A 72089-nucleotide genomic window follows, 5' to 3' on the forward strand; every position below is an offset into this window, starting at 1 on the left:
ATGTATTGGAAACCGGAAAAAGTCAAGTTGAATAGAAATGCTTAGTGCGACCACAGTGTGGAACACAACAGTTCATTCTTCTCGCAAAACTAAACACATTTTCGAGTTTACACTAATTTAACAAATCTTTTTTTTAATTCACTAGAAGAGAAAAACGGCTTGATACTGATTCAATTACAAAGTGCTGCCACTATAAACATTTATTACAAATGAAATTGAAAAAAAAACTTCCTCTGAAATTTTTCATTTTCATTGGTGAGCTAAAATTCTACATTTTAATAAACATATTTTCTGATTTTCTTTATAAAAGGTGATTTTTTTGAGGTTAGGATTTTCATGCATTAGTATTTGCTCAGATTTTTTGAGGTTGTGGTTTTCATGCATTATTATTTGCTCAGTATGCTCTGACATTTCATCATGAATAGACTTACTAACGAGCAACGCTTGCAAATCAGTGAATGGGCCCTAGAAAAGTTGGCAGAAAATCCGCTTTTTTATCGACAAATTTTGTTCAGCGATGAGGCTCATTTCTGGTTGAATGGCTACGTAAATAAGCAAAATTGTCGCATTTGGAGTGAAGAGCAACCAGAAGCCGTTCAAGAACTGCCCATGCATCCCGAAAAATGCACTGTTTGGTGTGGTTTGTACGCTGGTGGAATCATTGGACCGTATTTTTTCAAAGATGCTGTTGGACGCAACGTTACAGTGAATGGCGATCGCTATCGTTCGATGCTAACAAACTTTTTGTTGCCAAAAATGGAAGAACTGAACTTGGTTGACATGTGGTTTCAACAAGATGGCGCTACATGCCACACAGCTCGCGATTCTATGGCCATTTTGAGGGAAAACTTCGGAGAACAATTCATCTCAAGAAATGGACCGGTAAGTTGGCCACCAAGATCATGCGATTTGACGCCTTTAGACTATTTTTTGTGGGGCTACGTCAAGTCTAAAGTCTACAGAAATAAGCCAGTAACTATTCCAGCTTTGGAAGACAACATTTCCGAAGAAATTCGGGCTATTCCGGCCGAAATGCTCGAAAAAGTTGCCCAAAATTGGACTTTCCGAATGGACCACCTAAGACGCAGCCGCGGTCAACATTTAAATGAAATTATCTTCAAAAAGTAAATGTCATGTACCAATCTAACGTTTAAAATAAAGAACCGATGAGATTTTGCAAATTTTATGCGTTTTATTGTTTAAAAAAGTTCTCAAGCTCTTAAAAAATCACCCGTTACTTGGCATCATTGCTCGCGTACCCTACAAGTTTTTTCTTTTCACAATGTGCGGGTAGCAACATCAAAATCAGCCAATCAGAAACTGGTCCATTTTGGAACAAAAGCAGCCCCCCAGTTGTCAGGTCTTGTCTTAGCTTACAATGTGAGTAAAAAAAATTAGGTTATGGAATCGTTCAAAGATTTTGAGTTTTTGCACTTCTGTTGAATTTTAAGTAGAATTCATTCCGAATCTAAGAAATAAGTATAGACTCAGAATCTACATAATGCATGTCATTTTTAGTGAAAAACCATTCATTTCGACTTGTCATCAATTTATTCATCGATCATTTTTCCTAAATATCAGATTTTTGTGTAAGTCCGAAAACTTAGATTGATTTGACAAAAATTATATCTCTTAGCCAGTTTAATCAAACTAGATAGGAATCATTGAATATAACAGTGTTAAACGTTTGGTGTTTTACCATAATAATTTAAAGATAAATTTCCATTTTCGAAAGATGATCAACTTTTCATCTAAAATTTAATATTTCAGCATTTTGGTATTCCAGAACGAACATAATTTCTATCATGCAGCAAAAACAAACCAGCTGCCGCTCTTGGAAAAGGATCACATTAGCATAAGCATACTTCTTATACCTTCTAAAGTAAATCCCCCTGTGCAGTGGGTGGGTGGCATTTGGGAGACGAAAAGGAAAAATTTCAAAATTCAAATATACTTTTCTTCTCACACCGACGCTTCTGTCTGCTAATGGTGATGCTGCCTGGTTGGTTGGCTCATTTGCTTGAGAGGAAAGGAAATAACTGTGTGTGTATGCGCGCTCGCTAGTCGAGATCGTGAAATGGGGTGAAATTTTATGTTCGAAAGGCACAAAAGCTTCACGAGGTAGTTTCGTTAGAGTGGGAGAAAATCTGAGGAAGCTTAGATTTCATCGTTTGAGTGAAGGAAACGGCATGAACGAAGTATATATTTTTCTGTTCTACTTTTTTCCACTATTTTCCAGCCAGTTTCAGAGGGTGGTTGGAAAGCACAGACAGGATATATGATAAATATGCTATCCTGGCACGGTATGCGAAAGAAAGTTAGCATTTCGGAACGATAAATGAAAAAAACGGTGGAACGAGTGACGGCTGTTTAAGGAGTATCTCGAAAAGGAAATGAGCGCTTTTTGAGGTGTGAGGAAAAAATATGTAGCTGCGGTGAATTAGTGTTGGTACCTTGTTCTGCGTCGGCATTCTTACTTTATACAGGAAACCATTTCTGGTACGAGGCAAAGCTGCTGGTCTAATTTGAACTCGAGGTGGTTTCTGACGGTATACGATGATGTTGATGAAAAAATAAGGGAAGACCAACGATAACACGAAGATGGATGGGCGGAGGATTCTTCTACTATGACGATCGAATGAAAGCGGAATACTGATGCTAATAAATGTAGAACACAGATCTAACGAAAATTTTCCTTAATTTTTAGAAACAACGCGATAAATTTGAAAGTGTTATTTTGGTATTTTTCCTTAATTATTTAATTTGGAAAACGATCCCTGGAAATTATGTAATACCTGTTTTATTGAAGTTAGAGTTTGGAACCGAAATCAAAATTCAATTCAGTGCAGATGAACAGCATTGTTGATCTTTATAGCAACATGAAACACTAGAAACGTAACGATGACTGGTACTAACCGAGAAAACGAACTGGATCCAGTCAGTGATGAGTTCTCTTGTTTCTGCCATTTCATCCTTCCATTTTATCTGATGTTTGGTTTACCAAGCTAAACCGCTTTTTCAGCAGGCGAAGGTTGCGATTAGTTTGAAAAGGTCCATGCGGTGATAACAAGCCGGAAGTGGCAGGGAAAACGATACGAGAAGTAAAACATTGTACATTTTCAAAAGAAAACGCTCACCCGGTACCGACCCAACTGGGAGTATAGACGACAAGAAAGATGAGCCCTCGTTCTCCAAGGTTCAAGAAGGTGGGTGGCATTGACATAGCACACAACACATCTATTCATCTGCCCGCGCTGCAGCATTTGCCATCATTGCGGGAAAGCTGGGGAAACGGGATCTAAAGTAAAGCTTACAAGAGGTTTTTTCTACTTAAAAAAGTCGCTCACTCGGTGTTTTTAGTATCAACATTACTGGAAATGGGCGGTAAGAACGGAAAATCGATATTGCCTTGTTTTTCTTTTTGTGTTTCATCTTTCCTTTTTCTGCTAACGACTGGAGGAAACTGGCCAACCGGAAAAGACCTTCGCTACAGTGACGAGGATTTTTCTTTCTCTCCACGAGCTACCGTAGACTATGTGAAGCGTAAAAGGACCAAAGCTCATTTAGGGGGTTGATTTATGGTCCTAGATAAAGATGAGTGATGTTCTTTGTTCGAGCCTCGGGGATTGTTTCGATTGTGCAGAATTTAAAGGCATTCGAATGTTAATTAGCTTTTCAAATAACCAACACTATAAAACATAGCGCTTATATTGGGTTTCCTAGTAAGTAAGAACTTGAGCATTGAAAAAAAGAAAATATTATAACAGCAGAAATTATCTCAGAAAGCTAGAAAACACAAACAGAAATTCTTTCAGACGATGTTGCTGTTCCTGTGGGTGTTTCGTTCGGTTAAACATCTCATGAAGAAGAAACTGGATCCAAGTCCTACATTCTCCTATCGACTTCGCTTGAACATTATTTTACATCAGATTAATCGCATTCGCTACAGTGTGATGAAATCAATGTGGAAACAGCGGAAGAATTTTCCCTTTTATCAAATTATGTAAATCGAGCTTTGCTGTCTTGTTAGTGGTTGGTATGAGAAGTTTTTCTGGCTTTCTTGTAATTTGTATTCATTCTTTCGAAGATGAGCTTATAACAAGGCCCAAGTAGAAAATGTCACATGTTAGCTGTTAATTTTCTTTATAGTACCGGAACGAAATCCTTGTTGAACAACGTCTAAAACAATTCTGCTGCAAATCACCAACTTTACCATGTTGCACTACATGCAGAGAAGAAAATTTTTAAAAGTAGTCAAATTTGGCGATTTACTCATTTGAGTTGGTTTGACGTAAAGTCACCAGATACGCTCAGAGACAGGACTCGAATGGCATATTGTCGCAAAACTAAAATGTAGAGGCGCTGCTTGTTTAGAGATGATGCTTTCAGCAAAAGCTGTCAAATCGGTAGGAACATTTCTAATTACTCCACCTTTTCAACGATTTCTTATGAAAACGGGCAAATTCATTTGGAAAATCATAGTAGAAGTTGAAGAAAAATTTTCTACTCTGAGGTGGTAATGTTGATCTTAGTTCATTGTGCGAAGTCTACCGTTTATTCAGATTAGTGCATTAAACTTGGTTTGATATCATTTTTCAAATGCCTGAAAATAACAAATAAAGTATCCAAAATAAATAGTAATAGATAGCTAAACATTCTAGTGCTCCAGAAATCAGCATAACACTGGGTTCTGTTAAAAAAATGTTGATCCGAAATAACCTAACCTTACCCAATTTCACACATTTCTGAAGATTTTCCATGTTTAATCGTAGTTTACACTACAAAAAGTAGCAGTAATCACTTTGAAATTGAGTTTCTTCTACTCCGAGTGTACTTTTATTGCTGATATCTATTTGCACTATTGAATAAACGATAAAAAATGTTGCAAATCACTACTGCCGATATGAAAATTTCCGAAAAAATCCTCCTTTTCTTGGTTCCATTTTTATTGGCAGATGTCGCTACCAGAAAATCAGTTTTGCGACAATGTGCCAAACCTGCGTTCTTATATGCATTCCGTGCATACGCGCTACCATTCCGCCACCCTAAACGTTGTGATAAATTCTAGCCATTTTACGATGTTTAATATTCGTCAATCCTGTATACACATCCAGAAATAAAAAACCATCCAGTCTTGAGACCAAGTGAATGAAGTAAAAATACTGGTATATTGCGAAAAAAAGCTATGCATATCATGCTTAGTAGTGCAAAAGCTGTATTTGCCCTTCATTTAAATTTTCAATGAACAAAATAATCCAAAGGCGCTAAAAATGAAGAACCGATTCAAAACGGTCCTGCAAGTCTTGTATGCAAAAATCCAGCAGAAACAGAACCGTTAATGACCGCTAGGCGAAATTCTCTGCCGGAAACGGTTGTTGCATTCTTGCCAGACTCGTGCGGGAATTCTGCCAGCATTCCGGCAAAACCTTCTAACAGACACTGCCAGGCGTATGGGGGGAAATCTGTCAGATCTACGGAAATCTGCGTAGATCTACGGATTCGTAGGTTTTCTACGGATGTGCGGTTTAGAGTTTTCATGTTCACAGATTTTTCTGTAAAACCACAGATTTTTTGCCAATTTTGCCACACAGATTCTGTGTCACCGAACGCAGAATTCATCAAAATTCACAGATTTCTACAGACTTTTATGAATATTTCATAAAAATGGCATATTTTCAAAATGTTTTTCACAGATTATGATCGAAAATATGCAACACAGATGGTACACAGATTTTTCAAGTTGAAACACAGATTTTAAAATGGAAACTCTGGTGCGGATCCGTAGATAAAATCTATCTCACATTATCAAACCCGAATGAAGTCAGAATCGGCGAGAAATTTTTATTCGGAATTCTACGTAGAAATCATGTGGAATTCCAAGTAAATTCCACCTCCAGTGCAACAACCGATTCAACCGATCTAATTTTGGGATCTGTCGAAATTGAGTGAGAAGATGCGGACTGAATTGTCAATTCGTTTTCTTCTTATTCTTTCCCATTTTTAAAAAAATTATAACTGATATATATATATATATATATATATATATATATATATATATATATATATATATATATATATATATATATATATATATATATATATATATATATATATATATAAATTTAAATCTTCAAGTTTTTCGAAATTTCCAGTTCTTTCAGAATTCCAGCATAAATTCGCTGGAAATGAACCAAAAAGTCCTACCTTAGTCAGCATCATCCAGTCCTCTAGCTGGAGTGTAATAAAATGGCGTAAGTCATCTAACTTAACGGCATTTATACTGTTACTGTCAATCGGGTTGATCGAGCACCCAACTCAGGCGAAAATTCTAGCACTTAACCGATCGAGCACTGAAAAATCGAGTAGTCGAGTAAGAATTCATTTCGGTTAATGTGCGATGAATCTAGAAATATTTCTACGGATATCTACACTCTTACCAGTCGCTACCTAATTTTGAGTCAAAACTCACCCAAATTGATTTTGGTGCATCTCCCCAATTTTAGGTAACGAGTACTTACCTCAAAATTTAGGTAAATGTAAGTTTACCCAAAATGTTATGCCATGGCAAAATACGCAACCTATTTCTACGATCAAGTCAAAGTTTGAGTACGATCTAATTTTGGGTAGCTTATAGAAGAACTCGATTGAGTGATTTCTCCTCAAATATAGGTAAAAATGATTTCCAGTGTACGGAAATTGGTATTTTCCAACGGAAAACTACGGAAACTGTTTGCCTGGCTACCAGGAAAAAGGTTTCTTCCAGCTTTGCATCGCTTTCCGAGTTTCCGAGGAAAATGTCAATCTAAGGAAACGACACTACAACTATCTGGTATCGCTGCCCACAAGCAAGTCCTGGTATACAATCAAGTACCCAGAGGGAGATTTTAACCTTAAGGTCATTCGCCTCTTCGGGCTAGAAAAACTCTCTGGCCCTATGTGCGGGGTTACCCATGTCGCTATACCCGTTCGTAATATGGAAAAAATGTTCCATTTGACCAAGCGTTTCACTCGACATTATCGTGAGATGGGAAGCGGTACGTTGAGTTAAAGAAGCTAGAAAGCGTTGCATATGAGTTATTTTGTGGAAATTATGAATGTTAAAAACCGGTATAAGGGTTAGATACTTGCGGTAAACGAGTTACGAAGCGTTACTTTTTTGTAAGTTATAGGCGTTACGTTATTTTTTAGTAATTTATAGGTTTTACGAAGTGTTTCTGGCATTACTTTCGAGTAAGTTAAGGCGTTACGGAGCGTTACGAAACCTTATTTGTTTGTAAGTTATAAGCGTTACGAAATGTTACATGCGTTACCTTTTAGTAAGTTATAGACGTTACGAAGCGTTGCAGGCGTTACTTCGTTGTGAGCTATTGGCGTTACGAAGCGTTACATGCGTTACATGCGTTACATTTAGGAGTTATAGGCGTTACAAAGCGTTACATGCGTTACTTTTTTGTAAGTTATAGGCGTTACGTTATTTTTTAGTAATTTATAGGTTTTACGAAGTGTTTCTGGCATTACTTTTGAGTAAGTTATAGGCGTTACGGAGCGTTACGAAACCTTACTTGTTTGTAAGTTATAAGCGTTACGAAATGTTACCTGCGTTACTTTTTGTATGTTATAGGCGTTACGAAACGTTACATGTGTTAAATTTTTGTGAACTATAAGCGTTACGAAGCGTTATATGCGTTACCTTTTAGTAAGTTTTAGACGTTATGAAGCGTTGCAGGCGTTACTTTTTTGTGAGCTATTGGCGTTACAAAACGTTACATGCGTTACATTTTAAGAGTTATAGGCGTTACGAAGCTTTACATGCGTTACTTTTTGTAAGCTATTGGCGTTACGAAGGGTTACATGCGTTAGTTTTTAGTAAGTTATAGACGTTACGAAGCGTTGCATGCGATACTCTTTATAAGCTATTGGCGTTACGGGGCGTTATTTTTAGTAAGTTAAATGCGTTACGGAGCGTTACAGAGCGTTACGAAGCCTTACTTGTTTGTAAGTTATAAGCGTTACGAAACATGCGTTGCATGCGTTACTTTTTTGTAAGCTATTGGCGTTACGAAGCGTTACATGCGTTATTTATTAGTTAGGTATAGAAGTTACGAAGCGTTACATGCGTTAAATTTTTGTGAGCTATAAGCGTTACGAAGCGTTTCATGCAGTACTTTTTAGTAAGTTATAGGCGTTACGAAGCGTTACATGCGTTACTTTTTAATAACTCATAGGCGTTACGGAGCGTTACGAAGCCTTACTTGTTTGTAAGTTATAAGCGTTACGGAATGTTAACTGCGTTACATTTTGTGTGTTATAGGCGTTACGAAACGTTACATGCGTTACTCGTTTGTAAGTTACAAGGATTGCATGCGTTACTTTTTTGTGAGTTAAGGACGTTACGAAGCATTACATACGTAACTTTTTATAAGCTATAGACGTTACGCAGTGTTACTCGTCTGTAAGTTACAAACGTTACGAAGCGTTACATGCGTTACTTTTAGTAAGTAGGACGTTAGAAGGGTTACCTTTTTTATGTTACAGGCGTTACGAAGCGTTACTTGTTGTAAGTTACAGATGTTACGAATCGTGTCATGTGTTACTCTGTATAAGTTTTTGGCGTTACGAAATGTTACATGCGTTAAGATTTTTGTAGACACTACCTGCGTTTCTCTTTTGTAATTTATAGGTGTTACAAATCATTAAATGCGTAACCTTGTTTGTTTGTTTTAAGTGTTACGAAGCGTTACATGCGTTACATTTTTAATAGGTACAAGCGTTATGACGCGTAACATCCGTTACTCTTTTGTAAGTTGTGTGTGTTACGAAGCGTTATATGTGTGTTATATAGTTACAGGTGTTGAAAAGCATTAAATTTTTGGCATCCCAGTTCATACATATTGAAGAGACTTATTTGCAAAATCTACTGGATATGTCCAAATTATTAAATGATTAGAAACGATCCAACAACGACATGGAATCAAAATCGGCACGATGACATATCTTATCGAAGCGGAAACTTGTATCTAATTCTGAAGGAAAATGAGCATAAATATTATTCAAGTGAATTATCCAAAGTATACGGGATCTTGGTAGAACAATCGGCACAAATTGCTAGGTTATTAAAACATATTTTTCTAGTGGTTCTACGCTACCGATAGATCGACGGCGATTATTTACACATTCGCGTGGTGGTGGATGATTATGAACTGTATCTCTATCGGAATGACTGTCAAGGTCAACAAACACAAAACTGTTTGAGCAAAAGAACAATTCCCGTAGAAAAAACCAGAACAAGTGACCCTCTAAGCATCCCATTTATCTTCATTTACTTCCATTTAAAATCAAATAAAAACCATAAATCTGATACTTTCGGTTTTTCTGTAGCAAGCAGACGGTCACTTTCATACCACTTTTCGCGCTGGTGCTGGTGCTGATACCAAGAACCACGGTTGCGGCCAAACGACATCATCCCCAAAAATAAACCACCCTTCTCGTAGCCTCGCGATGGTCATTGCCTTTTTTGTCGATGTTACTATTTTTCCGCTTATCTTCCTATTTGCGCTTGGTACAACAGCCACCACCGACACCGTCTCGAACCGACCAGGTTTGCGGACGAAAAAAAAATAGAATGCAGTCCCAACGAATCGTGACCACTTCGTCCGGGAGGGCCCGCTTTCGTTACGGATATGGTAAACTCGCTAAATTTGCAACAGATCTCTATCTACTGTTATGGAATCAGACAACAATCAGCTACTAAACCTTGTCCACTTACTCCTAGGGGTGGGGAAGCTACAACAAGAGAACGTTAATGTTCTTTTTTTTCCAAAGCTTTCCATCTGTTGCCCAATGGCTTGACTAGGGAATCTGTTCTCATCAATGGCCCAACCCACGCACAGATGGCTTTGTTACCTCCCGTCCTGGATTTCGTGGTCACTTTTCGTCGGATGAGGTGGTGCATGCCAACACGTAAAACCGCGAAAAAACCTCTAATTCAGTTAATGTAAACCACTTTCCCAAGAGTTCCCCAAGGCAAACCGCGCACATTTGTTCAGTATTAACGCGAGGGGGATTTTTTGTTTTGTCGCGCACTGATCCTTTTCGAGTTTTTTGTCCTCGATTCAAGACAGTCCGAGTACAACGTAATTACAAGACCATTACCAGCGAGATGGACATGGGAACCGGAGCTATTTGTAGCTATCATTTGGGTTGTTGGCTGCGTTTCATTCTGTAACCTTTTTTTATGACCTATGTAATTTGTAAACTGTTGCGTTGATGAGCTCTCGGGTTCAATATAATGTACAGGAGGAGGAGGTTTAATGCATCATTTATTTGTGTCTTTTGTATATTTTCTATCGATATTTTTTAAAAGAGGATAATGAGATTTGGTGATTGATTACGACGAACGTTTTTTGTATGTATGAACAGTGATTTTTTTCGTAATTACAAGCAAGCAAAAACTTTATTCACAGGAAACAGATATCCAGGCTCCCGGATGAATTGTGGGTAAAATTTTGAATGAACAGCTTGCAATTGTTGATTTTTGTCTTGGCTGTTTCAACTAAAACGTCATTGATTCAACTAACATTTCTGTTGATTATCTCATAATCAGATAGGATAAAAAATTGTAGTATTCAATGCTGTCGGTTGTCTCAGAATGTAAAACAGATTCCAAATATTGTTTCCGTTGGATCAGCAATGTGCTAAACCTATTTTTTTAATCGCACAATTTGACGTTAGTGTTTTTAGCTGATAAAAGGAACGAGTTTCAATAGAGTTTACTATATGTTTTAATGAAGTTCCAATGCAATTACTGTGTTTAAGAACAATATAAGCTGTTGCGGTGAATTGGTATTATTTTGAGTTTTTTTTAAGTTTTACCTTTTTTTTATAAATATCCAAAATAGGTATAGAATTCGCTCACACTTTAGAAAAATTTTCCGAGGCGGAGGGCCGAATGTCATATACCAATCGATTCAGCTCGACGAACTGAGCAAATGTCCATGTGTATGTGTGTGTGTGTCTGTATGTGTGTTGTCAACTAAGAGGTCGAGATCTCAGAGATGGCTGGACCGATTTTGATCAAACTAGTCGCAAATGAAAGGTCTTCCCGTCACCCTGAACGTTATTGAATGGTTTTAAGATCGGATGTTTACTTTTTGAGTTATACGAAGTTTCATGTCAAAATTTTCAGTTTTTATGACAGTATCTGTCACATTTGACCTTGAAAACAGAACATATTTCAGACTTAGATTCCGCACGATAAAACCTACCCAACAAACCGTAGATTGTTAAAATCCGTCCATTTTAAACGGAGATATCGAAATTTTTGTTTAAGTGACTTTTTCCCCTATTCCAGCAGTAGAAGTTTTAAGCGCTGTTTGGCAAAGAAATGCTTGGGAGCAACATAAAACACGATTTTTTATACTGTTACATACATTTGTTTCTGAGTACCCAAAAGACTGTGTACAGCATAATATTTTGCCTAGGACCGATTTTAGCACGGTTCGTTTTTGGCAACATAATCTTTCGAATATGACATGTAAACGAGATGATGGCAGAATTTTCGAGTTGAAAGCAATTCCATAATTATATTGATTTAAACTTTTTACAGCAATAAATGCTGGAAGAACATAACTCCCATATACCATTCGAATCAGTTCGTCGAGATCAGCAAATGCGTGTATGACAAATAATTTCACTCAATTTTTTTCCGAGATGACTCAACCGTTTTCTACAAACTCAGATTCATATGAAAAGTCGTATACTCTTCAAGGGTCCTGAATTGTGTTTGGTTCCGACCTCTGGTTCCGGAACTACAGGATGATATGTGAAACGAAATTAAAACTGTGTAACTCATTTTTCTCGTAAATGGCTGAACCGATCTAAGATGTGCTAAATATTGAACAAACTATCAATGCTCGAATGCTCACAATCAGCTCTTTATCCTTAAAAATTAATTAATTTTCTTAATCTAGTTCATTATTATTATAATCAATTCAAAAGGTCTGGCTCAGCAAAAATGAATCAGTTGCATTGTCCGTCTTATATATAATTACTGTTAGTTTAAGTCAAATCAGCCGAATAGTGCAAACTTTGTTGAAATTTATAGAAATGATATTGATTTGAACAAATATTTCATGCTGTTTACTTAGATTCAAATGAAAGGTACTATGGAGCTCTTGTCGTGTAACAATAGAGCCCCGGGGTTAGACAGAATTAAATTCAACTTGTTGAAAAATCTGCCCGACTCTGCCAAAAGGCGCTTGTTGAATTTATTCAACAAGTTCCTCGAGGGTAATATTGTCCCACACGAATGGAGAGAAGTGAGAGTTATTACTATTCAAAAACCTGGAAAACCAGCCTCCGATCACAATTCGTATCGGCCGATTGCTATGCTTTCCTGTATTCGGAAATTGTTGGAGAAAATGATTCTCTTCCGTCTAGACAATTGGGTCGAAACAAATGGATTGCTTTCAGGTACACAATTTGGGTTCCGCAGGGGCAAAGGAACGAACGATTGTCTAGCGTTGCTCTCAACAGAAATTCAAATGGCATTTGCTCGTAAAGAACAAATGGCATCAGTTTTCCTCGACATCAAGGGGGCATTCGATTCAGTTTCCATTAACGTTCTATCTGAGAAGTTGCATCAGCATGGTCTTTCACCAGTTTTGAACAACTTTTTATATAATCTATTGTCCGAGAAACACATGCATTTTGAGCATGGTGATTTGACGACAAAGCGATTCAGTTACATGGGTCTTCCTCAGGGCTCATGCTTAAGCCCCCTTTTATACAACTTTTACGTAAATAACATTGATGAATGTATCAACACATCTTGCACGCTAAGACAACTTGCCGACGACAGTGTTGTGTCTATTATAGGACCCAAAGCTGCCGATCTCCAAGGACCATTGCAAGATACCCTCGACAACTTGTCGACATGGGCTTTTCAAATGGGTATCGAGTTCTCTACGGAGAAAACTGAGCTGGTTGTATTTTCAAGGAAGCGAGAACCTGCGCAATTACAGCTTCAACTAGGGGGTGAAACCATAGCTCAGGTTTTCACATTTAAATATCTCGGGGTCTGGTTCGATTCCAAAGGTACCTGGGGATGTCACATTAGGTATTTGAAACGAAAATGCCTACAGAGAATCAATTTCCTTCGTACAATAACCGGAACTTGGTGGGGCTCTCACCCAGGAGACCTGATCAGGTTGTACAAAACGACGATATTGTCAGTAATGGAATATGGATGTTTCTGTTTCCGCTCCGCTACGAATATTCATTTCATTAAACTGGAAAGAATTCAGTATCGTTGTTTACGTATTGCCTTGGGTTGCATGCAATCAACCCATACGATGAGTCTTGAAGTGCTGGCGGGCGTCTTACCGTTGAAAAACAGGTTCTGGGATCTCTCATATCGACTGCTAATCCGATGCGACATTTTGAATCCGATGGTGATAGAAAACTTTGAAAAGCTCGTCGAGCTTAATTCACAAACCCGTTTTATGTCCTTGTATTTTGACTACATGGCTCAGAATATAAATCCTTCTTCGTTTGTTCCCAATCGTGTTCATTTTGTGGATACTTCTAATTCTACTGTGTTTTTCGACACATCCATGAAAGAAGAAATTCGTGGAATCCCGGATCCTGTACGCCCTCAAGAGATCCCAAAAATTTTTAATAATAAATTTAAAGAAGTCGACTGTAATAAAATGTTTTACACTGACGGATCATATCTAGACGGGTCCACTGGCTTCGGTATATTCAATGTAAATTTCACCGCTTCCTATAAACTCAGTGATCCAGCTTCAGTTTACGTCGCAGAACTAGCTGCAATTCAGTATACCCTTGAGATCATTGACACTCTGCCCACAGATCACTACTTCATTGTATCGGACAGTCTCAGTTCCATTGAGGCTCTCCGTTCAGTGAAGCCTGGAAAGCACTCACCGTATTTCCTGGGGAAAATACGGGAACAATTGAGTGCTTTATCTGCAAAATCATACCAGATTACCTTGGTTTGGGTCCCCTCACATTGTTCCATACGGGACAATGAGAGGGCGGACTCGTTAGCCAAGGTGGGCGCACTAGAAGGTGATATCTATGAAAGACCAGTCTGCTTCAATGAATTTTTCAGTTGCTGTCGTCAGAAAACTCTAGCTAGCTGGCAGAATACATGGAATAGTGGAACTCTGGGACGATGGTTACACTCAATAATCCCACAGGTATCGACGAAAGCTTGGTTCCGGGGGTTGGACGTGAGCCGAGACTTTATTCGTGTAATGTCAAGGCTCATGTCTAATCATTATATGTTCAGCGCGCATCTCCGTCGTGTGGGGCTCGCTGAGAGTGGTGTCTGCGTTTGCGGTGAGGGTTATCATGACATCGAACATGTTGTTTGGACATGTGTCGAGTATTGTGATGCCAGGTCCCAACTCATAGGTTCCCTTCGGGCCCGAGGTATACCACCCTTCGTACCAGTCCGCGACGTCTTGGCAACTCGAAATCTTCCTTATATGACTCTCATCTATAACTTCTTGAAAACTATCAATGCTCAAATTTAGTGCTCTCCCTATCTCTTTCTCGTCTACAGCTCTACCGCACTCTTCTTTACGTTGCTGGAAGTATGGCCTGTGTAAACGATGCTTCGGAGCATGCACCTGCCTTGAACTGACTGAGTTGCTGGAAGCTACCCAAAAACGTCACATCAACGTCAGAACACACCAACGAAGCATCCCAATCCAGAATAATCTCTCCATTGCTACAAGCTGAAAAACATGAAGATTCATCGAACGCAAAATGTGTCTAAAAGATGTATGCCACAAACCAATGATGTATTCAAATTTCAATTCAATACTGTGTAGGTACCACCCTCCCTATGTCCCCTTACTAACTGGGGAGTATGCCGCCCCGTAATACGGCATCCCTTTCTCTCTCCCTAACAACAAGACAATCGGCCACGTTAAGCTAAAGCAAATGAGCCTAATAAAAATTTTATTTGAAAAAAAAAAAAGGTACTATGGTCCCATAGCCTGCTATTGAATTTCACCCCGATCCGACTTTCGGTTCCAGAGTTGCAGGGTAATATATGAAAATTTGAGAAAATACAGTGCGATTAGTCTTCTCGGAAACGGCTTAACCGATTTTCACAAACTGAGGTCTTTATAGTTTCCTGAAAATTTCAAAAACATTTTATCAAATCCGACTTCCGGTTCCTGAGCTGAAGTGTAACAACAGGTACAAATCCCATAAAACTGTCTGATAAATTCTTCCAGTTTGCAAAACTTGTTAGTTTGTGGGTATATAAACTTAATTCGGCACTTTTCCCTTTTCCTGTTCCGGAAGCTCCAAAAGTAGTGAAGAAAATCTCCAAATTTTAATTTTACTAAACAAAGCCTTTTGGAACTGAAACACAGCATAAAAGAATAGTAGCAGCCGCGATGTGAAAAAAAGTTAGACGTACTAAATATCAAATGCAATAATTTTCTGTTATCGAGAAATATTGCAGATAAATCATACATTATTACATCGAAACAACGTATTGAGTATATTCCTTCAGCTTGACTAAACACTGTGTACGGTTCGGGTAGGAATTTTTTTTTTCGTGTAATAGAACCCTTAGAATAACACCGAAATTGCATCGTAATCGCTGCAGCAGTGTAATACAAAAATGCATATAATTTGTGTTTCAGAAAGTTAACACTCAAACGCTCGGGTTGGGATTTTCATCGATTATTTTTTCAATAATTTGTAACTACTGAATAAATTGACCGATCGTGATGCATTTGGTGTCAGAAAAACCGGGTATTCTTTAATTTCATTCTGCCTTAATCGATGTTGATATGGTAGAAAAAACTGATTATATTGAAGAAAATCGTAGTTTCTGTGAAACGTTCGCACTTTGGACATTCTTCATTAAATTCTGCAGTTACTTTTGTGACATTCCTGGTGGCAGCTGTCCAGTTTTTTTTAACTCCTGCATGTTTTGGGACACTGTACCTTCCTTCCGAAAGTGCCGCTTGACAATTGCTCAATACCTTTCAATTGGCCGAAGATCCGGGCAGTTCGGTGGGTTGATGTCCTTTTCCACGAATTGTACATTATTTTTTGACAACCACTGTAGAACGGAGTTGGCGTAGTGGGCTGAAGCCAAATCCGGCCAGAAGAGGGAGGAGCCTTATGCTTTCTGTACAGTGGCAACATTCTCTTCTTCAAACATTCGTCCTCGTACACCTTGGCGTTAATTGTGCCCTTCGTGAAGAAAATCGACGACCGCAAACCACAGGTACAAATTGCTTGCCAGACCAACACCTTCTGCCCAAACTTTTCCATCGCCACCGTGGTGTCAGCGTCGTCCAGGTCCTGGTACACCGATTTCGTATAATATTGCGGTCCAAGCAGCGCTCGAGAGTCTTCCTTGGCGTAGGTTTCGTCGTCGATCAGGATGCATCCGTCTTTATTCTGTAGAATCCGGTTATACAGTTTTCGCGCTCTTGTTTTGGCCTGAACTTGCTGTACCAGGGACTTTTTCGGCACCTTCTGTTTCTTGTACGTTTTCAGGGAGTTCCGAACATTGATCCGTTGAATCATCCCGATGCTGGTGTTGAACTGCCTGGCCAAGTCCCGTGTCGACGCTGATGGATTTTTCCTGATGTACTCAACCACTTTTAAGTCCCGGCCGGGCTGGCTGGGACCCGTTTTCCTACCGGACCGGGCAAATTCTTCATGCCGAACTTGTTGATAATATTTTTGACAATGGTGTGGTGCACTTTCACCCGTTTTGCAATTTCGTTGTACGTGACACCACTTTCTGAGCACCAAGTGTGCTTCTTTCGCGTTTCCGGATCCATTCGACTCATCATTGAAACAATTCTTCTTCTTCTTCACTTCTGGTGGCGTCACCTCACTTGAGATGACGCCGATTGATGGCACAGCGATTTAGCTATATTGCCAGTTAGCTTTCGTTTATAGTCCAATGGACTTTCTTTTCACTGGACTACAAGTGAAACCCTCGCTATGTGACAACGTGGAGTCACCGAAGTACGGATGAAAATCCTTTCTTTCTCGCGAAATACTCGAATTTTCACCGCACTAACACGATACGACGTGTTCACTCGTTGAGGGTTTCACCGGAAGTCCCATTGAAACAATAAACCGTACCGAAACCAATCGATTGCGCAGCTGTTATTGACATGTAAACAAACATGTCACCGCAAAACACGCTGCAAAAAGTTAAGCCATTTCAGAGTAGTAACTGTTTGAATATTGCTAACTACTTATCGATACACTCCTTAGAGCATTTTAGCTTTTTTTGCGGCCCGTGAATGCATATTAGAGGTAACGATGAATGTATTCAAATCGATTAGGACAGCAGGAACATTAGTCACAGCGATTTCCGTTTCTTCAATTGAAGTCAGATTATTTGAAAATTTCAAATGAGACCAAATCACATTTTACAGTAATTCTATAACCTAAGTAAAGAAACGTTTGGCTTTCTTTCTGTTCTAAGAAACTAAATTAAGTGTTTCCAAAATTAGTTTTGAATCGTATTATCCGCCTTTCGAAACAACAATATCATTTCCATGGGGCTGTGCTAAACAGAAAGTCGAATACACAGCCATACTACCTTCTTTACCACCGCTCGCATTATTAATTTCACATTCTAAAGACGTTGAATCTTTCGACTGTATCCCTGTCGAACTTGTGTCGCACACTTGCTGCTCCCTGGAAGTAGACCCGTTTCCTAATCTGTGATGTGCTTTCAAATGATACTTCATATATTTAACATTCTTAAAGCGCCGGTCGCATAGTTTGCATGGCACTGGAAGATCATCACTGTGAAGAGATTCATGTATTTGTCGGGCAGACGGCGAACTAAAGTCACGATCACAGATCGAGCACCTATGCGATGGACCAAGTGGTTCACTACAGGTAAAATTATGCTCCTTGGCTTCGTGCAATAGTATCAGCTTTCTTCTCGTTGATCCTTTACCGCAGAAACGACACTTGAATCGATACTCTTTGGTGTGTGTCTGCTCGTGGCGCATCTTATCCTGTTTTGCAATGAACTTTTTATCACAATAGGAACACTCGAAATTTCTTTCGTCAGTGTGTGTCTTCATGTGCAATTTTAGACATATTTTTCCCTTGAGCTTTTTCTGGCAAATCTCACATATAATTTCTCGCTCTGCGACGGCTTCCTCACCCAGTTGCTCAGCGTGGGCAATTTTTAAATGAGCAGTCATACCATTTCGTTGTGAAAAGGACTTGCCACAGAACTCACACTGGTAGCCTTTCGATTGCTGATGAATTTGAACATGGATTTTCAACTGTGCCTGTACCTTGAATGCTTTGCCACATACATCACACGTGAAGCAGGCCTCCACGTGCACGCGTTTCTTGTGATAGTTCATATCCTTTATGTTGGCGAACGGTTTCTGACAAACATCACAATTGAACTTATGGTACTCCGGGTGCGAGGACCGATGACAATCCAAACCATGCTGACTAAAATATTGTTTTTCACATATCTCACATTTATACTGAGGTTTTCGATTCACTAAAATGCCCTTGAAGCACGAATGCAACTGTAGTTCGTCTGCGTTGATAAACCTTCTTTTGCACGATCTGCATCTTTCCACTTCACTGTCCTGGATTGCAATCTTGTGAACATGTTTGTAGTGATACAATAAATTACGCCAGTCGCTGAAACTTTTATCACACTGATTGCAAATATGTACCCGGTTCTTTTTAGGAAGAACATCGTCCTCATTCCGAACACCGTGCCTTTTTTCTCGATGAACACCCAGCCAGTAATGATGAACAAACGTTTTATCGCAATCGTCGCAATTGAACTTTTTCGGGTGTGACTGTTTCTTGACTGGTTTGGCTTTCCGACGAGCTTTTCGTTTTGCCTTGATCTTTGCATTAGGTATCTTAGTCGAAAGCTCAACTGTTGGATTGTGTTCTATTTTTATTTCAGTTATGAGGTCTTGTTCATTCGCCTCATTTATCCAGTCATTTTCGTGACCATCAGACTCCGAGTTGTTTCCGTCAAATTCTCTGACATCTTCATAATCTGAAATAAGTTGTTCATTTTCCTCTTTCACGCTTATAGCAGGATTTTCGATCTGAAATGTACAAGTGACTGAATGTCCTACGTTGTGCATAGCTAACGATTATGAAAACATTAGTATGATACTAACCATGTTTTGTTCACAATCCAGTGTTGTGTCTTCATCCAGTAAAGTTCTTTTTTCGATTATAGTTTCTTTGATATCGTCAGTTACAACCTAAAATTATAAACGTTCTAGTCACTCCTCGAACCATCGAAGTTTTACAGCAAAAATCACTCACATTATCATTTGAAATTCTCTCACAGCCAGTATTATCAGCATTACCTTCCAAATCATGATTGGCATCTTCGATTATTGTCGCCACGGTATGCACAGAGTTTTTATCAATTGGATCACTGTCTATCATACTGAAATTAGTGTTTTCTATGTTGTAATTTGAAGTCCTTATATGAGTATCTTCCAGAACAGCAGACTGAGTTTGAATATCAGATTCAGATTTCGATTTGTGATCCATTTTCTCTGTCAATTGCGCTAAGTGTTCTAAACCCAGAAACGGATTATATTTGTTTCTCCTAACACGTGCCTTTGGCTCCTTTGGTCTATCGGTTCCGTCTCTTCGCCGACCTTGCTTGCCAATCACTCGCTCTATACCTAAAATCTCCCAATGTCGACTCTTTTCGTGGTTTTGTAATGCTTTCTCAGTTACAAATTGCAGCGAACAATGCGTACACCGGAATTTGCCTTCATGTACTCGCACGTGATGACTAAGGGCACGCTTACTCTCGAAACTCTGGCCACAATAGTTGCACTGATGTTCCTTTTCCGGATGACCAAGCTGAATATGTTTCTCTAGCAACTCGAGCTTTCGGAACCGTTGTCCACACTTTTCACAAAACAATCCCGTTTTTCCGTTCGCACAACCTTGTTCATGTGTTCGCAGGCTTTCGATCCTAGCGTAGGACTTTCCACAGACACTGCATACATGCGGTCTTATCCCATGCGTAGTCATGTGCAGTCGTAGATTTCCTTTGCGAGCAAATATCATCGGACACTCCTGGCATTTGTATGTCTGTCCAGCACTGTGTTTCAAAATCATGTGCACCCTTCTACCTTCGCGACTCGTGAAAACTGCATCACAGTTTTCGCACGGTAGTGTGTTCTTTTCATTTTTTATACCAAAATGTTTATTCAAGTGCTGCTTGTAGCTGGCCAATGTTTTGAGAATCACTGAACATGTCTCGCATCGATACTGTTTATTGTCATCTTCGCTATGTGTCTTTTCATGTGCCACAAAAGCATGCTTACTTTTGAAAACCATGTCGCACTGTTGACAGTGATATTGTTCGATATTTCCGCTTGTTCGACTGGAATCACACTTTTTGTGGATGGCAGTAGCGTGACGTTTGCACAACTGTTTCGAACTATAAGATTTATTGCAAAATTTACAGTGGAAAGACTTTATCTGTGAATAAAAAACATACTATGTGGTAGAAATCAAACAGCTACATATAATAAACAATAATGTTCACTTCATTAATAACATATTTTGTACAAAAAAAAAATGTCGGAATATAATAGTGTAGCGCCCTAATGTTTACAATGCCGGTTCGCATCCCTCAAAATTTCTATTAAAATCCTTCCACAGTTAGTTTGCTCTATTGCACAAAAACTGTTTCTGGCCTATTAGAAAATGTTTTTAACAGAAAATTGGAACCATTTCACTCGAAAATTATCGTTTATTTACCCCGTCACTGCTCAAGCGAATATCGAAAGAATCATCCTCGGAGACATCGCGTGAAATTTTCTCATCCTCTTTAGTCGACGATGAATCTGTAATTTCACTCATATTTCATCTGTTACGGTGAGAAATGATATCACTAACAGAAAACTTTATAAATCACTATTCAGAGAACGTTGAAATCAATTTCTTAGTTCATTTTATTTAAGATATATTATAACAGCAACGAACGTGTGTTTACGTTTGATAATGTTTAATGTTGTTGTTGGAATCAGTTACAGGGATGCCAGATCTTTTTTTCAAAAATCTGTGATCAAGCCAAAAACCTGTCTGTGAAAATCTGTGCTCGTTTCCCGTACCATAATAGCAGATAGAAATAAAAAAAACCTCTGAATCTCCGCTATGTACTTTTTGGTGCTAAACTGTGCTCGATTTCAAAAATCTGTGATTCGTTCCAGAATCTGTGCAAATCTGTGATCATTTTCAGAAATCTGTGAAAATCTGTGTCATTTTTAAAATCTGTGCAGAAAATTGAGGTTTCTATGCCCGGTGAAAAATGAACGGTGGCCCTACTGAAAAATTGGTGGCCAACACGTTTCCTGATGAAAACAAAACAATATATAAAAGCGATTCACACGCAGCATCAAGCGGCTATCACCTGAATGGAACGATTACGGAACAACAACATTAATTGTAAGCAATTCATATGAAAGGACACTACGTCAAGTTCACGGAACTTTTTAACGTCGGATACGTGAGCAATATTCGGCTAAATAAAATTAATAAACCAATCTGGACGTCGACCGAAGTTGATTGATCGTCTGAACTGTGTTTAATGCATTCGTTTCCTGATGAAAACAAACCAATCTCATTTGCATTTGTGGTTGTAAGTGAGCTGTCAGAGAGCCTAATTGAAAATCTGTGAAACACAGATTAATCTGTGAAACACAGATTAATCTGTGAACCTGGCATCCCTGATTCAGTTACACTTACGCAGGGATCAGGGATGTCAGGTTCACAGATTAATCTGTGTTTCACAGATTTTGATTTTTCTGCACAGATTTTAAAACTGACACAGATTTTCACAGATTTCTGAAAATGATCACAGATTTTCACAGATTCTTGAATAAATCACAGATTTTCACAGATTTTGGAAATCGAGTACAGTTTAGCACTAAAAAGAACAGAGCGGTTGAAGAAAAAGGTACAGAGCGTGTTGGTAGTGAGACCGATCAGCTGAAATGGTACGGAAAATGGGTGGTGAGACCTTTTTTTTTTTGCTCACTAAATTTGATTTTGAACTGCTATTGGGGTACGGAAAACGATCACAGATTTTCACAGACAAGTTTTGGGTTTGATCACAGATTTAAAAAAAAATGACCTGGCATCTCTGATCCCTGGTCCTTAAAATCTGCAAAAGTGTATCGCTCTAATAGAAAATGCTACATCGCAATATAACTTGTTTACTTGTAGTGTAAAATATTTTCGCCGGTTCGTAAAACTTCTTAAAGCTACCAGTGAGATTCTTATCGTCTACGTGCAAAATAAAATGCCGAAAATCTTCACGCCGACAAACCAAATTCGACACACCAATGTGGCAGTAGTGCGAATTAAAAAAGCCGGAAAACGGTTCGAAATAGCTTGTTACAAAAACAAAGTAGTATCTTGGCGAACCGGGGCCGAGAAAGATCTGGATGAAGTACTTCAAACGGTCGCAGTGTTTACCAATGTCGCGAAAGGTGAAATGGCCAAGAAGGAAGATTTGGCTAAAGCATTTGGGAAGGATGATGTCATCGAAATTTGTAAGGAGATTCTAGCGAAGGGTGAATTGCAAGTTTCCGAGAAGGAGCGACATGATCAGCAAGAGTCGATGTTCCGTGAGATTGCTACCAATGTGGCTGATCGTTGCATCAATCCGGAAACGAAGCGTCCATATCCCGTTTCTATCATTGAAAAATCGATGAAAGATGTTCATTATTCGATAAAACCACACCGGAATGCCAAGCAACAGGCTCTAGAAGTAATCAAACTGCTACAGGAAACGATTCCGCTGGAACGAGCAAAAATGCGACTGAAGGTGGAACTTCCGAGAAAGGAAGCAAAACGTTTGAAAGAGAAAATCGCGAAATTGTGTTCACCGGTTGAATCAGAGCAGTGGGAAGGCGATCTATTGGTTATGACCTGTTTGATTGATCCTGGACACTACCGGGAGATGGATGAAATTATCCAAAAGGAAACGAAGGGACACGGTGTATTAGAAGTACTCAATTTGAAAGAAATTAAAGAAGGTGAGGAGGTTTTGGAATGAATACACATGATGGCATATTTAAACGATGTTTACTTCATGTAAGAATTTTTTTATTGATGTTAATATATTCAGCACAGTCATACTAGTGTTTTCTTGATATCCGAATAAAAATAGAAACCGCAGATCTTGCAAGGCGGGCCTTGAAGTAAACAATCAATTACGCAGCCATTTCAGAGAAACTACATACTTCTAGAAAAATACTAAATTATTTAGAGCAAATTCAGCAGCTGCAAGATTCATACCCGCATGGCGTTTTGGTTACCTGGGTAGCCACGGGCACCAAAAGGCTACCAAAACCGATTCAGTGACGGCTGTCAAATCCAAAATGACAAAAAAAATCGGCCGTCGTCTAGTGACCCGCGAATTTTCACTTTCGTTTTTTCGTTGCATATGATGGTGAAGTCATTTTCAGACGTTCTCGTGGGAGTAAAGTTTTCTAGGATTCATTGTTTCTTTAATGACATTGTAGCCCAGCTGTCGCAACCAGTTTTCCTTGAATTACTTCTGAAATATTTTAGGTATGTCGTTAAATGAAAAGAAAAAAACGATACAAATGTTCACTATATTCTATATTATCTCCACAGAGAGGATAGCGATGTGACTTACCAAAATTTGTTATATTATGCACGCACAGTTACAAAATAATAATACAATAACTATCACGAGGAGTCCGGCCTAAACGGAGACAGTTCGAAGAAGGTAAAACTTGTTGTATCTGAAACGCAACTACCCCTGAATGTTGTTATCTCAATGCGAAATGTTACAGATCAATTTGATGCACTGAAAGAGCAATCTGAATTGGTTTCAAAGTTTTTGGTTATGATGAAAATCTCATTCCCGACTTCCGGAAAGGAATAGTTATTGGTGTCATCGGATCGGTGGGTGCTGGTAAGTCATCTTTGCTGCAAGCAATTCTAGCAATCCGATGGAAACGAGTTGGTGGTGAATGTATAAGCTCTGGTACGAGATATTGAAGCTAATCATCTTATCGCAGAACCGATATGTTTCTGAAGCCAAGGATGTTCAAAGCGATCATCACTTGTTCGATATATGTATCGAGCCCAGGAGCCAGCTAGGTAAAGCTAAAGCTTCACGAGTTTTAGTGTAAGGTTTTAATGTTTGTTCGACGTCTCTTCTAGGGTAATATGACGGTGCTGGGGTACTTTATCGTTGGACCACCGGTGCCACTAGATTCGTAAATGATTCGAAACTTTCAACATCGTCGTGAATTCGTTCACATTTCAATTCATGTTACCACTAATTTGATACTTATTCAAAATTATACCAGAATGTAAACATGAAAATTTTCTTTCATTTCCTATCATTAACATCCGAAATAGGAATAAAGCAATCAAAACAAGCAAAGGCCAGCTGGCAAGCTTCTTGGGATAAAGATGATCTGGGTCGGTGGATGCACTCAATTATTCCTAAAATATCGACAAAGGCATGGTTCAGGGGACTGGATGTGAGTAGAGATTTCATTCGTGTGATGTCCAGACTCATGTCCAATCACTACACGTTAGATGCACATCTCCTTCGAATTGGACTTTCCGAGACTAATCATTGTGCTTGTGGCGAAGGTTACCGCGATATTGACCATGTTGTTTGGACATGCGTGGAGTATCGTGATGTCAGATCTCAACTAATAAATTCCTTGCGTACCCAAGGTAGACTATCCAATGTCCCAGTTCGCGACATTCTTGCTTGTCGTGACGTTCCTTACATGAAACTTCTTTATTATTTCATTAAGTCCATTGGAGTTCCAATTTAAATTTTATTTTATGTTAGATTGTTTTCTCTTCCATGAGCTCAACCAATAGCCAGCTATCTTATATTAAATAAAAGTGATGAACTGATACAAACAAACCTGAAATAGTTATAAGATCATGTACAAAATAAATGTATTTCATTTAATGTAATTTATAATAGCAACTCGCTTGATAAAAACAGTGTTTAGATTAACTAATGAATACCAACATACTAATAGGATATTCGAAATGTATTAGGTTTAAAGTACTATGTATTGTAGATGCCACGGCGAAGAAAAACTTATGTATATTGCCTATGAAATAAACGTATTTATGAAAAAAAAAAAAAAAAACAAGCAAAGAAGAATCATTACCGGGTTTCTTGCGGATCTATTCACTCTGGCTGCCAGCGGTATGGCAAACAGCTGGCAACCATGTCTCCCTTAGAACCGATTGGAAAAATCCTGGTGGAAACGGTTGTATCGTTTGAGTTGTATATCTGGCAGCGGTGAGGCAGTCGGTCACCAGAATGTCTGCCAGCCATATTGTTCCAGCTGGCAGCGTTTAGTCAGCAATCTGCCAGCCATGCGTATGCGGGTATGGGTGGTCTATAATGTAAATGAAACTGAAACAAACGTATCCCCAGCAATTCGTTTTAGTTTTATTCATTCGACCAGTTCTACTGTCAAATTTAAAACTGGTATACACTGTCGTTCTATTTTTTCTACATTTGAAACACAGATAAAACGCTGCTGGGGCTGCCAGATTATTTTGTTATAATTTCTAGATTTAAATTTTAAAACTGACATAAATTATGCATCTAGAACTAGAACACTCCTGAATATGCCCTTAGTCTATTTTTTCTCAATAAAGAAAAAGAAACGTTAGCTCGTGAAAATTGACTTGATGTGGTTACACTCAGAAAAATAAGATGGTAACAGCTACCATATGGGAGGTTATTTTAACCATACGCGTATAGTAGTTTTCAGCACACAATAAAATCAGATGAAGTTAACAATATGCAAGCTCACTTTTACTATGAATGGTTTTGGCTCTAGAATAGTATAGTATTATAATATGAACAGTGTATTGTATGAATAACTAATACGATTGAGATGGTTAGCCTAACCATGACCGAATATTTTTTTTACATTTGTAGTTTTTGCTATAACCAGAGTCATGGTATTTTTGACATTTCACTTCTAGTTATTTTGAAACTAAAAGCAATGGTTGATTCAACAATGCTGACCATCAGCAAAACATGAGCTAATGTTGAAAAGTTTTATGAATTTAAATTCTAAAATAAGAACAACAAAATAATTTCATTAAACTCTATTATATTTTCGCATCAAATCAAATGATAATATACCTGGTGAAATATTGCTTAGCATTGCTTGATAGCATCAGTTGATCCAAGGCTCTGTCCGGTGGAGTTTTTCCTGAAGCAGGAATTGGCAGCAGGAAAGAAATTATTAGCCAAGTCCAGATGCAAACCTCGATGCCCACCTGCGATTTTTCGTCGGATTCGAGCGAATTGAATCCGGGAATCAAATGATAATCTTCCTTTTCATCAATCGCTTGATGTTGTTTCTACAGCGACCGATAATGAATAATAAACCGTATACGAGATGTTGATTTCACTGGAAAACATAACCGTTGCCGGAAAATTGTTGAAAAATTAAATTTCAACGACGGAAACTAGTAAGGCTACAAACTTTAGCTACCTGCAAGACCTACCAAAGTACACAGTCACAATACAGAATATTTTGTTCAAATCCATCACTGATGTGTTACCCATGTTCGAAATTTTCTGCAAAATTGTAACTGTATGTGACAATAACAGTACACCCGTTCATTGACAATTTGTATAGTCAGCACAAATGTAATACATAGTAGGTTGAAAAACACTATACGATAATGTGCTTCCTACATAAATTCTGTTGATATGGACTACATGAATAGTGTTTTCAAACTTCATAATCGTCTTTTAAACCATGTATCTATTTATGGTAACATTATTATATTGTGAACATATTTACATGGTAGCGATAACTATTTAGCTCCTCATATATCAAGGCTCGAGAGCAATTTCACCTTACTAGAAATTTGTGATTTTAACTATTTGTTCTTATATTTGAGATGACTACCATTGTCAGGATGACTATACCAGAAAAGTCATGAATACAAATAGTTTAGTCAAGTCGTAGTCTTTGTTGTCTAGTAATTTATACAATACAGATGGTGAATAGTCATATATCATGATTGTTGCTACTATTTAAGCATATAGTTGAAATGACGATGGAAAACAGGCTACGGTTACTATGGTATTTTGCTCAGTGTATGAATAACTACTACAATTGGAATGTTTAGCATAACCGTGAAAGCATCTTATTTTTACATTGTACTTATTGTTTTAACTAGTGCTATGGTATTTTTGACATTTCACTTCTGGTTCTTTAGAAAAACGGAAATCTGGTTAATTTGACAATGGTAAAGATCATTCGAACATACAAAAATGTTCAAAATGTTATATTAATTGAAATGTCGATGCAAAAATAACAAGAATACATTAAAACCTGCTTTATTTTTCCAATACATTTTTCACTGATTTAACATTATATATAAACATTATCTATAAAATTTAAAAAAATTATAGTAAGAGTTTATTTTTTAACACCTGTAGGCATTCAAAATCATCAACTCGTTGTTCTCTTTAACATATTTCTGTTATGAAATCGTTCGGGTTTTTTACCAGCGAATTTCTTGGAGAATAATACTGTTCCTATAAAAGTGTAGAAAAAACGTTACATAAAAATTATTAATAGAAGTATTTACACAGAAGCTTAACGGAAAACTTAGCAAATTTTTCAGATATTATTTTCGAAAAACCTTCCATATCCGCTAAAGATATTCACGTGCCGAGTATTTACGATGCTCCGAATAAAGCTCTCTATGTTTTGGGGGCTGATGCCAGGTCCCAACTCATAGGTTCCCTTCGGGCCCGAGGTATACCCACAGACTAACAGACAGGACACTCAAATTAGATTCTTCAATCATTTTAACGGTCATTTCGAATATTTCTTTATTTGGGACAGTACTCACATGTGTCATGATGGCGCCACGTTACCCTATCAAAAACATCCTGTCTGTCATCTAGACTGTGTTTATTTTTTTCATTTACCAACATAGTTGCCATTCATACAGAATTACCTGTAATGTATTGATTTGTATACGTCCACGCGAATTTCATGCAGGATACAGATTTAATACATATTGCCAAAACTATATACATAATTGTGCCTACTTCTCATCCTCCAACGCAATACAAAATCGAACCCGTTTTGGAACAAAAAACAACCAAAACAATAAAAAATAGTCTAGATGAACAACGTTGAGTCAAATAAATGGTTACCTTCAAACATCGCGAAAAAGTTAAATATATTATCAACGTAATCCAATAATTTATTGTGACGATTCATTTTCAAATATTTTGATGAAATCAGGCATCCCTGCAAGCAGCTGATCGGTGTTGACAAACGAGGAGAAACCAACTAGTAAAAAAACTTTTACATAACACAAGGGGTGTACAGATAGTAAATAGTTCGCGCAGTACAATATAGGTGGAGCTAGTGCATCACGAAAAATTATTTTATATAAGAATTTACTCATACTGTCATGTCTGTTAGTCTGTGGTATACCACCCTTCGTACCAGTCCGCGACGTCTTGGCAACTCGAAATCTTTCTTATATGACTTTCATCTACAACTTCTTAAAAACTATCAATGCTCAAATTTAGTGCTCTCCCTAACTCTTTCTCGTCTACAGCTCTATCGCACTCTTCTTTATGTTGCCGGAAGTATGACCTGTGTAAACGATGCTTCGGAGCATGCACCTGCCTTGAACTGTTTGAGTTGCTGGAAACTACCCAAAAACTCCACACCAACAATCTCAGCCAAGGATTATCTCTCTCGTTACAATCTGAAGAAGGTGAAGATCCAGGAAATTCAAAGTATATCTAAAAGGTTTGTGCCACAAACACACTTAAATTTTATTACTGCATCTCGGCAAAAAAGTGACGAGATTTGCACAGCCGAGAGATCGATAATCATCTCTGCAACATAATAATTACTGAGAATCTCGGCAATACCAAATTTGTGAACTGTCAATTATTGCCGAACTTGTCAGCAACAATTTTGCTGTTAGCTCGGCAAAAGTAATTATGATCGAATAATGAATATCCGAGTCATCAGTAATCGTCCGTAGAAAGGATTTTTCTTTATTATTGCATGAAATAAATATCACAAAAGCTAAGGTTGGGGAAAGGGGATGTTTTATTAATGTCCGCTTTAATGCAGTATACAAAAAAGTAAAGCAAACCTCAAAAGAAAACATCACGGTTAAAGACAATTATTTCCAGTGTTCCTCAACACATCTACCTGGAAATAAGAATACTTTTGTAAGTATCTATATGAAAAGCAGTTTTTTATTTTACTTATCTTTTCAAGAAATATAAGAATCTCTTACCTTCATCCAATATATATTATTTTCTCGCTCCTCCAGCAATGAATACGTGATGTTTTGCACATTTGACAACACACATTAAATGACAAGTGTTTCACCGAGTTTCAGTAAAAGCTAAAACACTATTCGAAATATCGGAAATAACGGATTTGCTGATATCGGCATATTTGTTGTTTACTGACAAGCTCAGCTTAATATTTTTCTAAACTTCGTCAAAAGAACGCGCTTTACCGAGATATCAGAATATTACATTACCGAATTTTGGAAAATAGCTTATGGATTACTGAACAATCAGTAAAATGTCGTGTTGCCGATCTAATACAGTATTTCATTATGCCAAGCTCAAGAATCTGTTTTAAATGTGAACGAATGATATATTTATATTTCCAACCCTTCTTACATTCCTTTACTAACTTTTGGGGAGTCCCTTCTTCTCCTATAACAACAAGCCAATCGGCCATGTTAAGCTAAAGTAAATGAGCCAAATAAAATTTTATTAAAAAAAATTAGAAACACACGCAAAAACAAACCCTATTGTCCGCTTTTCCCGAAAGTAACTGGCAACTACGTTCCAAAGGAACGCAGCCTAATTTACGAATTCTTTGACAGTTCACTCAAAATTGTTTACATTCAATCAGCTACGAGTTAATTCCTTTTCACAATATTTTTATTAGATTATGCTTCAAATTGCGGTAAAATTTTAAGCTATTTTAGTTAACATGATGCGAGGGCGTTCGGTAGCATTACAGTTATCAGGTCGTGCTAGGAGCTGTTCATCTACCCGACAAAATGCTACAGAACTAAAGAAAGCTGAGACCTATGGTACGGACCAAGAGCAACCACGTAAAGGCCGTGGTAGAGGACGACCACGACATCCAAGGCCTGAAATTTTGATTCCTGATAGGCCTCCAGATGCAAATGAAGATCAAAATCTACCAAGTAAAACTGCCCAGCCAATGTGTGAGAAAACGGCAAACACAAAAAAGGTATCACATCCTGAATAGTAATTTAACCGGTTTCCATATATTATATGTTTTTAGAATATCACTGGTCGTCATAAGGACGATACCAAATCTAATGTAACATGTGAGATCTGCGGAAAGTTTTTCAAGTTTCGAGCTACCCTAAAGCAGCATGAACAGATTCACTACGGAATTAAAGAATTCGAATGTGAAGTATGCCACACGCGATTTCTGCACAAGGGAACCCTAAAGGTTCATCTTCGGCTACACACAGGAGAAATGCCTTACAAATGTCCGCACTGTCCGAAACGGTTTCGAGGGCAAACAGCTCTGGATTGTCATGTGTTTAGGCACACAAAACAGGGCACAAAATGTCCGCAATGTTCTTCTATTTTTGCCACACCTTCGATTGTGAAACAGCACATTCGCGAAGTCCACACGACAGAACGTTCACACACTTGCCAGATTTGCGGTGTGACTTATAAGCATCGAAAAAGTCTTCGATTGCATCTACGCAACCATCAGAAACGAGTTTGTCCCGAGTGTGGCAAAGTTTTTCACAGTATATATGCAATGATGACACACCGGAAGGTTCACGCGCAGGATCACTTCCAGTTCAAATGTACTTATTGTGATCGAAAGTTTGAGAAGGAGGTTGAATTACAGTCGCATAATAAACTAAGATGGAGAGCATATCAGTGCGATATGTGCTGCCATAGTTTTAACAAGGCTGAATATTTGATCAATCACAACCGACGGAATCACTGGAAGGAAATGGGCCTTGAACAGTTGAAGGTTGCGCCTCCGAAGAACGGTTGGAACAGAAAAGGTGTTCCAAAAATAAAAAAAGTCGAAAAATCAGTAGCAAATGAAAATTTAATTACGGAAGTATGCCAGCGAACCGATGGCCCCTTGGAAAATAACCAGTCGTCAGATGTGACTATGCCGGCAGGCTATCAAAATGACGTTATTATTGAGAAGCGACCAGCAGAGACTACAGCAGAAATCAAACCGGCCGGTCCAATCGAGCATAATAACGAATTTGATTGTAAAGTTGTAGAGACATTTGAAAAACAAGAATCTGATTTCGATTATGATTGTACTGCAAATGATGACCTGGGATTTGCTGGGAACTCAGATACAGATCAAATCTCATTCGACGATATTAAATTTGAAAGTGAAACAACGCAAATACAACAACCTGATTCGATTTTCTTCAAAGCAGAAATCAACGAAAAAGACGATGTATTTAACACAGAAGAACCAGTTTTAGATGAAGTCACTGATACTAAAGAAGAATGCCAGGAAAAAGATGACGTGTCTGAGAGTGATGATGATGTGCCACTAGCGGTAAGCTTTTTAAACTGTTTTAAATATAATAAGACAAATAAATTCATTAGACGGCAACTTTATTTGTTTGACAGAACTTACTTTCAAAGAACAGTAGCAAAGGAATTCCTACGATTTCCAAAGATAAGAAAACTAAGCGTAGGAGAGGAGTTACTGACACAACAAAAGAAAAGACTCCACAAATTAAAAATGAAGTATTCAATGAGACTGAAGAAGACAGACTAAGTGGCGAAGCAGAAAATCATTCCATAAAAACAAACCTTGAAATTAAAGCCGGAAAGCAGAAGCGACGTTCTCGGCTTGAAACAGGAAACCAATCGCAGAAAGAAACGAAAATTAAAGCGGGACTCTACTGTCCTTACTGCGGTGAATCTTTTGCGGGGCGAACATCACTCAAGCAGCATAAGGTGGAAGTACATCCAGATATGAAACCGCATAAGGGGGTTAGTTCCGACTTCTTTTGCGATACCCAAAATATTTTCCAATAAATCCAAAACTTCTCATTTCAGCCTTTTATTTGTGAAGTCTGTGGCAAATCGTACGCCACGGTGGCATCGATGGTAGTTCATCGGGGAAGTCATGCCGAGTATCAACGGTTCAAGTGTGACGAGTGTCCCAAAGCGTTTACCTACCGGTGCTATCTGGAAAATCACAAACGAGCCGAGCATTTGCACGAACGACTGATTTGTCCGCTCTGCGGGAAACAGTTTAAGTACAGTCAGGATCTGAAAGTGCACACCAAACAGCACGAGGATGACAAACCGTTCAAGTGTGACTTGTGTCCATCGGTGTTTCGATACCCAAGTGCCCTACGTTGCCATAAGGCACTTCACGTGGAGACTGTTTTTACGTGCGACATTTGCCAAAAACAGTTCAAATACGCCAATAGTTTACGGGTCCACAAGCGTTTGCACACCGGTGTCAAGCGCTTCCGATGTGAAATTTGTGATCGAGAGTTCCACACGAAAGCTCCGTTGGTACGGCATTTGGCGACTCATTCGGTGGAACGCGAAATGAAGTGCGTTGTTTGCGATAAGATATTCTATAAGAAAATAGAACTTGTCATTCATCAGACAAAGGAACATCCGAACAATCCTGTTATAGGAAAAACCATCAAAATTCACGTTTGTCCGGTGTGTGGGCAGGAGTTTACCAAGAAAAGTAATTTAAAATCACACTCGTACATCCACGGTGATGTGTACAAGTACAAGTGCGACCTGTGTGAAGATCAAAAGTTTAAACAACATGCTGGATTACGGCATCATTTAACGCACTTCCATAAGCTCGAGATACGCAAACGGCAGCCAAAGGATGCAAGCATTTCGAAAACAAACGACGAAGATGTTTGCTCCGCAATAACCGCCACCCTGGCACCGGCTGTTAGTGTTTTACACAATGGAATTGAGTTTATGGTGCAGCGGGTTGAGTGTGAATAGTGTTATAAATACACGTGTTACGTGCTTATGATCACAGCCTGTCAATATAGTTTATTAAATTAATGCTTTATTATTTCTTTTTGGAAAATGATCGTCGGATATAGCTAAGCGATAGTGTGAATGTTCAATAGTTCAGAAGTTCATTAAGATTACGAAATTTACTACTATGTTAACCTTCTTCGGCTCCGTTCGTTTCGTCCACTCGGCTTTTGTTTTTCAGCAAAAAGTTGGCCAAATACTGTACCGGATCCTGTGGTCGCTCTTTAGCCAGTGCTTTGAGTCCCTGTAGCAGAATTGGATTTACGGTCTGGTCCAGATATTGTCGGGTAGGTAGCGATTGCAGGTCGCGCCCGGTGAGCTTGCGTCCGTTGTCATTACTCGATTTGTTTTCCTTCTCCATTGTTGTTAGTTTTATCTGTCAAATATATAGCATAATAAAAACAGGGCATGCGAAATTTCTCGAGGAGGCTATGGAATATTCAACCAATGAATTTTGTCCTAACTCAACAGATCCATTTCGAATATTTGAACCTTCCCTGAGTCACTAACATTAATCCTACCTATTGAACCCGCCCAAACAGTAGTTTGTTGAATATTCACTATAAAATAAATAATTGGTGCAAAAATATTCCTAAGCTTCTATTCCTTGCGATTTTGTTTATAGTCAGTCGTTGAACGCAGCCTGTTTCTGACGTTAGTGTTTGGTCGAAATAATCGACGAATCTTTAATCGATTTTTGCTCAACATACGCTCATATATGTTAGACTGGTTCTGAAGAACTGTCATTAGTTTCTCTTCATTAAGATCCTGAAGTAAAAATTTGTGTGAAAACATCAACGAGCAATAATTGATGGTTTAATGTTGACTTGAATTTGGATCGAACTATATTACCCAATTCGGTCAAATTGTCCATCTCTGTTCCTAGTGATAGTGTTATCAATCGTAATGGCTGAGCTGCTAATTGATCCGAACATACGCGGATGGGTGTTTCTACCGATAGTGGTCATCACTTTCCTGGTTGGTATTATCCGTCATTATTTTTCGATATTGATTTCCTCCCAGAAAAAAGTCGAGCTAACCCAGATTCAAGACAGGTAAATGAAAATATATTTTAAGTCGCTCAAGCATTAAGTTACCGTCATCTATTCTATTCTGCTCACCAGTCAAGCAATGATTCGGGCCCGTCTGCTGCGTGAAAACGGAAAATACCTAACCCCGCAATCCTTTGCAATGAGGAGGCATTATTTTAACAATGAGGAAACTGGATATTTCAAAACTCAGAAAAGAGCACCACCGAGCCCAAACTCAACGGCTATGTTGTCCGATCTGGTCAAGGGTAATTTTATCAACGTTCTCCCGATGATTGTGATCGGTGGATGGATCAATTGGATGTTCTCTGGGTTTGTTACCACAAAGGTTCCGTTCCCGTTGACCTTGCGTTTCAAGCCGATGTTGCAACGTGGAATCGAACTAGCCTCGCTGGATGCAGCTTGGGTGTCATCTGCTTCGTGGTATTTCCTAAATGTTTTCGGGTTAAGAAGCATCTATACGTTGGTGTTAGGAGAGAACAATGGTAAAGGGTTTCTCATAGTTCATTTCATTTATGGTTATAAAACATCATTTTCCACCAACAGCCGCGGATCAAACGCAATCGATGCAGGATCAAATGTCCGGTGCTGCCGTTGCAATGCCACAGGATCCGAAGGCGGCATTTAAAGCCGAATGGGAGGCGTTGGAAATCACTGAATATCAGAATGCACTAGCGAATATCGAGAGTGAACTTTTGGCTTCTGCTACTGCGACTGGGGAGGGATCGAACGCTGTCCATCAGCAGCAAAACCGGGACGATGGAGTGCTGAGAAATTAACCCTTCGATATAAAATGCCAGTAGTTTAATGTAAAATTGTTGATTTTTTTTGCTAGATAATCCTACTATTCACGTTGGCGTGTAAAGTAAGGGTGGAAAATGTTCTATGATGAATGAATCGATTGAAAATTTAAACTATTTATGTTAATTGTATCAATATTTCAAACTAGCTAAGTTTTTAAACGATGATGGTGGGAACACTAGCTTAGTTAGTCTAGTAAATGACTATGATTGTATGTACTATTATAGCTCAAAGGTAAATAAATACAATGAACGATTAAGAAAATTTGTGATTACATTTCGTGGGAAGAAACTACTTTCACCAGACTGTAGTTTGAGGATTTTTCCATTGACCATTGAAATATCGAAATATTTTTTCTTCTATAAATTTATATTTTCCAGTTCTACGAGCAGGCGTCATGCTATGCCAAATCGACCGGTGACATTAGATGACAAGTGTCTCGCTGAATTTCAGTGAAAGCCAGCGAAACTTTTCAAAATCTACGCAAACGGATTTGCTCATTTCGGTATATATGTTGTTTACTGAGAAGCTCAGCAATATATTATGCCAAACTCCGTCAACAATCGAAATATCAAAATATAATTTTAACGAATTTCGGACAAGTACATGGGGACTAGGCGTCTCGTTATGTTGAGCTCGAGCATTAGTTTTAAGTGTGAGAACATCCTGCTCTGCAAAACGTTCTGAGTAACCCAAAATATTTCTTTTTGCCATTCTAATATACAGTCAGTCGCAAAAATGAGTGCACAGTTTACTTACTGTTAATCAAATCTGTGTGGCTACAAACTGGTATATAGTAATCAATGCATAGCAAGCCATGACCATTGTGGTGAGACAACTGCTTAAGGTCCAATAAATCATAGAACAACTTATATCATCATTACACCACGGACTGCTGTACAGGTAAGAAGTGCATCATCCTGGGTGATTCCGTTTTCGTTGAGTAATCAACAATTCACAATGGCGATCCTTTGCCAGGTGCTACAATTTTTATTGCTGCAAATAATAAGAACCGCCTGTGATATAATAATAATTTTTGTACACCCGAAAAGGAATCACCCAGGAAACAATTATGGATATTCGCCGTAATCTTTTAGACACAAAGTTTTCGCTTTGAAAGAAAAAGATCTGACCTAAGAGATTGCGTAACAGTTAAAATTGAAAAAGGCGGATCATTATGGTCGCGCATTATGAGCGGACAACGAAAGTCGCGCAATAAAGGATAAAAAATTGATCTATCTTTGGAAAAGCGGATCATTAAAATCGCGCATTACAGAGCGGACCCGGAAGGTCGTGCATTAAAATAAAAAAATATATAAAAGCGGACCGGAAACGTCGCGCACAAAAGAAGCGGGTGACATGGCCGCGCAAGGCAAAATGGCGGATTTGATAAATCGCGCATTACTGAGCGGATCGACAGATCGCGCACATTCATTTCATTAGCCTTGATAGTGACATAATGAAACATACTCAATTGTGTTTGTTGGAGTATCAAAACATTGAAAACATGTGAAAATGAGAAATATGTCCGATTGATTGGAAGAATGAGCAGTTTATATGTAAACAGGTAAACAGTTCGATAAAGAACTTTCGGTGGAATTCTCAATGTGTGAGTGGTGTGAGTTTCCCACCAAACAACACATGAAGAAGAAGAAGTACGATAAGGATATGATGCGTTTAGCAACGTCGTGCACTTCGATTTCGGTTACGAGGACTAATTTTGACAATGATGTTACAAAATAGATATATACTTCATGAATCGTTGATTTTTCTGTACCAATTCAATAAGTAGTTTAGAGTAAATTCACTGAGAAAATACCTACGTCACTAGTATGAACCCAAGCAATCAAAAATTGCATATTTACTAAGAATATTCACATTCTTGCTACTTAAAATTACACGCCGAAGAGAACCTATATTTACAAAAAGAAATCCGTGTAATATTGCTTGCAGCTTAGGAAAACACGTAGTTATTTGTTGACACGGGAACTACAGAACCTTTCCGAGTGAACTTCCTCATTTTTTAGGAGTACGAGTGTAAACTTTCCTGCTACATAGAAGCTGAACGATGTATTTTAGAAGCTGTTTAGAGGTTAGTTCGATTGCGTCACGCGAATTTTCAAGTGTGGATAAATACAGGGTGATTTTTTAAGAGCTTGAGAACTTTTTTAAACAATAAAACGCATAAAAATTGCAAAATCTCATCGGTTCTTTATTTTAAACGTTAGATTGGTACATGACATTTACTTTTTGAAGATAATTTCATTTAAATGTTGACCGCGGCTGCGTCTTAGGTGGTCCATTCGGAAAGTCCAATTTTGGGCAACTTTTTCGAGCATTTCGGCCGGAATAGCCCGAATTTCTTCGGAAATGTTGTCTTCCAAAGCTGGAATAGTTACTGGCTTATTTCTGTAGACTTTAGACTTGACGTAGCCCCACAAAAAATAGTCTAAAGGCGTCAAATCGCATGATCTTGGTGGCCAACTTACCGGTCCATTTCTTGAGATGAATTGTTCTCCGAAGTTTTCCCTCAAAATGGCCATAGAATCGCGAGCTGTGTGGCATGTAGCGCCATCTTGTTGAAACCACATGTCAACCAAGTTCAGTTCTTCCATTTTTGGCAACAAAAAGTTTGTTAGCATCGAACGATAGCGATCGCCATTCACTGTAACGTTGCGTCCAACAGCATCTTTGAAAAAATACGGTCCAATGATTCCACCAGCGTACAAACCACACCAAACAGTGCATTTTTCGGGATGCATGGGCAGTTCTTGAACGGCTTCTGGTTGCTCTTCACTCCAAATGCGGCAATTTTGCTTATTTACGTAGCCATTCAACCAGAAATGAGCCTCATCGCTGAACAAAATTTGTCGATAAAAAAGCGGATTTTCTGCCAACTTTTCTAGGGCCCATTCACTGATTTGCAAGCGTTGCTCGTTAGTAAGTCTATTCATGATGAAATGTCAGAGCATACTGAGCAAATAATAATGCATGAAAATCATAACCTCAAAAAATCTGAGCAAATACTAATGCATGAAAATCCTAACCTCAAAAAAATCACCTTTTACTTAAAATGGACTGCTTAGAATGCCATTCACCAGCTTCGTAACATCTCCACTATTCATCTTATATATTAAACTCATTTGTTAGAGTGTGATCCGCTATCTATGTTAGATGCATTGGCTCAAAGGGTGAATCGAAAATTGATGCATTCGCTTCCAGTTTTCGCGTCAAGTTACCAGCAGTATTTCACATTTTTCGAACGAATTTTTCTGAGATATTGCTGCAAAAGCTATTGCACTCGATTTAACCACAATTAGATCCGCAATCCAAAAACTCACGTGGTGACTCCACTAATCAAATGACTTTTGATACAGTGGCTCTTATTACCGATATCACTACACGGTGAAAATCAAGTGAAGTGAATGTAGGTTTTTATCACGAAAGTCGCTTCAGCGGAAAATGTAATTAGTTCGATGAGCTTGTTGTTATTATAAAATGATTTTTTTTACTTCAGTGTTTACTTCACTGAGCGTGATACTGGTAATAGGGAAAATCAAGTGAAGTGACGTGTAAGTGAAGTGAATGTGAAAGTGGAAGTGAGAACGGTAATAAGGGTCAGTAACACTATAAATAAAATCTTTTTAAAGCAGCTGTTCAAATATAGCTATGGGACCAACTTGTGCCAGATGTATTTTTGACGATTATAAATTATTCAACAGCTTGTCATATCACAACAGATATTCTTCACAGTGTCGCGAATAGCCTAAGGGTTTGTTTGGCCATTCGAAGCTTGATATGGGAAATTCATAATAGAACTGAAATTTAAATAAACGTATCTCCAGTAAGGAAATTTTATTTATACGAACAGTTCTCTTTTTTCTGTTATATTATAATCTCAAGATTTAATTTTCAATTCACAAATTATGCATCTAGAACTAAATACTCTTCTAAACATGCTCTAGAAATAGCGCATGTCAATACGGTATATGCCAGATAGATTAAGCTCGATTTTTTTATAGAAGAGGGTGGATGTGTGGCTACAAACTGGTATATAGTAATCAATGCATAGCAAGCCATGACCATTGTGGTGAGACAACTGCTTAAGGTCCAATAAATCATAGAACAACTTATATCATCATTACACCACGGACTGCTGTACAGGTAAGAAGTGCATCATCCTGGGTGATTCCGTTTTCGTTGAGTAATCAACAATTCACAAAATCAAGTTTGAATGTCGCTAGTCATAAAAAATCTTATTCAGTATTTGGTGTGTCCTCCTTTGGCATGTAAGCGACGCGGCATCGATTCCACCAGATTTTTGTTAATAGTGCAATAATTTTCCAAATATTTTGAATCCGTTTTGAATTTTTTCTTATTTGTTGATTTAACATTTTTCAGCTTGTTCTTCACCTCACACCATAAATGGTCAATAGGATTCAAATCGGGTGATTGAGGAGAAGTTTTGAGCTGTTTCGACACTTTATAGAGCAACCACTCACGTTCTACGTAGGAGGTATGCTTGGGATCATTGTCTTGCTGGAAGTAACAACCCTGTGGCAATTTTAATTTTTCCACCGAAGGTTGAAGATTGTGTTTTAGGATGTTTAGATAGCCCATTTTGTTCATATTCGTTTCAATAATCTCCATAGTACCAGTTCCACTAGCCGCCATCGAGCCCCACATAATTACGCTTCCTCCTCCATGCTTAACGGTAGGGCACAAATTTTGAGATTCCAGCTCCGATTTTGGCTTTCATTTCGTCAGTGAAAATTACATTGTTTCAAAAATCTTGAGGCTTATTCACATGTTCTTTCGCAAATTTCAGCCGCTTTTTGATATTCGCCCTTATTCTGAATAACGACGTATTGGTTTTTCGATCGAATATGGTTTGATTTTGCTAGCGTTATTAGGAATACATATGAAATACGATCGAATAAACTATACGTCGTTCAGAATAAGGGTGATTGGCTTTGGAGAGTAGCGGTTTTTCCCGAGCTACTCGGCCATGTAAATTAACATATGCTACGCATCTGATTGTGTTGGCACTAACAGACCTTAGAATATTGTCAGCAACTTCCACAGCCAACTTCGGAATACTTGTTTTAGGGTATTTTCGTAATGTTCGCACAATCTGCCGCTCATCTCCAGATGTTAGAATACGTTTTCGCTCTGTACCAGCTAGATTTTTCAAAGTCTCTTCGAATTTCCACTTTTTTATGATTTTGAATACTGTCGAATGTGGTCTTCCAATGATTGCAACAATTTCCCGTAACGAATTTCCACGACAGCAAAGACTTATTACATGAGTTCGCGTACTAATATCCGTTTCCTTTTTTGCCTTTCTCATATAGAAAGGTTATGCAATCACTGTGAAAACCGACTTTTGAACCGAGGCCCGGAGATATACCATTCGACTCAGTTCGTCGAGTACGCAAAATGTCTGTGTGTGTGTGTGTGTGTGTGTGTATGTGTGTGTGTATGTGTGTGTGTGTGTGTGTGTGTGTGTGTGTGTGTGTGTGTGTGTGTGTGTGTGTGTGTGTGTGTGTGTGTGTGTGTGTGTGTGTGTGGGTGTGGGTGCGCATGTATGTGTGTATGTAACGTTTTTTTGCATTAACTTTTCTCGGAGATGGCTGAACCGATTTTCACAAACTTAGAATTAAATGAAAGGTCTTGTGGTCCCATACAAAATTCCTGAATATTATTTGGATCCGACTTCCGGTTCCGGTATTATGGGGTAAAATGTGCAAAAAATTGTGAAAATAAGTGCACTAACTTTTCTCAGAGATGGCTGAACCGATTTTCACAAACTAGGGTTCCAATGAAAGGTCTTGTAGTCCCATAGAAAATTCCTGAATATTGTTTGGATCCTACTTTCGGTTCCGGAGCTATGGGGTAAAATGTGCAAAAAAATGAGAATATGTTTTCTAGATTTTCTCATAGATGGCGCGACCGATTTTCATAAACTTAGGTTCAAATGAAAGTTCCTGTGGTCCCATACGTAATTCCTGAATTTCATCTGGATACGACTTCCGGATCCGGAAATATAAGGTAAAGTGTGTTAAAAATTTTATACCATCACTGAAAAGGGCGAAAACCCGTAAAAAGTTTTCTAAATCGTCCTCAAATCTTCTCCAATTGATAGTTTTTATCAGTAGACGGTCAAACAAACTGATTTCGATTATTCTTTTAAGAATCGAAGAAAATTATTTTGAAGAATACCACAGTATTATATATGATAGTATGATTGTTATGAGAAAGGCATCATTACACCACTAGGTGGATTAAAACAGGTTTTTTCATAGTCATTTCAATTAAAACACAGTTCAATTGTAGTCAGAGATGCCATTTATACAGATTTATCTGTATTATACAGATTCTAACATGCGCATACAGATTACATACAGAAAGATTTTATACAGATTTTCTCAACTTAATACAGATTTCACAATAGAATTGGAAAGAAAATAATTTTTTTTAATCTGAGCTCTGTTCGGTAGCTCGAGACGAGAAAAACGTTTAGTAATCAATGAGCAAATCACAAACTGATCTGAAAATCTTAAAATGGTGCTGGTATTTGAAGTTGAGCGCTTAGATCCAACATCAACTTACCAAGACAAAATCATGAAAGTATATGAAATCGAAATTGTTTTAGTTGATTCTGATTGTTGATGAAAATTTAATTTTGTCGTATATAATTGAATTTCTCATTATTAAACCAAGAAATGTTGGAATAACATTACCTCACCTTATTTTCATTACACCAAATTCGGTTTTTTGGTGAATACAGATATATACAGATTTTTCATTCAACGTAATACAGATTTTCTATGAAAATATCTGGCATCTCTGATTGTAGTTAACAATGAATTTGATCACTAGATTGTAGAAAGATTATGCAATCACTGTGAAACCCGATTTTTGGACCGAGACAGGGTGATATGGGCAAACAAAATGGAAATTTGTGCACACTCACTACAGCTATACTGGCTCCCAGCTTCCAGTTCTGGAAGTGCCAGAAACAAGGCTACTCCGTTTGACATAAGATCGTTTAACATAATACCGTTTGGCATAATGCCGTTTGACTGTATTGTCATTCAACAAGGGGCTAAACTCAAAACTTTGTCTGAACTCAAATAAGTTTTACCGGGAGTAAAAAAGTTTAGCAGGGATCTCGCTGGATTAGAAAAGTTTAGCCGAGATCTGGAAAAGCATTATTTTGACATAAGAAGCTGTCAACGTAGTATTTGTTTCTTTTTTGTTTTTTGCCTTTCTCATATAGAAAGGTTATGCAATCACTGTGAAAACGGACTTTTGAACCGAGGCCCGGCGGGCCGAATGTCATATACCATTCGACTCAGTTCGTCGAGTTCGCAAAATGTCTGTGTGTGTGTGTGTGTGTGTGTGTGTGTGTGTGTGTGTGTGTGTGTGTGTGTGTGTGCGCGCATGTATGTGTGTATGTAACGTTTTTTTGCACTAACTTTTCTCGGAGATGGCTGAACCTATTTTCACAAACTTAGATTCAAATGAAAGGTCTTGTGGTCCCATACAAAGTTCCTGAATATTATTTGGATCCGACTTCCAGTTCCGGAATTATGGGGTAAAATGTGTAAAAAATTGTGAAAATAAGTGCACTAACTTTTCTCGGAGATGGCTGAACCTATTTTCACAAACTTAGATTCAAATGAAAGGTCTTGTGGTCCCATACAAAGTTCCTGAATATTATTTGGATCCGACTTCCGGTTCCGGAATTATGGGGTAAAATGTGCAAAAAATTGTGAAAATAAGTGCACTAACTTTTCTCAGAGACGGCTGAACCGATTTTCACAAACTGACATTCAAATAAAAGGTCTTGAGGTCCCATACAAAGTTCCTGAATATTATTTGGATCCGACTTCCGGTTCGGGAGTTATGGAGTAAAATGTGCAAAAAAAAGAAAATATGTGTTCCAACTTTTCTCATAGATGGCGCGACCGATTTTCACAAACTTAGGTCTTGCAGTCTCATATGTAATTCCTGAATTTCATGCGGATCCGACTTCCGGATCCGGAAATATAGGGTAAAATGGATAAAAAATAGTATACCATCACTGAAAATTGGGAAAAACCTTAAAAAAATTTCTAAATCGACCTCAAATCTTTTCCAACTGATAGTTTTTATAAGTAGACGGTTAAACAAACCGATTTCGGTTATTCTTTTAAGAATCGAAGAAAATTATTTTGTAGAATACCACAGTATTAGATATGATAGTATGATTGATATGAGAAAGGTATCATTACACCACTAGGTGGAATCAAACGGGTTTTTCTTTTTGCAACTGCTCAACGCATGCAAAGACGTCATATTAACAAGATATCTCAGCTCATATTTCCCGAACAAATCAGTAAATCCGTCCATCCGTTCTTGCGTGATGCGATTACAAAGAATCTATGCATTTTTATATATATATATATATATATATATATATATATATATATATATATATATATATATATATATATATATATATATATATATATATATATATAATTATATATATATATATATATATATATATATATATATATATATATATATATATATATATATATATATATATATATATATATATATATATATATATATATATATATATATATATATATATAGATAGATATATAGATATAGATTTCCTTCAAAAAATATACACAGCAAAAAACCAACTGTTGAAACGAAGAATCTTTGAACATTTAGAGGTTTATGAGCAAATTGAACCGCCATCTTCCCCTACGAGTTCAATTTGAAGCACGAAGGCCAATCACGTACCCAGAGGGGGGGGGGACAAGATTCCGAAATCAAGAACAGATATATAATTATTTGAAAGGTCAAAGGCATGTGTAGCAGAAATAACAAGACAGTAAACATAAAGAAATGTAATACAATAACAGATAGAGTGGAAAAGGTACAAGGTACACCGAGAATTAGGTACATAAGCAGTCTTCAGTAACATTATTTTTTTACCTTGGGCCCCTCCCGAAACGAAATCCTGGGTACGGGCCTGACGAAGGCGAAACACGAAGAAATCGAAAATAATTTTCAAAATAAATACGAATCTGACAGTTGCCGGAATTTAACCAGGTTCCCATGCTTGAAGAGGCTAAGCGATTTACCACTTTCAATTAAAAACAATTAACTTCAGTATTTTGCTGTAAATTTCATAATTTATTTTTCGCTTTTTCGTTATGTTTCTGTCAATCCACATCGCTTTTTATGCTGTCTTGTATTTTATATATTTGTCACAAACCCTGCACATGTGTGTGTGTGTGTGTACGTTTGAGTTTCCTTCGAAACAAAAAAATCAAACCGCATATTGAGACACTATAGTTATAATACACATGAATGGGTTTCGTCGTCTAATACGGGCCTATATTTTCCTATTTTTGTTTGTTTAGTAACTTACTTCACACTGGGATGTAGAATACTGTGTGTGTGCCTCGGTGTGTGCATGGGTCACATTTATTAGGACATTCAATGCCGATTTTACGACCAACTAAGCTGTCGTCAAAATTGTCAATAATTGCTTTGGCTCGTTTTGTTTTCGGATCAATGAATTGTTTTACGGTGTTGGTTTCAAGGTTTTGTTTTTCTTATCATTCAATAAAAGCTAAAGCTATGAATTTTCTTTCTGTTGTTCACTTCCAATGCTACATTTCTATTGTTTTGTTCTTGTGTATGTGTCTAGAGGGATCTATTTTGCTACCTTCACAGACAGATAGTTTACTTCGCTAGTGTTTAGGGTGTTACTGACAGCATTAATAAGGATGGGTGAGAGCTAGCTCAATTCTTAACCAAGTTTTGCAATCATTCGTACTCTGTGAAGATGTATAGTACTTCAGTAGTTGAACAGTGAACACACTACCAAACATCGCATTGTTATAGACTGTTATTTTAGAAGAAGTAATATGTGTTATGTTAAGATAATTGGTTGAAATTTTTCTACGTTTTTTCGATGATATGATAACATGATGATGATTAATGATAAAAAATGTTCGAGCAGCGGCAGCAGTTAACGCATTGTCATTATTATCGATTGAATTGAAAAAAAAGCAAAGTCCCAAATCAAATTTTGTAGAAGCGTCTGTGATCCTATTTTACAACGTGTATGCTCAATCAATTGTATGTTCTTTCCGTAATCAATTTAACTCCCAGAATCACTAGTTTTACTGAACTACGACTTTCGTTTTTTTTTGTATTTCCGAAGCAAACAGACTAAGGATTATTCACATAAGTCTCGAACTTATAACAGCTTAAACGACAAAAAATGATCTTTTGATTTGAGCGGTTGGCCAATCACACAACCAGAGGGAAGCACGGCGTAATCCTGGCACAGTGACTTGACCACAGAATAATGTACTAACGAACTGATGGAACACAAACGAAATGAAAATATAAAACGGACTTTGCTGAACAGAATATAAGAATTCAGGAACACTTAAACGTAAAATAGTTAACAAACAAGTGGAAGCTTTCGTTTCCCTTAAATTACTTACAGGATAATTTGTATCGGTCTATTTTTTTTCTGTATGTTTCACTCAATTTATGAAGTGTTATTCTCGTACAATTAAAGTATTCTTTGGAGAAAAATTAAATCTTTCTCTACGTCATGCTTTGTTTCGTTTTGTATAGTACTTCTAATGCAGCCTGATCTAAAGCATTCCGCTGAACAAAGGATTTTTGACTTAATCAAACGTAAAATAATCACTAAACTCAATTAACCTTGAAGCAAAACAGTTCCCTTCTTAATATTAGATGCTTAAACCATTCATCTACGAGTTTATCCAGTTACTTAACCTTACATTGGCCAAGGCTGCTCGAAACCAAGTTCAATGTTTAATTCAGTTGCGATTTTTTTTATTAGTTGCGTTGAGCCTATGTCTTGCAAATACATTTTGTTTTTAGTTCATCTTACCGATAAACGACACTTGTGATTCATTGATCTTACGTGTTGTCTTACTGTCTTTCGAAAGGTTAATTTACCACTTTCATTTCCTTAGCAAAATGTGTTCTTACTTGTGAAGTTTTTTTTGTTAAATTACATTATTTAAACTGAAATGACCAGTCCAGCTCAGAGGGTCTTTGCTCGGTCCAGCAAATCGCTAATGAATTTCTGAAAGTAAAAAAACAAAAATTAGCAGTTGATTGATAGAGTATGGTGGTACTGTGTTGAGAGCCGGCTTGCGTTGTATAGAACGTTAATTACAACTTATTCGTTCTAGTACTAGCACGATAGAGAATTGATGTTTAGTGTGCCACTACGAGAGAGAGAAGCATAGGATGATTTTGTTAGTTTGAAAACAGGATATTTAATTATCGGAATGTTTTTCTTCCACCTTGTCCCCATCAGAGATAGTGGATTGCATTGACAGAGGAATAAAATAGGTCACGACTGGGAAGAAAATATTGATTTTTTTTGCGAAAACTGATTAAAAAACAACTGATTTTTTTTTTATTCGGCATGCATGCTGACTAGATCGAAACAAATGACAGTAACCGAATATCACTCACCGATATGTCTTGAGGAGGTCGTTTACATGCGGACAGTAGGCTCTGAAAATATGAAAAAAAAAAACAGTAGTTAGAATTTTCGGGCAAAATATTGTGCTATGTATTTTGCCAATAACCTTCCAACAGTTGCCAATTAGGTGGAACTATGTTATATGAAGCAAATGTATCACGAGTACTTTTTTGGTTTTATTGCAGGTGAGTAGAATGTCAGTTCATTTGATAAAAATACATTTAGAATTTGAAATTATTTAATAGGCTAGAGTTTAAACGATGGCATGAAGGAAAACTTTCCAATAATAAGATAAAAAACTGTGTCATACAAATTGACAAGTGTTTTCCTTCGACTTCTAGCATAGAAGGAAAGGACATTTGTATAGCTTCGGTTCATACTCCTCCAAGAGCTCAAGTTGGACAGCGACAGCCTAATGAAATGGTCGAAGCCCTCCCTGCTCCACGATTGATTCTGGGAGATTTCAATTCGCACGAAATGATGTGGGGTTCCGTTTACAATGATAGCAGATCATCTCTAATATATAATATTTGCGACAATTTTAGCATGACGGTATTAAATATGGGTAGCATGACACGGTTCCCAAGACCTCCTGCACGTCCAAGTGCATTAGATTTATCTCTTTGCTTGACTTCAATTTTTACTAGATTGCACCTGGAAAGTATTTCCTGATTTAGATACACGGTAGTGATCATTTACCAATCATCATCTCAATTAGCTGTAACAAAAGCATTGCTAATTCAGTTAATATTCCATATGATTTGACAAAAAATATCGACTGGATTAAATACCAAAGTAGTATCTCAAGTACCTTGAACTCAATGGAAGAGCTCCCCTCACTTGAAGAATATGACTTCCTCATTTGTTCGATTCTGGAGGCCGCAGAACAAGCCCAAACCAAACGATTTCTTGATCCATCGTCTAACAGAAGGCCTCCAAACCCTTGGTGGGACCTCCGGTAACATCTGATAACAAAATACAAACAAAGAATAAATTTTCTTCGAACAATAACAGGATCTTGGTGGGGTGCTCATCCGGAAGATCTAATAAAATTGTATCAGACAACGATACTTTCAGTGATGGAATATGGATGCGTTTGTTTTCGTTCCGCTGCAAACTCTCATATTATCAAACTGGAGCGAATTCAGTACCGTTGTTTGCGAATTGTCTTAGGTTGTATGCATTCGACACATACAATGAGTCTTTTTTTTGGAGCTTTCATCGCGACTGCTAATAAGATGTGAGGTACTGAATCCCCTGGTTATTAACAACTTCGAAAGGCTAGTTGAGCTTCAATCTCAAACAAGATTCATGACAGTATATTTTAACCATATGCCACAGGAAATCAACCCTTCAAGATATATTCCTATCCGTGTCAGCCTCCTAAATGTCCCTGACTCAACTTTATTTTTCGACACATCCATGCAGCGCGAAGTGCGTGAAATCCCGGAACACCTACGCTCGTTGGAAATCCCAAAAATATTTACAAGTAAGTTCAGGCATATTGACTCTGAGAAAATATTTCACACGGACGGATCACGAATTGAAGAGGCTAATGGGTTTGGTATATTCAACAATAATGTTTCGGTCTCATTTAGGCTTCAAGAACCTGCATCTGTTTATATAGCAGAGTTAGCAGCAGTTCATTATAGTTTGAGTGTAATCGTCACATTATCTCCAAACCATTATTTTCTCTTCACAGATAGTCTGAGTGCAATTGAAGCCATTCGTTCAAACGCTGGCAAAAATGAACCGTTTTTCTTGGGCAAAATAAAAAAGTGCCTGAACGACATATTGAACAATAATTATCAAATCACAATTGTTTGGATCCCGGCTCATTGTTACATTCCAGGCAATGAAAGAGTCGATAGTTTTGCCAAACGTGGTGCAATTGAGGGTGAAATTGATAAGAGACCGATTGCTTTCAACGATTTCTATATTTCTATATTCAGGGGACTGGATGTGAGTAGGGACTTCATTCGTGTGATGTCCACACTCATGTCCAATCATTACACGTTAGATGCACATCTCCTGCGAATCGGACGTTCCGAGACTAATAATTTTGCTTGTGGCGAAGGTTATCGCGATATTGATCATGGCGTTTGGACATGCGTGGAGTATCGTGATGTCAGATCTCAACTAATAAATTCTTTGCGTACCCAAAGTAGACTATCCAATGTCCCAGTTCGCGACATTCTTGCTTCTCGTGACCTTACATACATGAAACTTCTTTGTCATTGTATCAAGTCAATTGAAGTTCCAATTTAAATTTTATTTTATGTTAGACTGTTTTCTCTTCCATGAGTTCTACCAATAGCCAGCTATTTTCAAGAATCAGAACAAATTGGCTCAAATGGCACGTTCCCCGTGATATTTGGAGATTTGTGCCTTGCCATCAATTTGTTTTTAGCATCATTTTCCCGATATATAAGAGGGAAGGATTGAAAGGAAATGGTAAGGGTTGGATTAGGAGGATGGGAAAAATTGACGACACAAAAACACATAAAAGCAAAAGTAAATTTTGCACCCCTAAGGGATGCTGAACAATCTGCTGAGTATCACATTTAGTGGAAGCAGAAGTAAATTCTGAACCTCTACGAGGTCCCGAACAGTCTGTTATTAATAAAACCTCCAACCCCCGAGAGAATTTAGAGATCTTACAAAAGCGACATCATTCTGCACTCCCGGAAGAATGCAGAACGATTCGCAGTATGTACGAGCAGAAGTAAATTCGGTACCCCCTAAAGGATGCCAAACAATCTGCTAAACCTTATATAAGGTGAATACAAAAGGGATTCATTCACTCCAGGAAGAACGATGAACCCTTCTGACTATAGCTCCTTACCACATTGGGTGAGAAACGAGAGAATATCCTTCAATTTTAGCTCCGCATACACAGACTCAACCATGTATGGAGAACCAAAAACCCGGATACGTAGCTGCGTCAATGCGGGACAGTTACATATCAGATGATATGAAGTACCGTAGTCGCATTCACACAAATCACACGAATAATACTCAGCACGTTGAATAGTAGCCATGTGATAATTGAGTTTGCAATGTCCAGTCAGAGCTCTGACCAGAATACTGCAATGATGCTTGGAAAAATGCAGTAGATACTTTGGCATTTTCAGATTTAAATCTGGTAGAAATGCGTTTGTCTGAACGCAAGTTTGCAAGCTGCGCCAGTAGCTGGCATGTTTGGATGCAGCCCAAGAACGAATCTTGTGCTTTATCCAACTAGTTGAAAGTGGTAAAGCTGGTTCAGGACCAACGAAATCATTTATTGCACCGGCTCTAGCCAACTCATCAGCCCATTCATTTCCAGTAATACCAGAATGGCCGGGTACCCATAAGAAATAAACAGCATTTGGAATGCTGAGGAGTCAAATTGAGTTCGACATGCGATCACTAGATTCGACCGTGAGTCATTCGAACTGAGTGCTTTTAAAGCTGCCTGACTGTCGGAACAAAAATAAATTCGTTTACCACAGATCCTCTGCTGAAGTGCCGATTGTACTCCACAGAATTGCGTAGATTTCTGCTTGGAACACAGTACAGTATCTACCAAGTGAATGAGACTGTTCCAGCCTCATTTCACGACAGTAGACACCAGCACCAGCACGACCATTCAACAGAGAACCGTCCATATAACAAACTATGTGTTCATCAAGTTGTCGTTCCAGACAACCAGACAACCATTTCTCACGAAGAGGATAGCTCACATTGAATGTTTTGAAAGGAAAACTGCATGTGAGAGTTAGGTCACTAGGAGCGAGTAAATACTCATCCCACGTAACCATTTGAGACCACAAGCGAGTGTGGCTTGTAGCATAATCTAATGGGTTACTGTTCCAAAGCCCTGTAACCTTAAGACAGTATGCACAAGATAATGCTTCTTGTTTTAGGAACACATGTAGTGGTTTAATGCACAGTAGCGCCTCTAGAGCAGCAGTAGGAGTTGTCGTGAATGCTCCTGTCATCGCCATTAGGACCATCCTTTGGAGATGATTTAGCTTTGACTGAACTGTCGCGACTTCTCCTTTCTGCCACCATACAAGACATCCATATGCTAAAATTGGTCTAACAATAGTTGTGTAGATCCAATGAATATATCTGGGTTTGAGTCCCCATAAATTTCCAAAAGCTCGTCTGCATTGGCCGAAAGCCATGTAAGCTCTTTTAATCCTGAAGTCAATGTGAGCAGACCAATTCAGTTTTGAGTCAAGAATAACCCCGACGTATTTAACTTGATCGACCACAGTGACCTTTGAACCAAAGAACTGCAACGGACGAGCTCCTGTAATTATCCTACGATGAGTGAAAAGCACCATTTGATGTTTTGCCCGGATTTACAGATAATCCAACCTGACAACACCATTGTTCAACAGATCGCAGGGCTTGTTGCATTAAATCAAAGAGAGTGTTAATGCTTATACCGGTCATCAATATATGATAATCGTCGGCAAAACCATAAGTCGGAAATCCAAGGTTATTAAGTTTCCTTAACAAACCATCAGCGACTAGGTTCCATAAAAGTGGGGATAGTACACCACCTTGAGGACACCCACGGACACTCAGCTTTCTAATCTCTGCTTGCCGAAGCGATGAACAAAGAAGTCGATTGCTAAGCATTGCGTGTATCCAATTTGTGATACTTGAAGGAAAACTCCCAAGCAAGATTGCTTTTGTGAGAAAGCTTTTTCAATGTTGTACACAACATCATGTAACAGGGTTGTAGTGGACTTTCCACGCTGGTAAGCATGTTGCATTCCATGTAGCGGATGCACGCCCAAACTAACATTCCCGATATAGTGATCTACTATGCGTTCCACTGTTTTAAGGAGAAATGAGCTTAGACTGATAGTCCTGAAACTCTTCGCTTCCTCATAAGTGTCGCGACCGCCTTTGAGAATAAATTTGACAATTATTTCCTGCCAGGCTCTTGGAATATATCCAGTCGCAAGACTAAAAGTAAGTATTTTCTTCAAAACATGTTTGAAATGTTCATACCCTTTCTGCAGTAACACTGGGAAAACTCCATCCTCTCCAGGAGACTTGTACGGAGCAAAACTCTCAACTGCCCATTTGACCGATTCAATCGTCACAACGCTTCGAGCAAGGGCCCAAGAATCGTAACTACCTGAAAAAGTCTCGGGGAGAGCTGTCAGTGATGGATCCATACATCCTGGAAAGTGAGTGTTAAAAAGATAGTGAAGTACATCACCTTCATCAGACAAGTGTTCACCATCTGAAGTTCTTCTTAACTGACATTAAAGTCCTTAGACTTCGAAAGTAACTTATTTAATCTGCTAGCCTCGTTGAGACTAGAGACATTTGTGCAGAGGCTTTTCCAACCACTTCGCTCAGACGATCGAAGAGCATTTTTGTAAGCCCACGAATGCCTCCGACCCATATCTGCGTCGGTGGTTCTAAGCTCTTCTGCATAGTTTCCTTAGTCTAGTAAGTTCAGCATTCCACCAAAGAGTTCCTCTAGTAGCTCGCACAATCCGAAGTGGACAAGCCTCTTCATATGCTGCAACTATGAGTGAATTTGTCTCGTCGACATTGTCCAAATCAATTGGGGTTTCAATTGTTGGTTGGTACCCGTAAAATCTAGTCGCCAAGCCCTCTTCATAGAGGTCCCAGTTTGTAGATTTGGGATTACGATATGTGATAATATCAAATTTAACGTTTGAATGATCAAAGAATATGTACTTATGATCAGGCAACGAAGGTTCGAGCTCATCGGAGACGAGCCAATTCACCAACTCATGCGCAATTCTATCAGAGCAGAGAGTTACGTCCAAAACCTCCTATCTTCCAGATCTCGCAAAAGTTAGAAAAATTTTTACGGTTTTTCGCCCTTTTAGGTGAAGGTATAAAATTATTAACACATTTTACCCCATATATCCGGGTTCAGAAGTCGGATCCGGATGAAATTCAGGAATTCCGTATAGGACCGCAGGACCTTTCATTTGAATCTAAGTTTGTGAGAATCGGTTCAGCCATCTCCGAAAAAAGTTGGTGCACTTATTTTCACATTTTTTTGTACATTTTACCCCATAATTCCGGAACCGGAAGTCGGATCCAAATAATATTCAGGAATTTTGTATGAGACTACAAGACCTTTCATATGAATCTAGTTTGTAAAAATCGGTTCAACCATCTCCGAGAAAGTTAGCGCAAAGAAAACGATACACACACACACACACACACACAAACATTTTACCTACTCGACGAACTGAGTCGAATAGTATATGACACTCGGTCCTCCGGGCCTTGATTCAAAAGTCGGTTTTCACAGTGATTGCATAACATTTCTATATGAGTAAGGCAAAAATGGTGTTCTAAATCTAATGATCTTTGAAATATAATTTCAATGTTGTATTGCTGCATACCGTTAATCTAACTTTAAATTATTATTTTTAAGTGAAAGAGAAATAAATTTTTGTTGAATATTTTATTCGCGATAATTCTAAACCACGTGAAACCGGTCACGTAATTTCCAATGTTATTCCTATTGGGATGGTTTCCTTTAAACCCTTTCATTCATATTCTATTCTTTATTCTAATTGCTATTTCTGTTGAAAGCAGGTCCAAGATCAAGAATTTAGGATTCTAAGTTTTGCTTACCAAATTAATGATGCAACTAAAACCAAAATTTCTAGTAGTTTTGTAAGCCTTTATTTCTATGGGAATCCTAGTATATTAGCTTCTGTTTCAAATCTCGATTTACCATTGAAAGTCAGGCAGAAATAGTATGGATGTTCATTTAGGGGTTATCCTAAGTTTGTGCTTTGGGCACATAACCGTTTTTACTTTTCTTCACGTTTCGTCTTAGACTCGTCAGTGTAGAGCAGTTCAAATTGAACTGCTTAGTGCAAACTTAAACAGTTCAATTTGAACTGCTCTGCACTGGCGAGTCTAATGTCGTTTTCGTTTTTAAATTGCACTACACTGGTGTAGCGAAAGCTGCACTGAAACCGTTCGTTTTTACCAATTGCACTACACCAGTGCTACACTTTTTCTGCACCGATACCACTGGTGTAGCACTCATCAAAAGTTTGGTGTAGCTCTGTGCAATGGAATCGTGTATTGTAGTCAATGGTTACTGTTTATGTTTTCGTCATTTTTGTTCGTTTATTCATGCCTCAGTGTAGCACTGCACCGGTGTAGTGCAAATTAAAAACGAAAACGCCATAAGACGAAACGTAAAGAGAAGTAAGAACGGTTATGTGCCTAAAGCACAAACTTAGGAGAACCCCTAAATGACCATACCAGTTTTTTCATACTTTCCAACAAACGACAATACCAAACTCACATAGCAGAAAGATCCTACGAAAAGATAGTGTTAGTGATAAAACTTTGGTTCAGAAAAGTCTTGAATGCTTAAGAAAGGAAGCGGGGCATTTTGACTAGCAGGGACGCTTTATGAGACTCTTCCCTATGGCTGGCAGCCATTCTGTTGACCGACTGCCTCACCGCTGCCAGACCTACACCTCGAACGAACACATCGAAATCTTTTCAGCGAAGGTGAAAAGATGAAAACGCTCGGCTAACTAAGATACAGGCGACTATGTTGTGCCAAATTGAATTTGACAGCCGTCACTGAATCAATTTTGGTAGCCATGGCTGCTCAGGTAGCCAAAAGGCCGAGCGGGTCATAGCAACCCAATGAGATCTAGCAAAATAATCACCGTTTGGTTCCTTTATTTTTCAACAGCTCAGTTTCCGTTTTGTTTCTCAACAGAAAAGTGTAAATAGTCACAATCCTCTTCTGGAGTCAACAACCGAAACTCTGAAGTTCACGTCGTAAATATTAAATCATCATAGCCAATTGGAGATGATCAAAGCCATCCCCAAATAGGAAAAGCCGTTGAACTGAGGTGTCATGTGCTACGGTTTGCGTCGTCCAAGCCGTTTCGTTTCGAATCGTGGGAGTTGTCCTTTGTTTTTTGTTTTGCACCGCATCCATCCTGCGCGCGTGATCTTCAATACCAAAGTCAAATGCCCTGTTTGTTGGCGGTTGTGAAAGAACGCAGCAACTTGCCGTACATTCGAGATACGGGCTCGATGAACTGACTCATCAACAACAAACATAAATTCTATTATTGCCCACCATCCATAGGCTGTGTCATTCACACACCGACTGTTGACGGTTCAGTCTTTTTGTTTGGTCTAGATCTTGCTGTGACTGATGCTCGGATTGGACGACAATACAAACCACTACGTTAAAATAAAAGATACAAACACAATTGTCGTATCGGTGTGAATTAAAAAAGCAAACATTTAAAACCGTATAAGTGACACTAGACTAGCGTCACAATCAGAAGAATAAAGAAATAAATGGCGCACACATTAGGGAATACTAAACAGTCTCCAATCTACGCGTGGGCAGAAGAGAAAGAGAGTGACGTAAAATTACTTTCAGTTTCCATCGCAAATGAGTGAACGGACTGAGTACAACGAAAATGGCCATAGAAAAAATGCAATAAATTCTGAGCGATTTAATTTATTCTATGACATTTGTCAAACCGAAAATAGAGAATGGCATGGCTTTTAGTAAATACACACGATGGAAGAAAGTTGATCTTGTCCTTTCTTTTAGGAATTCATTGCTAACAGAATGTTATAAACGTGTCAGCAAATATCTTTATTTATGGACATGCTTTAGGACATGACACAGAATCCACAAATGGACTTGAATTTCTACTCCCTGCAGTGAACGATTTTTTTTATGCGGTGGGTGCAAAAGCCCGAAATAATTGTCGTAATCAAACTTGCTTCGCAAAACATGGTCAAGAAAAAAAATAATATCGATTAATCATAAATTACTTACAAATAAGTGAGATCTTCTGATATCATCAGTGTCCATGTCGAGGATTTCGTCGATATCTACATCTATCGCCTCCGTCTGAAGAGAAAAAAAAACGAGAGGAAATGATACCAATAAATAACACCGAGAAAGCAGCCGGTGATTACTTACGGGTGGGTCAAACAGCTTCTGCAGTTCATCGTACAGCCACATTTCCACTGCCAGCCGCTTCCGGATGAGACTCATCTGGTGCGAACCGTACTTGGCGGTGAGGAATTTCTCCCGGCGCTCCTTCACCTCACCCTTCTCGGTAAAGTTGACCCGCAGACCGGTGCGACCCGGCGATCGTTCGCATTCATTCATGGTCTCAACGCCGCACTGCATCGCGCTCTATTGTGTCCTCCTCCGAAAAGCTGACTCTTAATGTCTGATTTAAATTCTCGAGGACTGTGGTGGGTCCTCCCGTTGCCTCCGCACCTATCTTCTCTCTCGGCAAACAGGCTGGCTGTCCGGGGTCAGTCTGGAAAAGAAACGTGGCAAAAAGAATGTTTTTAATTTGGAGAACTAAATTAATACTCATATGTATGTTGAATTGGATTGGTCGGCACATGGCACAAAGAAAAATCCCGGGTGTTCGCTCCCGGTGTCAAAATGATTCTATCGCGCCGCAAACGGATTCCCGATGGTGGCGGGGCATGCAGTTAACTGATCACTAGCTAATATGATTAGGACTAATTTGGATAATTTATGGTGCCGGATAGTAGGTTGATTCGTCTATAAGCTCGGGCGGAATGTAATTAAATTGTTTAGCTAACAATCGAATGCTACAGGTAGGTTAAATTTTTCACGGTATTTGTAGCGGGAAAGGGAACCTACCTACCAAGCCGTATCGTTTTTGGAATTTTCTCCATTGAAAGATTTTATGCCATTAATTGAACACATAATTTTCCAATTCCCTCGATCGACAACGAAATTGTATTTGATGTATTAATCACTGAAACGTGTCACTTTTTACGAGATGGGATTACTAATTTACTGGATCTCGATTCTTGACAAGAAAAAGAATATTATATAGTCCACTAGGAAATATCAACCTTCCAAAAGTTTTCACCCCTCACGATTTTTGTTCGAAATTCGGATCACGTCGCATCAAGCATTGCCGTCCTCCAAGTCGATACTCGCTATAGGGTGCAACTTTTACCGACTATGATAAACACAAAAGTTCAACTAGGAATCGACGAAGAGATGGAATTTTGATATTTTTAGGAACAGTACTTTTTCTGTTAAATTTTTATTTAACAACTGAAACACTTTAGCCCGGTTTTCAATTACGAAGCAATATTAGAACTTGAGAAAAAGATGCAAAAAATCTGATCCTCAAACACGAGAAAACATTTTATCTTATATAAATTTATTTATTTTATTTATTTCGTCAAGCAAATGTAGACTACATATAAATTGTTTACAATGTTCGCTTACATACTACGCATTATTTCTACGACAAAGCTGAGATTTGATTTGATTTTTTGACATAGTAAGGTCAAGATGTTCGCAGTATTGATTGTAATGGCGCATTATTCGATTGACTGGACTGTATTTTGCATAATTTGTTCTAGCTGCTATTGTTATTTGAATACGAATGAAAACCCCATTTAAACCCCCCTAGTGGTTAAATGATACCTTTCTCATTACCGTTAAAAGTTAAAAAGGTTCCTCCAAAAAACCATGTTTTTGTTTTTAATTCCACTTTTTGTTTAAACAATATTTCAAAATTACACACACTTAAAACTTAATTTTGATCTCGGCGAAAAAAAATGCTGAAAACGAACCGCGAAGCTTACTGAAATTTCGGCAAAGATAGCTTTTTCCAAATTCTCGGTTTATTATTTCCGATTTCTCGGCTATTCAAAATGTTATACTGATAAAGACTGTCCCAGAAAGTATGGACGCATTTTGATTTCGCTGTAAATAATTCACAAGTGTTAGATATTCAAATTTTATTCGATATACTGATAATATTAGACTACAACAACAGAATATTATTCTCAACAGTTGCTACTAGAGTGCCTATAACCAGAGTGACGACATCTCATCCGTAATTTTGGCAACAATTCAAAACATTCCATTAGCTTTACATTGAATTGACAGGTCGTTTGCTCGTTTGGAACTGGGAGCTGTCATTCCAAACGAACAGCTGTCGCCACTCTGATTATAGTCACTCTAGTTGCTACTTAGCCATTGTAGACTAGCTGGCGCACCTTCTTGCGAACGTTCCTCATTAAATTCCGTACAGACTTCTTGGCGACAAGTTTTGACACTTTTTTCCAATCTTTTTCGAACTGTTGAATGGTTTCGGCTGCCGAGACATGTTTCCTAAGATGTGCCTTCGTTAATGCCCAAAATTCATCAATTGGTCGAAGTTGTGGGCAATTTGGTGGATTCATGTCTTTTGGGACGAAAGTGACATTTTTGGTAGTCTATCATTCTACCGTTGATTTCGAGTAGTGTCAAGAAGCAAGATCTGGCCAGAAGACAACAGGATCCTTGTGGCTTCGAATTATGGGTAGAAGTCGTTTTAGTAAACATTTCTTGATGTATATTTCGCTGTTCATTGAAGCAGTGGTGATGAAGGGTTTCGAAATCTTACCGCAGCTACAAATTGCTTGCCAGATCTCAGCTTTCTTATCAAAATTTTCGACTTCAATCGATGTCTCGGACTAGTTTAACACTTGCCCTTCTCGCACCGTATAATATTGTGGTCCTGGCAAGGATTTTTAATCGAGTTTCACGTAGGTTTCGTCGTCCATGAACCCGTTTTCGGTTTATCCTTCAAGGTATCCTCACCGAACTTTCTGATTGCATTTCGAACGGCTTTTTCACTTACTCCTTTCATTTTTGCTATCTTTCTCAGTGACAGTCCGTGATCTGTGCACCATTTGTACACAATTTTTCGACGTTGTGCTGCTGAAAATCCACACATTTCGAAACAAACTAATGAAAGCGAATAAGCAACTGCACAAGTGGTTAGAGAAGAGTGTAAACAACAGGACGCAGCCATAAAAATTGACAGATTCTGAACCATTGCGAAATTGCAGCGGTTTTTGGTTGCGTCCATACTTTCTTTACGTTACCATCGCATCGAACACGTCACCAGAAAAGCGTATCGAGTATTGATATTTGAAGAGTCTGCTGTAAAGAATCGGCCAGTAGAAATGTAAATCTGTCGCAAATTGAAGGCAATGTGCAATTGATCGACTTATACATTAGACATATGTCATCGAAGTTGTTGAATCGATGGTGTAGTTCTAGACCTGAAAAGCCTTGATATTACATTACTTTTGCGGAATTTGACCTTCTGTTTCAACAGACTTCGCAACCGTTTCTTAGCGTACAGAACCATTGCATGGAAGATGCTACGATCCTACAACACTAACAATCCTTCCGGGCCGCGACTCGAACATACGAAAACTGGCTTGTAAGACCAGCGCCCTATGTATTGAACCGCCAATCCGGACGATTCTAAAGTTCTAGACCTAGCTATGACCATCATAATCCATTTGCCAGCATGCATCATATTGAATATTTTAGTGAATAGTTTCTTTGGTTGAATGTCTTCGTAGAATGCTTCATAACGCAAAAGACCTTCCCTCTAATTCTACTAAGTAGTAGAGATAGTATAATCAAAAACAAAAAATAATACCCCTAAGTCCCATACAAACGAATCGCCAATGTTTGGTTCACAGCCTGAACAAGTAAGCCTAGCAAATTACTCCCTTCCATTGCGATAGTTTGAAAATGTGGAAGAAGATCGTTTCTGGCAACGCTTTATGCTAGTTGCTACGGTGCAAAGCAAACTTGTTTGTTTATGTTTATCGTTGCTGTATTAAACTGCAGCAATCAGTCTAAATATCACCGGCACTAGCACAAAAGATGAAAAATGAACACAAACACCCATGAATCTACAAATATCAATACAGCTAGTAGTATATTCATGGTGGCTTAACCATTCTAGATTATTGTTTAACTTACATTTCGCTTGTGATCTTGATTATCAGATAAAAACTGTTTGTTTATTTATTTTTCACTATAATAAACAGTAACTATGGTGAACTTGTTCTTACCCTTCAGTGTTGCTAGTTTGCAAAATGTGTCCTTGAAAATTTGTCGAAGTATTCCGTATTATAATTTGTATTTGGTATAATTGCAGGGAAGGATTTCGAAGTATATATTCAAAAGAAATCGTGGCCTACTTCAAGCCAAATAAGCTCTATTCGAGTGAAACGCTGCTGTCATTTTGATCCGGATACTTATGGTGCGGAATATAGAAAACTAGATATTTTTACATTGAAGACAAGAATCATTCCAGGCGGCTTACGTTGCTTTAAGGTGAATAATTCGACGTAAACATTTCAAAAGGGCCTAAAAGCCATTGACAGATTCTCTTTGTTTACTTTCTCTTTCGGTTATATCTGCGTTATTACACAAATGTTCGTTACATATCTAGTGAAGTTAGAAAAATGGAAATATTATTTTTCATTCTACGCGAATATTTTGTAAGTAAACGTGATAATTAAGCAGTTATTAACAGAAGAGAAAGTAAACAAAGAGAAACTTTTATTGGTTTATGTGACCTTTTGAAATGTTCACGTCGAATTTATGAACATAACCTTAGCGAAGCACCTAACGCCGATGATAATGCAAATAAGTGAATTTATCCACTGGGTTTCGATTTGTTTTTAAACTTATTTAGGAAAGGGGCTTCGTTAAGGGGGGTAAGAGATAAATAGGATAACTTATGTTTTTTTAAACATTTTTTTATAGTTCAACATGGACTTGGACATGGACTCGCATCGGGCCGGATCGGGTGTATGATGATTTTGTGTGTTTCAAAGTCCGTGAATACGATCCTGCAAAATCTGCTGAACAGATTCTTTTCAAACTTGGAACATACTTTCTTGGTACAAACTGCTTCCTCCCTACGTTTTTGAAATTTTTCCATTGCCATATTATGGTAGTTTTTCACCTCAAAATTGGTTGAAAATTCTGCGTAAGATCGCGTTTTTTTGCTTAAATGTGCCACGAACTGTAAAAAGTTTACTGGGTTCAAAAGACTAAAGGATATAGCCGGGTTTTCATACAAAAACTGCCCCCAAACAGAACAAAAATTGATATATGATATATCATTTTATTTAATTTTTTTCAAAAACCTCTTTAGCAAAAAAATTGAAAAAAATCAGGAATATTTTAGGAATTATGGGAAACCTCTTCTGTTTTCAGAATTTTTCAAAATGTATTTCATGTGAAAAAAAATGTTCAAAATTTTTGAATTTTTTTTAATTGCACTTACAATTTTAGTTCCACTCTAGATTTTACATCAAAAATAAATCATTTATGAGTACATTACGCTGTATTTTTCAGATTTTTGAAAAATGTGGACGGGTATATTATCAGCCTGTAAAAAAATAATTTATTCGGAAAAGCATGCGTCTCCATCAAATTGTCATCATCCGATGTAGACGCATGGTATTTAGTTCTAAAATCATATATCACGCGCCGTTAAGAACTGAATACCATGCGTTTCCAAAATGTAAATGCAATGTAGTATTGAATTCGACTAAATGGCTTTCGGTGAAATGACCCTGACCTCATCGTCCTCTATATACACTGGTACTTGAAGTTTTCATATTCCATATAGTGCATATTTTTGTTGTTTTTTAGCAAAATCAATTGCCAATTGCACTCCTTATGAAAATGAACGTATAGTACTGTTCATATAGGAAACCGAGTACCTCCCCTGTTGACCCGACACCAGTTTCCGAAAATATCCATTTGTTGTTGAAAAAAAGCTTACTTAGGCTTTAAGTACTTCAACGAGAGATTAATATCATTAATGTAAATTAGGAATATAGAGGTTCAAGGTGACTTTCTTGGGGTACACCAGAGATAGGGATAAAGGATTCAAAACTATAGTTACCATTTCTTACCGACATTTCGAGACCAACAAGCTATGACTCTTTTCAACCGAGAAATCTTCCTACTAACCCGTGTTAGTTTCGTTGGATCAGTACCATTATTGATCTTGTCGAATGCAGCTGCAAACTCGGTATAAATAGCATCTGTTTGTTGACTTTTAGGAATTAGCGTTCAGGAATGAACTCATGTTGTTGAAATGTAATGCAAGCTGCATTGAAATATAAAATCTATAACTTTTCGAGTCAAGTGCTTGTCAACAGCTGTTAGTCTGAATTCATATATTGTAAAAATAAGGCCTTATTTTGCTTCGCCAAATTCGACCTGGATGAATTCTAAGAACCATTAGGATCATCTTACTAGTCGTTCAATTGTTCTGTACCTTGGGAATTGACTGCGACGTCTATTAAAAAGGAAGTTCAAGTTCTTCGTCGGGAATCGTGGATTTTGCTTTATTGTTTTTTATATTCAGTTTGACTTTTATTAATTGTTACTTTCTGTCACGTCCGTACTTGCATTCTCACTGTAATTTTCTGAAGGAAAATTGTGAGGGATAGTAAAAGCTTAAAATGACATATAAAATTACATATGCTATCAAATTCATCCCGAACTGGAATCACTACAATCAGTCTGAATTCTACAGCAAATTTTACAGACTGTGACATTTAATTGGCATATTCATAAATGCACTTAAATCACATTGTCGTTACTTATTCAATTAGTAGCAAAATGCGTAGCAACTCTTTTTAGTTTCGTTTTGATATGTTTTGTTATTGTACGCTTGGTTCGGTGAATTGAGCTAAGTGAAACATTTGGTGTGTTTGTGCGTCTGTGTGTAAAAAGGGTGCTCTTATTGCGGCGAGCATTTACATAATATGCAACTGCACACCCCGGACCGAGCGGCATGTCTGGATTCATGCGTTTTAATCCAGACCAGTGCATAAGTAATATGTTGTAAACGCATTAAGTGTAAGCAAACACAGTCAGCAAACAAACAAGTGAACTCACGCATATCGTATATCAAAACACATATGACCGGGTTTGGTAGCTGTCTGAGCAGAGGTCGGATCAGTTACGGTTCGTATGGAGAATAGACAGCTTTAAATATGGAATGGGAAGGGTTTTTTTTCCAGACCTAAAGTGTTTAACAAGCACTCGTAGTATTACATCTTGTACAAACAATGCCCATGCTGACTGGCGTTGACTCGAGAATATTACTTGAATGAACATTGCATTGGGTACGTAGGAGTAGAAATGACTGGAATAATCCCATCTATTCATTTATGCGGAACTGTTATACCGATAGATAATACTTTATGCCTGTTACTGAAATTCACTACTGGGCTAGAAGTATGGTTTCGATGTTTTTATCTCTAAAATTTGAGACTTAATGGTAAGAAAAAATGATACCTTATTTTTATTCAAAGCATTGTCCAATACTGCAAATACTGAAGTCACCAAAACGCATTCACGCAATGCATTTTTTTCGAACGCAAAGCTACTGAATGTTAATTTTATTTGCGCTCGTTTGGTAGGAAGTTCGCATTGCGAACGGTTCACCAAACTGATTATTTTCACTATCAGTAAGCATATTTCAGCAGTTGAATAATTGTGATAGCTCTTCTGTAATCATTTTCTGGTTCGTTTTTCACTTTGCGGTGCATTTGGCTCCAATGCAAACGACCAGCAACTGAATTCTGATGTAAGTGCCCTAGTTTGAAGCAAAACTGGAACTGCGAACAAAATAAAACCCGTGAAAAAAAATACACCAGAGCGAGCATGTGAACTGTGAACGACGTTTAAAACCAATATTCGAAATTATGATTTGGCTCTGAAAAGAACCATGTCATTTCCCTAAAATTCACAACGAAAGAACAGCAGAACATTCCTCCCCCTGAAATTTTCATCATAAATTGCTGATCATATTGCGGATGGTATGTAAGGAGATTAAATGTTGAAAAGGCGCCCCTTAGTAAAGTAAGATGTATTCACATCAAAACTTTGTATCAAAACAAACACATAATCTACCATTTGAAATCGTATTTCCAGTTCCATTAGAATATCGAAATTGTGTGTTTTTCTGAAAGTTTTCTTTATACGAGTCAGTGTGTTCACAGACAACGCGTCTCCATCGCAACACCGCCCATGTTCCCATGGAGACGCGTGGTGTGCCACAAACACAAACAGTTGGACGCAATTAGCGAGCTTGTGTTTTGCATCATCACTGCATCAATCCAAAGACACGAACTATTTATATCGCATTACGATTGCAGAGCAACATGTGCTGTTCGGTGGGTGTTTTTTTTTTGTTCGGCCCCCTTCATACAAACAAATGAATATTCCACATGCAAATCAGAAATTAATAGCTTCCCCATCGTCGGTTGGCGGAAAAGCGTTGCTTGTTTGTATTTCTGCTGTTGTGTAGTAGCGATTCGATCTGTTGCCGGCAGTTTCGTATTATTCATGCATTCAAAATGAGTAAATAAATCTCGAAAATTTGAAAAATTAGTCCGATAAAAAATTCAACGCAATTTGCGAAAATGCATATTTGTTAAAAATAAAAAGTTCAATGTTTGGCCAGTTCTGTTGGTAACACTGAGGAGCGTTAACGACATCATCTGCGCGTGACATTCTACGTCAATGGGATCAACGTTGCAAAAGTGTTGAAATGCAGAAACAGACATCTGAAATTCTCCGCAGAGTGAACTACATGCAAAAAATATTACGAGTAAAAATAAGTTATAAAAATTAAAAATACATCGATCCCATAATAAATACCTTAAAAAGGACAAATTCTCAATCCACTGACGAAATGTGACGATCTATTTTGAAAATATTTAACTTGTTGGAGTGACACAATTACGTGTTTAGGAATAGAGGCAATCCACGATTGCTTTGATTTTCCTTGGTTGCGCATGATATTCCGCACCGATGACTGTCCAACTTTGACCAGTATGTTTCGACATAGCAATCGTGTCTACCGCCCAACGTTTAACAATGTTTTCTTATAACCTACTTATAGCGTTTTTTTGTTGTTGTTGTTGTCTGTGTTGTACTACGCCGATGTAACACCGCCTAGGCAAGTTTTTATGCCTAACACAGATGTGTAGTGTAGCAAATGAAAACGCAATTCGCGTGGATAGTAAATGGACAAGTGCAAAAAAAATGACATCGTGTAAAAATGTTTCAAAATAAAACTAAAAATCATCATAAGAAGAACAGTTCCAATACTATATCAATCGATGTGTGAACTAGAAAAGGGAAATCCGGCAACATATATGCTCCGATAATCAACGCGGATGTTTACGTTCGGCCAACAGTACAAAACAAAATTCGAATCAAAAAACGCCGAACACTTCCGAACATGTTTTTTTTTCTTTTCTGTGCCAATGTTTTTACTGTAGCGCAAACAATTTCGCTGTCAATCATTTCAGAAAAGTTCACGAGAGATTTTCTAACTTTTTGCTCAATATTTTAAATGATTCACAACATCGATTTGGAGATAACTTATACTCAATACTGTCGAATTGCAAAGCAGAGCAAAACGTAAAATGGTTTCAAATTTAATCAAATTTTTAATGTTTTTTTTGTTTCGATTATAGGGTTGGGAATCGAACCCAGGTGGGCTGGGTGAAAGCCATCGACTTACCAATTACGCTATACCCGTCCCTTTAATGTTGATTAAATACCACAAGAGACATCCTGAAATTTCCAAACCCGAGCCAAATCATAGCAGTTTCATGATAGCTCACAACTCACAGTGAAATCATATCTAGTTTCAGCGAAAGGAAGATGAAGCGGCACGTTTAGCACGTTGAACGATAAAATCAACACCTATTTGTAATTTTGCTAATTACGCCATACATATTTGCAGGAGACTGACTGCCAAAGATTTGTGTTTATTTACATCGGAAAGCAGCGGCGCTGTAAATTACACACATGCAACGAACTGACCTTGTTTATATACAATATGATGAACAAATTTAGAACTGAATACAGTTAAATTTGCTTTTACGGTGGAACGAATTTTGCCCACGTGAATAGTATCTTTCGGGGAAATATGTTCATTGCACCAAAAAAATCTTGATATTACTTGAAAACCATTACAATATGCTTACTTTCGAAACGAGATTGAAAAGTAAATGTCGGAAAACGATGTTTGAAGTGATTCTGAAATTCAAGATGGCGACTTCCGGTTTATAAGTATTTCCTGAAGGTTATTATCGTATTCCTTGAACTTGGTATTCCTTGAAAACACTATACCAGAAGTCACCAAATTGAATTTTGAAACGAACACAAAAATCGTTTATTGTTATCTAATCTGTTCCGAAAATTTCTTTATTTTAGGGGTTTTCAAGGCACATTGATAAACCAAAGGTCGTTAAATTGGAATTCGAGACGACAAACATAGTTTATTAAATATTTTCCAAAAATACGATATTCAAGAAATATCGATAAACCGGAAGTCGCCATCTTGAAATTCAAAACAACCTCAAACATCGTTTTCCGACATCTACTCATCAATCCCGTTCCGAAAATATCCATATTATAAGAGTGCTTGACCGACGACACGACCAGACACTCCGAAGAAAAAATGGAATAAATAGTGTCTGTAAGCGATTTACCACCAGTTACCATTTATTTAACAGCCCCTTGTTAATAACAAAAGAAAAATTCGCGAGCAACACTGTCATGTTGCTATGAGCTAGTTATCAAGAAACCTTCACAAAACAAAAACAAATTTTAATATGCAGCTCATTGCGAATATAGAAAGTGATTAGTACAGAAGCTTCAGCAAACTGTAGTATATTTATTCAACAAGTTATTTTCTTGACCGGATTTAGAGAAATGAAATGTAGGTACGATGATTGGAAAACGAATAAAACTGCTAGATCTCAATATTCATCGCTCTAATGAAACTATATTTTCCAGGTCTAACAATAAAGAGTGCATTCTAAAAATCAGCTTTAAATATCGGAATCACTAGCTCATGAAGAAGATTCCAGATTAAACGAAAACAGAAAAATATCACCACGATTTCAACTATATATTCATTAATTCTCAGCCTGATTACTAGCGATAAACAACATCAACAACTCACAGCAGGTAGAAAGTCAAGAAATTTTCTAAATGGTGTAGAGGTCCTAATTCTATATCAAAATTAAATTAAACTAAATAAATATGTTTATAATATTGAATAGTTTATGAAAAGTCCCAACAACCCTGAAAGATACTAATCTGAGATTGATTGGGGACCTCATCATCAAAACCAATGGGTGTTCTCTAATTCTTTCAAATGAAATACAATCGGATCCTCGATTAGTGGATCAATATGGTCCACTAAATCGCATGTTTTGTTTTGGAGTAGGATATATTTCTAACTCTAATTATAACATGCTACACGGTTTCTTTTTTCTTTCTTAACATTGTACATTTTAGAAAATTTCAAAAACTAACATATTTCAATACAATGAATAAATGAGAATTGAAGGAAACGCTTAAAAATCATTTACTAATTTCATTTCATACTATTACGTACATTAAACTATCTGAGGAGAATGACAAATACAGTGACGAGTAAAAACAAAAGGATTTTCCCTAGTGAGTCCAAGCTTCTGCAGTACATTCGATCATTTCAATATCAGTGTAGTTTTTTGTATGTGCGTTTCCTTCAAGTAGATTTCATTTGAGGTATCATTATTTATCGTTAGTAGCATGGCATAATTATTTTGAAGACCGACCACCAAGACCGACGCATTGATCCACTGCTTTACCAGCTAATGATTCTTGTGCTTGTGGAGAACTTGTAACTGCATAAAACGGATCTTCCACTTGAACCGTTGAATCCATTCTAATTTTTTCGTAATAATATACCCGTTTTGCAGTTTCATTTGTTTACATTTCTCAAGTCTTCAATATACAGTAACCAAGGTTATGGTAACTGTTATTCAAAATCAATAAAATATCAACTTGTGTTGCCAGTTTGAATATTTTTCCAAGCAATTTCGTTTTGACATTACGAGTTACTGAGGGGTGGTTAAATTTGCGATACAGTTTTAATAGACGAGTGGCAGGTCGTGTCGTCGGCTTGACCGAGTCGAATGCTGTTTCGACCTTCATATCAATACTTAACAGTAAACAGATGAAAACTGATTCGAAGAACTGCTCTGCTATTGTGTTAACTTGGAGATGTAAATGAGCCACAGTTCCTTAAGGGGTGGGTAGGGTCTAACACTTTGAAAAATCATTTATTATTTTCTTTATATTTTCTTATAGTAAAACATTTGAAGAATTTTCTGTGAAATTTTCAAGCCTATTGGAACGAAACTCTGGAAGTTATGGACCTTTATCTATGGCTATCTCATTCTGCGAAGAATCAAGAGCTCGGCGCACAGACCCAAAATTTCTATATCGATTGACTTCAAACTTTGACAAAACATTCTTAAAATGTTTCATTAAAATAAATTATAGAAGGAAAAATATGATTTTTGAAAGTGTTAGGTCCTACGGGATCCTTGGAGTAATAAATTGTTTCCATTGATTTTATAGACGAAAACCTTTAAACGCGTTTTCCTCGGAAGCAGGTTTCGAAAGTCCGTGTCCATCGTCATTCAAAAACTACAGCACCAATTTTTTTTCAAATTTTGCACACACTTTCTGTATATAAAAAACTAGACCCCAACGTTTTCCTTTTCGTTGTTTGTTTTTTTGGGGAAGTTTAACAGCTACAAAATGATGGATTTTTTCTTGAAAAATCGTAGTTTTCACTTTGAACAACCACCAAAAATTTTAAAAATTAAAAAAAAAATCAAACAGAAACTTCTACTCTAACTAATTCATTTGTTCACTTCTGATTAGTCTGCGCTGAGATACAGTGGACACCGCAAATCATGATTTTTAAGAAGCGTTCTCGAAAATACCTCTTCACCGACTTATTTCAAAATATTTTTCCACGAAAAATTTACAAAATGTTGTATGAATGATGCTTTTCATCATGCAAAACTTTTGAATTTATTTTGTCGAATGAGAGTTCCTGAAAAAATTCGCAAAAATTATGATTTTGGCATTAAAAATGCCTTACTCTTCGCTATACGGGGCCGGGTGTCAATTAAAAGTTTCAAAAATAGCCGCGTAACCTTTTTGTGTCATAATTTTGAACGTTAATAGCTCAGTCATTTGTTGATGGATTGATATAATTTAACAACCAATCGATTCGGAAACTTTTAACTTAAACATGTATAGCAACGTCGTTTCAGTATTTCAATAGCATACTATTGAAAAAATGGTTAGAATTGACCTATGTTTTCATCTACCAATCCCAGCTGTGGAAATTGACGTCATTTTCTTGTTCGGCATAGGAGGCTTTGCGTCATGCATAAAGAACACCGCATTGTTATGCGTAGTATGAAGAGAAATCTATAAATGTATGCTGCAAATCATTTCTTGATTTCAGTTGATGCTTGACTGTGAATGAAACAAGTAGTTCGTCCAGTGAGGTGATGACTGGATTGTATATGCAATCGTTCGTTGGATTGTCGCTTTTGCTAACTCTTCACTGTACGAGGCTGGGTGTCAACTTAAAAAAAATGCAAAACCGTAACCTTTTTTCTGTCATAATTTTGAACGCTTATAACTCAGTCATTTGTTGATGAATTTATATAATTTAACTACCAATCGATTCGAAAATATTTAACTTAAACTTATATGATAACGACATTAAATTATTTTAATTGCATACCTTTGAAAAATTGGATTGAGTTGACCTATGTTTTCACGAGCCGATGACAGTCTCAGTGAATGATGTCAAACGTCCGATTTGCGCAGTATGAACTATAGCACAAAAGGGAATCTATAAATATATGCCCGAATACATTTCTGCTTTAGTTTACCCATGGCTTATCTTGATTCTCCGGTAACTAGCAGACCAACTTAAAATTATCGGCGATAGATTTTTCGAACCTAATTTGAAGCGCTTGTATCTCTGTGATTTATTGATAAATTTTTCTCATTTAACTTGATTCGAAAAAGTTTAAAAATGTTTTAATTTGTCAACGGGTAGTTTGCATACTGAAATCTCCATTTACATACGAACAACACGGTGGCGCGCAAATAAATTCAGTATAAAGTTGTGTTACGATGATAATCAAAGATAATTATTTTGCATTAAATGTGGCTAAACACAAAGACCTATCTCTCAGCATAATCCCTCAGACCCTATTATTAAACCAAACAATAATCGTGTAACCTAATTGAATAGTTAGAAATTGATTTATTCGTATAAAGCATAACATTTTGTTCGAATCTTGCTTCCAAGAATCTTATAGAAGAGATCCAGACTAAGTGTAGCAAAAATAATGCAATGCAAATCGTTATGCAGTATCGATTTGAACAATTTGTTGTCCCACCAGGAATAAAACGCTTCAAAAGCTTCGGAACTTAGTACAAATGAGTTGAACAGACTCACATATACAGAATTATCAGATGCAATAAAGTACAGTATTGGAGATAAACTCAAGACAAGCTGATTTGCGATTTTACATGTATAATTTAAATCCTTACTAAACTCGGGTTACCGCCAGTTTCAGTTAAATTATCATTTACATCAAAACAACAAGTGTCTTATCACTACATGCGTTGTAACAATGACAATGTTCGTTCATGTATTAATAAAATCAAGTTACAATATGAACAAAATTAAGGATTTTGGTTGCGTATGCATTGGTTCCTTAATATGCAAAAGTGAAAATCAATCAAAGTAACAAAATATGTTCTGCGGACTGTCTCACATATTTTCTTCCTTGTATTGCTGCCATTCTATGTTCAGACACTTTCCGAAATTTATCGATGCTTTTTAACGAAGGATCATTAAAATTACACTATTACTGAGTTTATTGGTTGACGGTTATTCAAATTTTTCACATCCACATTTTTCGATCAAAATATTTAAAGTCATCTCTAATCGCTGTTTATAAAATGATTAAGTTTGTACGTTCTCTGTCTTGAAAATTATTATGATATAAAATCGTTTCATTTGTCCATATTTATAATTTGTGCTTGTTCGTATCCAAAATTGATCTTTTAAGTACCTTTGAAATCATCATAATTGACTTTCATTTAAAGGATATTTTCCAAAAATTTTCAAATGTAAAAATTTATTGAAGGCATCAAAATAGAGTAGAATCAATTGTTCTGAAAGAATCAAATTGTAAGTAAGAGTAAGTTTGTAATTTGTGACTTTTAGTGCATCCATCATCATCTTTATTTTTGTATTTATTATGGGTACCTAAGAATTATTTCATTTTTAATGTAATCGTGATCGGTCGTGTCTTGCATACAACCCTCTAATGTTTTTTTTCATCGTTTAGACCCTACCACCCCTTAAAAAACAATTTTACACATGTGATAAGTTCACCCCTTCGTCGGAAGGGTCATTTCGCCGAAAGCCATTTCGCCGAAAGGGTCATTTCGCCGATTCCTGTAATTGTCTTAATATTATAATTGGAATTGATTTAAAATAAACACACATTAATGATAATACATTAAAGACCGTTTTGTTAACCTACAATTTTACTTCTTGAGTAAAGATTGATTCATGAAACTCAGAACGGAAACTTGTTGACTACTAGCCACTAAGCATCAAAGCAATTGCATAGGTGTATCTACCAAGCAAATGTATGTGGTATTATCCGTTTACTAAGTAAAAAAATATCTAATGCGGCTTCGCCACATCGATTTGATTCGTGTGCTGTGCGATCTCGCTACCGCTCGTTCTTAAATACCTAACTAAAGCAAAGAAACCTAGCTTTGAGTAGACCGGGCAAACAAGGCGGTTACAGATTTGTATGCAAGAGACCGCCGCTTCCGATTGTCCCCGAATCCTTTCAAAACGATGACATGCAGCTAAATCCACTCAGAATAGAGGTTTTTTGTTGTGCTCATGCAAATTTTATCACTGATGGCCAGTTCTGACAATAATTTCGCTTAGCTTTCAACAGGTAAAGATAACCTGTAAAATAAGTTTTTTCCAATAACGACATTTGTGTTCTTTTTTCCACTTCGAATTTGTCTTTTAGGTTGTAAAAATCCTATCATGGCATTGGAGGGATGGTCAACTTGAACGTATGTTTTATAATTCTTCACACTACAACGCGCATCAAGTTAACATCTACGTGTAGAGCATCCGAAAACGGATTTTGGCTATACACTGCTGTCGTTTATCACAGTTTGGAATGTTTTTAAGTTCGATCTTGCCTTGACCCTTTTTATGTAACTTTGTGAAACGCTAACCTATGTATTTGAGCAACATCCCATGATGAACTGATGGTATTTCGGATTAAATCGCTTTTCAATTTTGCTAATTTTTTTTTATAGAAAAACTGCTCCCGGTTCGCTTCCACTCCAAGCTTGTGATTCAAAGTTAACCGGTCCTTAAAAAAAATTAGTGCACTTGAGACAGTTGAATTTCAGATTTCTGAGATTATAGTACACCGAAACCTCCATTTACGAACTAATCGGGGGTTCGTAAATGGAGGTAGTTCGTAAAAAAAGTTTACGTTATTTGGGATTTGGTTCGTAAAAAAAGTTTACGTTTATTTAGAATTTACTTCGTAAAAAAGTTTTGTGTAATGAATGTGGAAACCCCCAATCACATGGCCATTTTCGGAACGGATGTGATAAGTGGGTGCAAGAAAATGATGTTTGGAGTCGGTTCAAAATCCAAGA

At 37.6% G+C, this 72089-nt stretch overlaps 5 protein-coding genes across 7 annotated transcripts in view; 3 read left to right on the forward strand and 2 right to left on the reverse strand.

The window, feature by feature from the left end:
* Positions 1–17546: 17546 nt before the first annotated feature.
* LOC131431565 (zinc finger protein 616-like) lies at positions 17547–21217 on the reverse strand. The gene is made up of 4 exons (XM_058597365.1): positions 20818–21217; positions 19354–20535; positions 19203–19289; positions 17547–19127 (listed from the first exon to the last, which is right to left on the reverse strand). Exons 1-4 carry the CDS (start codon positions 20917–20919, stop codon positions 17547–17549), a joined length of 2952 nt encoding a protein of 983 aa, XP_058453348.1. The 5' UTR covers positions 20920–21217.
* Positions 21218–22205: 988 nt separating this feature from the next.
* LOC131431570 (ribosome maturation protein SBDS) lies at positions 22206–23199 on the forward strand. Its single transcript, XM_058597371.1, has one exon. It carries the CDS (start codon positions 22361–22363, stop codon positions 23117–23119), a length of 759 nt encoding a protein of 252 aa, XP_058453354.1. The 5' UTR covers positions 22206–22360; the 3' UTR covers positions 23120–23199.
* A 6836-nt stretch (positions 23200–30035) lies between these two features.
* Positions 30036–33167, forward strand: LOC131431566 (zinc finger protein 62 homolog). Its single transcript, XM_058597366.1, has 4 exons — positions 30036–30374; positions 30429–31700; positions 31775–32143; positions 32210–33167. The coding sequence occupies exons 1-4, from the start codon at positions 30108–30110 to the stop codon at positions 33134–33136; spliced, it is 2835 nt and encodes a 944-aa protein (XP_058453349.1). The 5' UTR covers positions 30036–30107; the 3' UTR covers positions 33137–33167.
* Positions 33168–33915: 748 nt separating this feature from the next.
* Positions 33916–35289, forward strand: LOC131431569 (ER membrane protein complex subunit 3). Its single transcript, XM_058597369.1, has 3 exons — positions 33916–34230; positions 34300–34709; positions 34771–35289. Exons 1-3 carry the CDS (start codon positions 34082–34084, stop codon positions 35001–35003), a joined length of 792 nt encoding a protein of 263 aa, XP_058453352.1. The 5' UTR covers positions 33916–34081; the 3' UTR covers positions 35004–35289.
* Positions 35290–44198: 8909 nt separating this feature from the next.
* Positions 44199–72089, reverse strand: part of LOC131431572 (protein phosphatase 1 regulatory subunit 14B) — a 154307-nt gene continuing 126416 nt past the window's right edge. For all 3 annotated transcript variants that reach the window (XM_058597374.1, XM_058597373.1, XM_058597375.1), the window contains exons 3-6: positions 55569–55917; positions 55422–55496; positions 46570–46611; positions 44199–46171 (exon numbers count right to left, since the gene is read on the reverse strand). In XM_058597374.1, the coding sequence (XP_058453357.1) occupies positions 46130–46171; positions 46570–46611; positions 55422–55496; positions 55569–55781 (372 nt within the window). In that variant the 5' untranslated portion in view covers positions 55782–55917 and the 3' untranslated portion in view covers positions 44199–46129. The remainder of the gene's footprint in view (positions 46172–46569; positions 46612–55421; positions 55497–55568; positions 55918–72089) is intronic.

Source organism: Malaya genurostris, chromosome 2 (genome assembly GCF_030247185.1).
Source record: "Malaya genurostris strain Urasoe2022 chromosome 2, Malgen_1.1, whole genome shotgun sequence".
Lineage (NCBI taxonomy): Eukaryota > Metazoa > Arthropoda > Insecta > Diptera > Culicidae > Malaya > Malaya genurostris.

Coding starts and splice junctions, on each gene's coding strand:
- LOC131431566 (XM_058597366.1), top strand. CDS start 30,108: ATGATGCGAGGGCGTTCGGTAGCATTACAGTTATCAGGTCGTGCTAGG. Junction 30,375..30,428: donor AAACGGCAAACACAAAAAAG/GTATCACATCCT, acceptor ATATGTTTTTAG/AATATCACTGGTCGTCATAA. Junction 32,144..32,209: donor ATATGAAACCGCATAAGGGG/GTTAGTTCCGAC, acceptor TTCTCATTTCAG/CCTTTTATTTGTGAAGTCTG.
- LOC131431565 (XM_058597365.1), bottom strand. CDS start 20,919: ATGAGTGAAATTACAGATTCATCGTCGACTAAAGAGGATGAGAAAATT. Junction 20,536..20,817: donor TTCGCTTGAGCAGTGACGGG/GTAAATAAACGA, acceptor TTTTATTCACAG/ATAAAGTCTTTCCACTGTAA. Junction 19,290..19,353: donor AGAGAATTTCAAATGATAAT/GTGAGTGATTTT, acceptor TTATAATTTTAG/GTTGTAACTGACGATATCAA.
- LOC131431570 (XM_058597371.1), top strand. CDS start 22,361: ATGCCGAAAATCTTCACGCCGACAAACCAAATTCGACACACCAATGTG.
- LOC131431569 (XM_058597369.1), top strand. CDS start 34,082: ATGGCTGAGCTGCTAATTGATCCGAACATACGCGGATGGGTGTTTCTA. Junction 34,231..34,299: donor CTAACCCAGATTCAAGACAG/GTAAATGAAAAT, acceptor TCTGCTCACCAG/TCAAGCAATGATTCGGGCCC. Junction 34,710..34,770: donor GGTGTTAGGAGAGAACAATG/GTAAAGGGTTTC, acceptor TTCCACCAACAG/CCGCGGATCAAACGCAATCG.